The 72089-nt window shown below is 39.8% G+C and overlaps 1 protein-coding gene across 2 annotated transcripts; it reads right to left on the minus strand.

Moving 5' to 3' along the window:
• Positions 1-5829: 5829 nt before the first annotated feature.
• Positions 5830-54219, minus strand: CA8 (carbonic anhydrase 8 (inactive)). Of its 2 annotated transcripts, XM_086740851.1 has the most exons (9): positions 53989-54211; positions 53471-53662; positions 49432-49556; positions 30554-30649; positions 28028-28090; positions 26357-26405; positions 23658-23770; positions 18110-18282; positions 5830-8105 (listed from the first exon to the last, which is right to left on the minus strand). In XM_086740851.1, exons 1-8 carry the CDS (start codon positions 54065-54067, stop codon positions 18148-18150), a joined length of 852 nt encoding a protein of 283 aa, XP_086596977.1. In that variant the 5' UTR covers positions 54068-54211; the 3' UTR covers positions 5830-8105; positions 18110-18147. The 2 variants fall into 2 exon arrangements, with proteins under 2 accessions (XP_086596977.1, XP_086596978.1); XM_086740852.1 differs by lacking the exons at positions 23658-23770; positions 26357-26405 and having other exon boundaries at positions 53989-54219.
• Between the last annotated feature and the right edge of the window lie 17870 nt (positions 54220-72089).

A 72089-nucleotide genomic window follows, 5' to 3' on the forward strand; every position in this document is an offset into this window, starting at 1 on the left:
TGGAGATTGGTCTAGAAAGCAGCTGGAGGCTGATAAACAAAAGTCCTACAGGGTGTGACTAAAACTGGTTGAAATTTGAAATCTTGATAATTTAAGGTATACTGACACAAATTAAAACTTCATTCTGGTTCAGAAAAATACTAGAAATGTCAAAAAGGGTACTTTCTTTCCTTGTAGGTAAAACAGAGGCCCATCTTCCAAGGGCTTCACTGGCTCCTTACTTCTGAGACACTAAGATTATACACACTGTGGGCTCTTCTCTCAAGACAACCATCCACTCAAAATTCAATTTTTTGTGGAATAAAAAAAACCCAACAGGTGTTGCTGTGCAGAAATGCAATGAGCCACAATGAGCATTCATGTGAACAGCAACGGGACTCTGCTCTAATTCAAAAAGAAGCGGCAATGGCAACCTATCAGTTGCACCTCTATTTCTTAAAAACAGAAAAATGTCCTTGTCACTCCATCCCTCAGCTTCATGAATTTGACACTCATTGTTATGGACAATGAAAGAAAGCTTCTGCAGCTCATAACTGCAAGACATCAATGGGATCTTCCTGCTCTGCATTTACCAAATGAAAAGGGTGTGAAATGAGCTTGTTAGCCTTTTAGTGATTAAAACCAAAGTTAATTGTGATGGAACACTAACCACAATTATGGTAATCAACTCTAAAATGAGAATGAATCCTTAATATTAGATTCAATTTTGTTAATGAGAAACTGGATTTAGGAACTGTTACTTGATTAACTAACCAGGAGATGTAAAGAAGCAGGGAAAGTCTGAACATAATACAGCACTGAAATCCTTCTGGGAAAGAATAAATGCTACAATATCTAGCAGCATACAAAAAGCAGCTGCGCTCTGCAGCACCAGCTGCTAAATGGACTTTGGAAAGAACCCACACAGGCAAGCAAGGCAAGATTAGGAGAAGCAAGAGGAGGCTGTATGTTAAGTTAGAGCAAGTCCAGAGCAGGGCCACGAAGATGATCAGAGGGCTGGAGCACCTCTCCTATGAGGACAGGCTGAGAGAGTTGGAGCTGTTCAGCCTGGAGAAGAGAAGGCTCCGGGGAGACCTTATTGCAGCCTTCCAGTACCTCAAGGGGCCTACAGGACGGATGGGGAGAAACTCTTTAGCAGGGCCTGTTGCGATAGGATAAGGGGTAATGGTTTTAAAATAGATTCAGATCAGACACTAGGAAAACTTTTTTTCAATGAAGGTGCTGGAACGCTGAAACAGGTTGCCCAGAGAGGTGGTGGATGCCCCATCCTTGGAAACATTCAAGGCCAGGTTGGATGGGGCTCTGAGCAACCTGATCTGGTTGGAGATGTCCCTGCTCCTTGCAGGGAGGTTGGACTAGATGGCCTTTGAAGGTCCCTTCCAACCCTAACGATTCTATGATTCTATGAAAACATGATATAACTGTCAAGAGGCCTTGGATGAAAGAGACAGAGTTCAGATTTAAGGATCATAGGACATGGTTAATCTGCCTCTGTAGTGGTGCTCATTTGAGGCACCATATGTACTGCCTTGCATAAACCAGTAATTTTCACAAAACTTCACAAACTTCACTTATTCCCAGACTGCAGACAGAGATAACAGGGACATCTGAAGCTGGATATCTGAACTCAAGGAATACTTACTTTCCAGGCAGTGGCAAAGGCCCTGAAAGCAGAGGATTTTTTTTCCCCATCACATTCTTGGCATTTCAGTACAGCACGCATCTAGAAAGGGCTGCCCATCATTGTGCCTTGCAGAAATCCTACGAGAAAAGTGTTTATGCTAAACAGGGATGTTAACATCTGCCCATGCAACTTAGACTTAGACTGGACTGTCTTATTGCTCAGGAAAAACATGTTAGTTGCTTTGACAGGATAAATCATAACTTTGTCATTATTACACAGGAAGGCCTTGGGGACTATATCTGGGCTCACAGTGCTCACAGCTCTCAACTTCGCATTTCCTAGCAGCACCAATTGCATTAAAATCAAATAGATTACCCTAATTTTGCACGTAAGAAGCAGCAAAAAAAAAAAAAAGTGAGACTCCCTGAAGAGCTGGAGGCAAACCAGCACCAGGGCTCACTGTTTTCCTTAAAGCTACTGGTGGCTTTGCTGCCAGCGGCCCCAGCAGCACAGGGATGTCTGATGCAACTGCCATGATGCTGGGTGAGCCCACCCTCAGGCACGGGTGCACCAAGCACCCACTGAGGCCGCAGGACTGACTTCGTAGCCACCTTTACTCCCCTGGGACATCCCTACCACAGACTGACCTGCCGCTGTCTTTGCTGCAGGTTACTGCTGCTTCGTGGCACCACATGACCTGCTTAATTGGAATTCGTGCTGACTTTGGTAGCAGCAATTTGGATTTGATTTCTGGCATTTATTTGTGAATTTTATCTGAGTAGATGTGATCTCAACAAATGGCTTAATCTACAGTTTTCTTTCCATTTTTAATAGAAACCAGCCAATTACACAAGTAATTTTTCTTGCAGAGTATCTCTTTTCCCACAGATCCCTCCTTGAACAAGGGGCGTACGTCAGAAAAAACAGATGCCAAATTATGATACAGAGAGAGACATCCACATATATGAATTTTCTTTGTTTGCCTTTTACGCTGGGGAACAAATCCTGCCTGAAGCTCTATAGTATGCAGACATCTAGTGGCTGGATAATATAGTGCAATTAAACATCTTTACAGGACATTTGTGAAAATTCTGTGCAGTCACAGCCTCATCTGAAGGCCAGATACCTCGGGTCCTGCTGAAAACAGATTCTTTGGTTCTGCAAGTTCATTTGTCATTCATTACGGCCCTAGTCACGGGTATTTGGAGATGCTCTGGCCTCATGTGTTTCTAGGACTTCATTTTAAATTGTGTGGAACTGAGGTGGTCAAAATATAAAATGCCAAGAAATCAGGAAGGTTCAAAATGCTGCAGCACATCTGCTAAATCACAGCCTAAAATTTCACACTGAGAATCATGCACTTGATAATCATTACTGGCTTCCCTGCCAAGAGCACACAGCTCTCAGGGCTTTTTGTGTTTGTTTTTTATTTATCTCTTGAGTAAACATCTCCTTATCTATGTGAATTACTACATGTTTCTAAGCCATTAATAAATCTTTCTACTACCTTTGGTTTGCTTTTTTTTTTCTTTTTGCTCAGCCTTATGTACAATTATCCAACTAAAGAGACCAAGTCTTTTTCTAATTATGACTTGAGATAATGAAATCAACTCTGAGCAACCTGATTTGGTTGGAGATGTCTCTGATCCTTGCAGGGGGGTTAGACTAGATGACCTTTAAAAGTCCTTTCCAACCCTAACCCTTCTATCACTCTATGATTCTATTCTATGAATATCCCTCAGGTAGTACAGGACAGAAGATATTTGCAAAGTGAATGTAAAGATAAGTTCATTAATACATTTGAAGCATTCAAACAAATACCGTAAGAAAGCAAGCCCCATGAGAAAATGAATGATTGTGGCTTCAGAGCAAGTCTCAAACAGGTTTCACTATAAAGGACCTAGGGCTTAATAATGAGTAATAGAGAAAAGGAGAAGGCACTTGAACACATGTTCACTAAGCAAAGGGAAAAATATCCAGTCATACAAACAGTAACAGTGTATGTACAGTGCTGGTGAACTGATGTCAGGCACATAGTCTTCATACTGGAATTTCTTAGCTTTCATTAGAAGTTCTAAAATTCATTTTAAATTGTCCTTGTTTTAAAAATAGTTTTTCTATGTATAGCATTCTAAAAACATGAATATACACACAGATGTGTGCTTACAATGATAGTTACAGTTTCATAAATAAAAGTGCACATAGACACTTCCAAACACATCCTGCATGATCCAGCCTCAGCAGATGTGGTGGATGCTTCTCCAGCTGCCTGACATTTCAGCAGGCAGCACTGGTATGTAAAGGAAGAACACGTCTCAAAGTTTGACTCCATGGCTGATGATGTCACCATGAAACCCAGTCAAGGAGGAAAACCTAGGCCAAAATTTGTCTTCTTTCCAGAGTCCTCTACCCTAAGACAGGGTTTTCCCCTCTTCCTCTGCAGCCGTCATTCACCATGGGGTTCTCCCATTTCTACAAGGAGGGAAGTTTATCTTCATTCTCACCAGAACTGGTGAGATTATTGGACACAAAGCCATTACTGCACCCGTGTTGTGCCTCCCAGTCAAACTCAATGCAGGCAAGCATGAGCGTATGGCAGCTGCACCCTGGCAGGCTCTGGACAACCCTGATGTGTATGACTTCTTGTGAAGCTGCCTGTGCATGAATCTCCCCCTCCTTGTTGCTTCTGCAGGCTCAGCAAAATGCAGCAGAAATTTCTCAGTAAAATTATTTTTTCTTTTTATCACCCTGTTGTTAAGCACTTTTAACTCTTCTGCAACGGTAGCCTTCATTTACCCTCTGGATTCGGGAACACCAATAAATCGACCTTCAGGAGACAGACAGGGATGCTGGCCAGAGACCACCCATATTTCCTCTCAGTGTCCTAGTTCACACCTGTTTCTGTACAAAGCTACCATATCATGCTTGCCACTGTAATGTCTGGGATCAAGCCTATCCTTTAACCCACACCAATTTATGCCTGGTCATCCCCCAGGTGTATTTTGGGGACAGACCCAGTATTCACCATTGCTCCACCTACGCCTTGTTTTTCACACACAGGAAATGTGGGAGCCAGGGCAGAAGGCAGCCATAGGGAGGCATGGTGCTCTCTAAGAGGCTCCTCTGATCTGAACAAGCAGGAGTCAAGGGTGCAAAGCGCATTGCACCCTAGTCTGAAGTCAAGCTAAAAGCTTAAAGCCTCAAAGTTTTCCCAGGAGCTCCAGAAAACTACAGAGGAACCCAAAGAACACACCACCTCAAAGGGAAGGTCATTGACAGTAGATGTCCTGCCCCAATTCACCTGCCTTCTCCTAAGAGCTGGATTTCTTCTCTTTCCCAGTACCTTCCTAAAGTTTAACAGAAGGCGCAGAGGCAGCTTCTGCCTCATGAGGCACGTAGCTGCTTTTAAGTATTATGTCATTAATTTCTTGCTCAACAAGTGTGTAACTGCTCAACACCTTCTGGAAACTCATAATTCTCATTTCTAATCAATCTTTAAAATTATGTGGAGCATCACACATATTAATAATACTTACCTTTAAAAATACTTTGAAGGCAGATGCCAATCTGATTCAGAAGAATTTTAGCGGCTGTAGGCTTGAAAATGAAATTATTAATTTAGGGCCTTACACTGCCCTCAGAACACCTTTATCAGTTTTTATAATTCCTTAAAATTGTTAATACAAAGGCAGGCATGTGGAACTCTAATTGGAGAGTGGCAGAGCCTCGCCACACTCAATAAAACCTCTCATGGGTGCAGTGTAACTGAAGTAATACACAGAGTCCCCTTCCTGCAAATTCCTCCCTGCGGACTCCTACCGAAACCAGAAAGACTAATTTAACTTTTCCCAACACATCACAAATGTAGGCTGGCCAGTCTGGTGTGTTTTGTGAATGAATTTGTTGTCATAATTAGATCTGGTTTTAAAGAGAAAATACTGTGGGTTTTTTTTCTCTTTCAAAGCCAAGCCTAGGAAAAAAAAAAAGTCTGACAAAAGTTGAGACAAATTTACTAACCTCAATTCCTCAGTAGTAGAATTTGTGCAACTAGAAGTTCACTGCACAAGGCAATGCAGGAAAGAACAGCAAACACAGGGAGGGGGCACAGGAAAGAGAAATAATGGACTTCAATTTTTTGGTGGAGACATTACATCATTTGCTTTGCAATGTATCTGTACTTCACAGCCAGAATAATGTCAGCCAGCTCCAAGATAAGGAACATGTTTATTTAGAGAATAAATCTAGTTCAGATTTCATCATAATGTCAATATTTGCCATATTAATACTACAGCTCCTCTCAGTTAATACTCAGTAGTTAATATGTTGTGTGCAAAGGGAAAAGATCTTTGAAATGAGATGTGCATATAACCTGGGAATTGCCAGGTTTGGAACATGGTTCACTTTGCTTTTGGAGGGTTCCTCCATTGCTGGGTGCAAGGAGATAGGAACAGGTCTTCAATTAGCAGAAATCAGTGGACTTCCACCTCGTAGGGCTTTGTTTGGGGGTATTTTTTTCAATATTTTAGTGCCAAGTATGACAACTAGGACAAATTATCAGACTCCTCTCAAAAACTGCGGACAGTCCAGCCTGGCCATTGCAGCAGTTTATGCAGAGACACCTCCATGCCCTATGGCAAGATGTGGGCCAGTGGAAGGCCAGGGTCTGGTGACCAGTGTCTTGGGGATGGGCTCTGCCTGCAGCTGCCTGGCGAGTCATTGCTGGAAGTAGAGGGGCAGCAGCCAGCAAAGCTGCTACGTGGACATCAGGGAAGTACTGGGGACATTGCAGATGGAAAGCACTGGAATCTCAAACCCTTTGACTAGATAATGGCATTATACTTCATGAAATTTGGGCAGAAGGTGGAGAGTGACTTCCTTAAACATAACCCCAAGAAACGCAAGTTTCTGTAGACCCAAAGAGTAATTGGGTCTACAGACCCAATTGCTACTCTGCTAAGCCCAAAATAAACAGAATACTTCATGGTGGGTTGCTTATTGTACATTTTCTACACATTTATTGCAAGGTATTCGGTCAAGGGCAACCGTGTGTCTCTCCAAAGCAAGCGCATTTCTGCAGCACACACAGCTATGAACAGATGAAGTGGTCAGCAGTAACCACTCCCCCTCACCCAGCTCACATGCGGTGTGTGGGTTTGTCCTATTGTTTCTGCTGTCCCTAACACACACATAAACAACTCGGAGAATTCGTAACTCATTATTCAGCAGCAGCTCTCCCCAGAGCCCTTGAAGAGGTGGATTAAGCACGCCTTCTGACACTGCATTTACCATTACCTGGTGATGACTTTGTGATTGATGACTCTAGGATCTGCCCCAGCAGAGTAACCTCCCCTTTGTGAACCCTGGCCTTGCATCTCCATTGTGCCTCTGCCTGGAGCTTGCCTCCAGCGTCCAGCGTTCTTCCACTCACATAGGTCTCTGCATAAACTTGCCCTCCTCATGCTAGTAAAGTGGACTTCACTGGTAGCTATGGTGATCAAAGCTATTGCCCACCACATCATTGATTCCATCCTTCAGATCTTTGGTGTTTTGCAGGAATCAGAAGCTATGAGCTTGACTAGCTGGCTTAGACTACCGTTCCCTCATCTGTTCTGTCAGATGCGTCATGTGTGGCCCGGTGTGGCAATCCCCATGCTGTGCAGTGAGCTCAGGACACGCAGAGCAGGTCCTCGGACCACCATCCTCAGCAACGTACAGAACAAACAGAACTGTCATAATTCACAGGAGAACAAAGGCTGATCATTTTCTGCCTGAATTGAACATTTCTTTGCAAACTTCCATGACTCACCAAGCAGAAAATAATCCAGATGATTTTGTTTATTGTTATACCGGTTAATTTTCCTTGTTTCAAAATTGTCATTTATTTCAGTAAGGTTCCTAGTAATGCAAATGCTATTCAGCTTATTCAGATAAACCACGTTAAGTGCATAGGCTTGGCAGAGAAGTGCTCCTTTCTGCCCAAAAATTAATTCTGAATTTGTATAATATTCTCTGTGAACAAACAATGTTTTTATTAGCTTTACAGAATGCACTTCCCCTCTACAGAAAAGATGGTTTACTGACAGCACAAGAGATGACATGGAATAAAATAAAATCTAACATTCAAAACAATAATGAGTATTTCTATATATTAACATTCATACCAAGCTTAAAATTAGTACTGTTTGGATCACAGACCACTATTGAATGCTATGGCAAAGAAACTATATAAGCAATGGTAATTACCATTTTAAAATAGTTAACAGTGTGAATTGGAAGATTTAACGTGTTTTCTTCTTTTAATGTACAGCTCCATTCCCAGAATTTCACTGGACCGTGCGGACAGACCAACTGTCACAGCTGTCTATCAGGGCTGAATTAGATGAGGAGAAACAATACAGGCTTTGTGGTTCAACTGAAGTAGCAGGCTCAAAAGTTTCCATTTCTCATCCGAGGGCACTGTGGGAGCATTGTCTTCCCCTCTCTGAAAAGAGAATGGAACAATTATGTTACTGAAATTCCTCCACAGTGGGTCTGAAAGACTGTTTATGTCCAGGCAGGGAGACAGGGAAAACTAAAAGCAGGGATTTCGTGACAGCAGGTGGGGGCAGTTTCAGGGTATATACTTCAGTGACATAATGGTCCTGATTCTTCTCTTTTAGGGTAAAGCCAGTGCTGGAAGATTTACTAGCAATGAAGGAAATGGCAATAAAAATGCAAAGTTAAATGCAGTGGTAAAATGATTGACTTGAAACAAAGCTTTACAATTGGCTTTCTGAATCAATCAGATAATTGATTCTAATGTGGAGAGCATGGCAGTAAACTAGAAAGGAAAACATACTAGTCACAGAGAATTTTTTACCATTTATTATTTTAGGGGCCCTATCAAGTGAAGTGCTGAGTACGCAGCTCTCATTGCAGTCAGGTGGGCTCAGGACATGCAAAGCAATCACCCAATTGTCCCTCCTAATAGCAGTAACATTCCTATTCATTAACAGCAGAGATAAATCAATACTTGTTTTCACGCAAACACATACTCATGTGCTTCAGCATAACCTTAGGAAATCAGCCGCTCAGGATGCCCCAGTGCTCTGGTTCAGAAGCAGTAGGTATGAGAGCGCCAAACCATTTCATTTTGTTGTACTAATAATCTCATTTTGTCCTGAGGTTATTTTAGTGCTAACTATAGCTCAGTACATACACGTAAAAAATCCCTAAGTGCTTGGGTGCAAATGGTCACCTGGGGCTACAACTGCTTGCAGGATCAACAGGTCTCTAGAGAGTTTCCACACTTTTTCTTGAAGAGGAAGGGAGTGTAGAGGTTGTCAGTTACCAGCAGGACTATGAAGAAGTCAGTGTCTACCCACAAGACAATCTGTGCCATGATTTCCATGTGCTCCCTGGTTATCATCCAATATCCTCAAAAGTCATGATGTCTGGTACCAGGATCATTTGATGGTCAACTTGAAGAACTTTCTACCAGTTGCCTTCTAAGGGAGCCGTAAGCCCTCCACAGAGTGGCTGGTTTTAGCCACAGTCACACTTTATGTAACAAGGGATTCACAATTCTTCACAGGGCTTGGTATAAAGGTGTAACATAAAATAAAACCAAAAAACGTTCTCCATCACTGGAAAAACTCTTGGCATGTTTCTCAGTGGAGTGCAGGGACCAGCCTCCTCCCTGCTGTGAACATAAAGGTTCCTCTTGCATGGACAGAAGATACTGGATTAGGGAATTAGACTGAAAAATCTGAGTGAGTAAGCTCAAAAGAAATAAAAATCTTTGTGTTCTTAAAGTTCTGTGTAGGTAAACTAATGCTGTGACACAGTGACACTTTCTCAATCTCAATTAGTGCTAAACTAATTAACAAAATTGTTTTATACACTGCAATGAGTAGTAGCTCTCTTCTTTCTTGGATAATCCCTGGTGTGATGTAAGGGTGATTGAGTATCTAATTACTCCATTATTGAATGTACATTTTGTACATTTTTCACTAGTTCAAGCTTAATGCTTTTGGTCCAAAAATCAAAGTCAGTGAAATTAAGTTGAACTGGGATTTGGGCAGCTATTGTATTAATGGATTACTTTTGGAAAGGAGCCTAATTACAAGCCAGTCTGAAGATTTCAGTTGTGTTTGCTATAGAAATACTTAACATATTGTCTGATAAAAGACTGATTGTATGTATCTGTAGTGTTGTTACTTGTTTGTACCCTTTGTTCTTGTTTAAGAGTAATTCTTCTACCATGCTAAATTAATAGCACTGTTCCATAATACATGTGGCCAAGTAACACACTATTCAGGCTAAAGGTTTATGTAGATATGAAAATACCTTCTTCTCTTATTCTTCTGAAATGTTTTTGGAAAGGTAATATTTGAACTACAATTCTACAAATGGACAGGTGTATTTTAATCAGAAAATTGCCTAGATGCCTTGCTTGTTTATAGATTATATTTCTGACTCTGAAATTTCCTTTGCTTGGGTTGAGTCCTACATATATTAAATAGAATCCCATTGCTTCTAGTGGAATCCTCTACAGATCAGAGAAACATCCCCAGTGCCATAAAGTGTAAATACCTAGGAAATCTGAGAGCTATTCTCATGATACCCATGTTTTTTTAAAAAAAAGAAATATTAACAAGGTCAATCAAAATTCAGAAATCACCCTCAGAGTGTTAAAAAAATCATTATATTTCCAAGAATATTTATTTCTAATTCTTTCATATAATAATTTTATGTACTTAGATTCCTCACAGAGAAAAATTTTTATTGTACGAAACAGGGATAAATGCAAGACTATAACTTTATGTCAGAAACAAGGAGCAGCGACAGGTGCAAAGATAGGGCCAAGTTGGTATATTTTTACGAACCAAAGGTCCCAATGTTCCCACAGTAACAGACAGAACACATTTAAAAGAGAAGATATAAGAAAACTTCAGTGAAAAGGATTATTTTTCAAAGTCTTCCAAAGTGCTGAAAAAGTGCAAATAAATGGACTATGGAGGAATGAAATAGGATGGCCATGATAATATTCCTTTCCATCTGATAGGAAGGAAACAAACAAGATGCCTCAATGTAGTAGCCTTAGGTCAAGATCACTACACAAGATAAAAAATTTTCTTCCACTACTTAAAAGTAGTCAATCTGCTTTCTGGAGAGCTTTTCTACCTCTTTTGTCTTGCCATATTCCTTACCATTATTGTCTCAAACAATGTCTCTACTTTTTCCCTTGTAGAAGCATCTTGCCTTCTCCTTAACACTAGGTTAAACCAAAAAGTTTAAGAGTTTAAAACAAATCAAAGAACAGGGGTGGCAAAACCACTTTAACACTGACTACACATTACCATTATCCTATACCTTCCTAAAAACAGGACATGAAAGTATAGTCAGACATGGATTCAGAGTGTCTCAGAAAAGAGAACTGACTACCTTATGAATCCTTATCTTTCCTGAAACACTTTGCACTCTTTCCATGAAAAGGTCACGATTTATTGAGTCTACATCTAGTTCTGTGGGCTTTTAACAACATATAGCTAACTAAAGTGTACCTTTGTTTCTCTTGAGCTCTGGGGATGCATAAAAATCTTTTTAAAATTACAGTAAGTTTTGCTTTATAGCAGTGCTCTGTCATGAACTGTGGTGTTACTCATAAAAAGTTGCTAATAACAATCACTGCTGCCATTGTCTTCCTTGAGTGACAACAATCAGTTATAAAAACATTTCCAGTAAGCCAAATAACTTTGTCTGTTTTTTTGACTACTTATTTTCAAAACATCGCTGTGTGCTTAGCCAGATTTTATTTGCCTACTTTAATTGCATTGTTTTCATTTATAAGAAAGAATTAGAATCACAAATTCTATAACTACCTGGATCCTCCATTCCAATGGAGTAATAATGTTCTGCTTAAAAATCTCTGTGTGATTTCATCTAGGTAAAACAGAGTGCACTCCCACTGTCTAACATGTACAACCTTGCCAAAGAAGGAATGCATATTGCAGGCTTTCTTCTCTGCCTGTGGTCAGACACATGTACCTGTATGTCCTTCTAATATCCATGACATTTGAGAGCTGTTACACTACTACATTTTACACACACTAATCTAGAGTCTCCATATTTAAAAAGAAAACCAGCTATAGTTTTATGAAAAATTATTTAAGCTTTCTACTATTTGGCCTCACCACTAATTTGCAGCATTTTTTCCCCATAAATGAAAATAACATGGTGGAGGTTCAGTGTGTGTTCACACTCTAGCTTTTCTGTTGAAATTGCCAATAAACATGCTGTGATGGTGGGTTTTATGACAGGCGCCCCCAGCTACATTATCGCTTCCCAAGTAGCAGTGTACAAACCATACACAGCTTATGGTAAGCAGCTGGAAATTATACTCTCAAAATGCTTTCCATAAAAAAAAGATGATGATACCAACACATTCTGGATAGCAAAGAACGTGTGATGCTGATAGAGAGTCACAGGTCAAGAAATCTGGGAGCCTGTGTCAGCATGAAGTATCTTATTTGAAGCACAAGCAGGAGTCTGCTTCCTAAGCAACCTTGCGATTTTTTAGCTTTAAAAATGAACCACACTATTTTGTTTCTTCTTTGCTGCTTCTTTACACGCTAATGGGTTTCAACTGTTTTCCATTCCTCCACCGATGTTTCTGCATTTCTAAGAAGAGCTCAGTAAAGGATTGAAAAAGGACAATTCCAACATGGCACTCATTCTGGAAACAGCTACAACTCAAAATGGTTTTATTCCTCATTTTGGGCTTGATCATTCCCTGCACTGATGCTCTGGCCTGGACACAGCATAAATTCCTACCACAGTAGGACCAGTCTATGACTTTTGGGCTGCCTGTGGCTACCAAATCTCTAAATTGTGGCTCCTGTGTCAGAAGAGCACAAGGAACAAAGGTGTTCTGTTATTCACTAGTTTGAATCCTCAAGAGCGTCAGTGTTAGGCTGTCATTACAGGGTTAACTTACAATCTCAGTGCACAACTCATTCCCTGCTATTACAATGAAATAGTGGGAAGCAACCTGAAAAGGCACCATCTTTCAGCCATTCTTGAAGCTCTTTGTCCCCTGAACACTCCCAAAAGTTTTGGTATGTTTCCAGTAGGTGTCCAATTATGGTCTATGGCTCACAAGCCACTCTGTGGCCCCTCTGTTCTGTAGTCCTGCACTCAAACGTATGAATGTTCACCAGCCCTCCGAAGCGGCAGCAGAATGTTGGGCACTGTACATAAGCTCTTAAAAACAGGAGAACAATAGTTGGTTTTGCTGATAACATGAAGCTGAGTTTCTTTCAAAGACAAACTTAACAATTAAACCAACAACCTTTTAAGCACAAAACCTAAACTCATGGAGACACAATGACTGATGAAAAATCACTTGGTGAGAAGCAGCGAAAACACTCATATTTCATCAAATCTAGGAAATTGGTGTTTGTATTTCTAAAGAACCAGTGTTGATAATCTTTGTGCCATTTTTTTTAAACCAGGAAAAAGAAAAGAATGGTCATAGTAGCCTAATGATGCATGGCTGCTGAAAGCTTACTCCAGCTCTGGATCTACACAACAGGAAAGCATAAAATCCCCAAGTGTTGGAACTTTCGCAGAGCAACCTGTTTGTGAACTTCAGGAACTACACAGGCTACTAGTAAACTGAGAGTAAAGGCATGTATTGACTGGTAACATAAACCTCCATTCCAATGCAATGTTCACTGAGATCCGCTTAGGCAAATAAATGCGGATCATAGCATCACTCTTACCTCCATTTCTCAAAGGCAGGGCACAGCTCCATAGCTCACTCTGTATTTGAATCTCCCCTCATTTTCTAAAATCTAGTCACCATACAATGTGCAATGCCACAAAGAGGGGAGCGCACCACTACCTGTTCAGTACTGGCTCATTCCCACTGGCAACGCTCATCCCTCATCCAGTGTCCTACGGGAAGGGCAGCACAGTTTTGCTGCCACAAGAGCAGCTCAGCAGCTTCAAATAATTTGCACTATCTGCTCACTAAACGCACCAGGTACAGTCACCACATTGCCCTCTCTCCTTACTGTGAAAGTAATGCTGTGCCAGTTTCTGCTTGTCTGCTCAGACCTCTCAATATCACGCAGTCTCCGCAGTATCAGGCATGCAGTCGCTGTTCCTCCCACCCTCCTTCCTTTTCCTCAGGCCTAGCACAACCGTGGTATTTTAATGATGTCATTTATTTTTGTTCCTCTAATCTTGCATGTGCAACTAGGAAAACAGTAGTTGTATTAAGAATGGGTTTTAATCCAAACTAATTTCTGCTATCATAATTGACAGGACATTGGATAAACTTGCAGCTACTTACAATTGGAGTTTTTGAATCAGTCGCAAAAAAAAAGGTTCAAGACAACTGGAGTAATATATATAGGTAGACGGAGTAGATACAAGCCATCATCACACTTGGAGGACAATTCTTTATTTATGGATACAAAATAAATTAAGTTGTGTCTGGGATGTGCACTTTTGAGACAGCATATTGGAGATCAAATTCTTTAGTTTATTAATTATGCGCAGTGGAAAGTAATTTAAGCGTTTCACTTTCAAAAGAAAATACTCTTTCAATACTATTTTAGCAAGTTATTTTTTAGAACTAGATCTTACTGCCTTCTATTAGAAGAACCTCATTGATTTCAGTGACTTCTGTACCAGGCACTTAGTTGACCTCCTCTTAGTAAATGGGAGCAATGTCATTTAACTATCCTATGCATGAAATTGTGTTTATACATCCTGATTTATAAAGGGATGAAGGCATGCAGGTGTGCCATACTGAATTTAGTATCACTATCAATTAAAGCTCATATTCGAGTGTTTCAAATCAGACACCTTGCTCATCCACAGATAAAGCCGTTCACTGATGTAATACAGGAGAAAGGCATGTCTATCAAATCAGCTGCATGTAAAGCAACGAGGATTAAAGAGAGGGTAATAAATCCATTGGAAACCACAAATGATGCTGTCTTCAGTGAAGAATACACTACTGAAAAAGTACTTATCCATCAGGTAAGACGGCAAGCCCAAAAATAAAATAACCGGCTGGAAAACTCATAACTCACACGTTTTGAAACAGCGAGTCAAGACTCAAATTGCCAATAAACTAGCCTTTAATAAAATGGAAGACTGATGTTTTTTCTTATTTGATTTCTAGGAGTGGTAGTATTTGTTGTCCTCACTGATAAGCTTTGCTGTATAACAGTAAGAATTACAAATCTTTTTCAAAGATCACCTGAGATTATCAAGAAATAGCTTGATGCCTATAGCATGAGCTCTGAGTCAGGTATGACATATCAAAAAAAAAGCAGCGGTAACACTGAGGAAGTCACAATGTTATCCTTTCTGTCTTTCCTTTTAGAAAAGTTTCTGGGAGTCCTGGTAAACAACAAGTTCAACATGAGCTGGTAATGCACCCACGCCACAAAGGCGGCCACAGCCTCCTGGGCTGCGCTAGGAAGAGCATTTCCAGCAGATGGAGGGAGATGGCCCTTCACTTCTACTCAGCACTGATGAAACACCAGGAGTACTGGGTCCAGTTCAAGGTTCCCCAGTTCAAAAGAAACATGGGCATACTGGAGTCAGACCAGCAACGGGTCACAAAGATGATTAAGGGATAGGAGCACCTGTTATGAAAGGACAGGCTGAACGAGTTGGAACTATTTAGCCTCAAGAAGATATGTTTCAAAGGGGTTCTCATCAATGTGTATAAATACTTTATGAGAACAAGTATAGAAGATGGCCTCAGACCCTTCAGAAGAGGCAATGAGTACAAACTGAAATAGAGGAAATTTCATTTAAAATTAAGAAAAATCTTTTTCCCTGCAAAGGTGGTCAAACACAGGTACAGGCTTCTCAAAGAGGTTGTGGAGTCTTCATCCTTAAAATATTCAAAATCCAGCTGGACACGGCCCTGAGTAACCCACTGTAATTAACGGTGCTTTGAGCAGAGGACTGGACTAGTAGATCTCCAGAGGCATCTTCCAACTGCAACTATACTGTGATTCTATTGTTCTTCACTGTCTAAAACTGAACTAAACTTTTTCGCCACAGCAATATTCAGCCAATGTCAGCAGTCCAGCTTAAGGACAATTACTCATTCCTATGAATGAGGGAAGGTGTCTTTTCTGAGGATGTCTGAGGTCTGTGTGAGGAGCTACTGTCCCTCAACACCTTCCTCCTGGAGACAACTCTGTGAGGAAATCACTACAAAGTAGGTAGAATTGTTTTCTTCCCTTTCTCTCTCTTTGCATAGAAGAAAGGTGACCAAACCCACATGATTTCTTTTCACACTTCATATATCTACTTTCCAGCTCCTCAGATACAAACTCAATAGCAAGGATATATTGTGAACCCGTGATGGGTTCAGTGCTATTTGGACTGATGCGTCCAAAATGAAAAGAAGATCCAGCCAAAGGAATTTCTGATCAATGATTCCATCAGGTGTAGAAAGCTAAGTGCCACATCTCCTGCGGGCTACACAGTGCTAGGAGTCACTGTTCTTTCTCAGTGCTTGAGAGTCCATAATTAGCATAGTCCTACAGTAAGGACTATCATTTTGCATTATCAATTCCATCATTTAGGAATTAAAACTGCAGATTATTTTGTGAAGTATGGTCAAGATAAAATCTCATTATTTAAAACAAATCTTTATAAGTATTGACAAATGTAATAAAATTTCAAAGATGAAAGCAAAAGGGAAATTTTTACATTTCAGTTTCAGCATTGGAAAGGAAACTCTTTCATACTTAAAATTCAAACTTAGCGTGTCAAGTAATTTCACTGTTACAGACTTGAACTACCTGCACTGGGCTGAGGGCATTATTCACGCTCCGAGAAAAACTGTACTTTAATATTGCTATGATTTTCCCAAGCAATTTTTATGCAGAAGCTGGGATGAATTTGAAACATCCATTTCAAGATTAAAGTGACAACATTTGGTGGCTTCAGAGAACCATGTAATAGAGAATTTGGCTTAGGTATGTGCCCATAATTAAATATGGGAATGAGAAAACAATATTAATAAAAGGACCAATGTTTTGCTTTCTTTGCTTGACTTCTAGGATGTTTATATTAAATAGGGCTATAAAATACAAATAAACACTTACTTCAAAAATGTTTAGATGCATATTGGATGCTTAAGCTATATGGAAAGATCACAACATTACTGGCCACTGTCCAGTCCATTTATTTAATTTCTGTCACATGCAGAAGGAAAGATAATCTTTGCACGTGATTTTAATGGATCCATTTTTGGAAGTACTGAATTATTAGTCTCTTTTAGGGGTTATCTGCTGCTTGATCATTTGTTAACTTCATATGAAGTTGGGAGCTGGACCCAGAGCATGTTCTGAAGAGGCTTAACTCCACAAGAGAGCCTGATGTGAACTAAGGAGTTCTACCATTGACCTAGACAGGGCAAGAATTTAATGTACAAATAAATGTCCTTACCCAAAAGTGTGTATGAAAAACTTTTCAGCAGGATGCTTCCAGGTGAAACTCTGGATGAATTGGTTCTCCTATGAGCACATGGCTTTGAAGAAATGTGCAGACAGAAAAACTGTTGTTTTTATATAATGGGTTCTACTGGTAAAATAGCGTAACGAGGAGTACACAATCTTTTTATTATTTAAATAAAGTCTTTTGTAGGATATTGGATGAAAAGTTTTAATATGTTAAAAAGTAGCAGGATGTATGAAAGAAAGCAAGTGAACAGATTCATCCTTTTCTTTAAGACTTCCTGGATTAGCTGTCCTACTATTTGTATCAAGGTGGGGTCACTTCATTACAAAATCAACCATAAATGTTGGTGTCTTGACTACTACTATTTTGACGAATGACACATGAAAAATTAGCCATGGCAGAAGTTTCCAAACCAGATTCAGTCTGGTTGGGAAATAAAGGTATTGTAAAGCAGGAAGAAATGAAAAAAAAAAAAAAGAAATTGAGAATTAAAGGCCTCCTCCCAGAACTACTATCCTAGTTTTTAATATATAACACTAGAAAGACTCACCAATGACTGGTCTTCTAAAAACACAGTAAGACATCAAGCAGTGAACCTCAGTAATTGGGGAAATCCATCTCATAATGTAGGCACACTGTGCTGTTGCTTACTGCACAGTAGGAGAAATTTGAAGCTACAAGAAGTAACTGTGATCTAACTGTGCGTGATCCGCTGCCTACGGAATTCAATACAAATTTTTCAGGTCACTAAATCACATATTAGGTTCCAGCCACTAAAGAATCTAATAGGTAGCCAAACTATTACAACCACTAAAGAACCAATAGTAACCAAATTATTATACCACAAGATAAAATAAAAATAGTAGTGTCAAAATTTGCAATTGTGACAGTGTATCATAATACTAGCTGCAATGAACTTAGTGCATTTTCCCCTTTAGTTAAATCTCCCCTATGAAAATTATTTCAACGTTTTGATTTTTCTGCTAAGCGTTTACTTACCTGAATAAAGATTTATTTTTGTTGTTCTTCCACTTCTGCTACTGAAATGCAGCCCTGATGACTCTATCGCTAAGTGGCTGAGTTGGTCTGAAGTTATCTCCTAGGATTCCATCACAACCCTCTAAAAGTTCTGCACCTTTCACATGTGTCCTCAGTCTACGAAATTCTTCTATCTGAAAGGCAGAAAAACAGACAGAAGGAAGCTGAGATATACTCTTCACTATGGAACTAATGATCAAAATCAGCCTTGTCCAGCCACTTCTGCAGCTTTGAAACTTGGAGTGTTCAGGTACCATATACCAATGTCAATACACATCACTAATAACATTTTAAAATAGTTTTCATCACTCTCAAAAAAATAAGAACTTCTATGCACATGGCAAACTTATCCTTTGCTTTTTCGTAACTCCTTTGAGGATCTATAACCTTCTTAGCCATTGTAGATTACATCCTGCAAATCAACCTCACAGTTGTGACATGACAGTAATCATTCTGATCTTCTTCAAAGAAGTGCATTTCCAGAATAACTTGGTCGACTATAAATTGTTTTGAATTTCTTCCAGTGATTTATATATTGCCTAAAATTGTTGCTTCATAAATAAAAACTATTTCTAAACCAGGAGAGTTCTGAAAAAAACTCCTAGCTTTTGAGGAAGTCTGTTGACATTTTATATGGAAAAATATTTTTTCCAATCTAAACAAAATACCATTTCAAAACTTCTGTATATGTAGATGCTAAGTGTACTTAGAAAATCAAATACAGTAAAAAATCAATATAAAGCATTTTAATTGGTCCAAAACAAATATGTTCCTGGTTTATAGACTCTTTAGATTTTTCTAAATCTAATCTGGTGTAGAGAAAAATGTGAGCAGCTTCTGTCTCCATCCCTGGTATCAGCATCAAGCTCTGTGTGACTAAAAAAAAAAACTAAGAAAATCAATGCATATCTCAACAACATTATATATTATTGTTCAACAGTGCTGTTTTTAAGAGTCTGGTATTTTAAATAAGTAGTTATAACTACTAAAAAAAAATTGTGTTTGTTTTTGCTTTGGCATATTGGTGAGTTATCTTGTCCGGATACAGCAAACCTCCCCTAGCTTGAGCCTTTGTACTTGCACTGGCCCTGTGATGCCTCACTGTCCACCTCAGCTGTAACTTCAAACTGAAGCTAAGCAGAAAGCAAAATGAAGTCTGAAATGTTTAATCATTTTATCATCTAAGAAATAGACGGTGAATTTCTCCATGAAGAACACCCTATGCAGGATTACAGGGAGAAGGCAAGTGTGATTCCAGAATTAAAAGAAATGAGGTAGTAAACAGCAGGTAATGGCATTTTTATTCTTATACTGCCTGCAGAGAATACTTTCTTACTGCAACCTGGAAGACAACTGCCTTCATTGTTGTTTTCCACTCTACAGCAGAATTGATACAGACTTATTTACTTGATTTAGAGGCTAGCTCTGCTCTGCTGTATTTTCCTCAAGAAATAGCATGTTTAGAAATCAACACAGCTAAGATATAAGGCAGCAGCTTAGACTCAAAAGATAAAAAGCAAAACAAACTGTAAAGCTCCTTGAAGGTACTTTTAGAGGCAGATCTCTGTTTTGGAAGATTTTTTTTTAATGTTTATTTAAAGAAAACTGAAAACAAACCCACTACAAGCTTGGAACTGAAAAAGTCATCAGGAATCAAATGCTGGTAAATCGCTGAATGTGTTCTGTAAAGGTACCCTCTTTCACCATCTGAATCAACTCCAGCAAGTCTGAAATAAGTGTAGTTTAGGAAGGAGCATTTTACAAGAATGTGGCTATTGTTTGATCTTTTGAGAATGAGAGACTTCAAACAAACACAGATGAAGGAGAGGGAAGAGCAGACTCTCCACAAAGCTGGCATTTGTGAGCTGTCTCTCACTATAACTACAAATGCTCTGCCCCAATCCCCACAGTGAAATCTTTCTCCAGGAGGTACTCCTCACAAAGCAGCTTTCAGTCTCTTCAGTCAGGAAAGTAGGACTGACCTGATCCTCATGCCTGCACTTTAGTCTTCAGGGAAGTCAAGAATTGCAGCCCTAGGCCAAGGAGCAATTGCTTCTGAGATGACCAGCCTCCTTGTTTGGTCCTTCATATCAAGGTTCAGACCCCCGTGACAGAGACCCTCTATACACATGGTGGTCTGCCTCACTTGTGAGAAGTGGTTCTTTCAGAAGAGGACATCAGCTGAGCTGACACTACTTTCCCCAAAAGTTTTTGCTCACAAAAGCAGTCAACATAGCTCTTGCTGGTCTGTATATTTCAACATCAGACAAGTAAGGATGATAAAAACCAGAAAAGGAGGGCAGGAATATCCAAAAAGAGCACTGCAGGGTGCAGCTTTCCAGACAAGCTGCTTTTCACTATGGTCAGCAATAAACTCCGAGAACCAGATTTGCTAAGCCCTTGTTCTCCAGAGACGAAGAAGTGCTGGAACACTTTATCCAGATCTCACAGAAAGACTCATGAGGGAAATGGCTCTCTGATGGAAATGAAGCCTCATGTCAAAGAAAACCACTTCCACTGAGGAAACAGTACTGGATTCCAGGAAAGCAGATCCTGACACTGCATTCCTGGCTTGCTCTTTTGCTGCCCCCATAACCAACACACTCAGATCCCACTTGCTGAAGTGAGGTGTATATGGAGATGAATCTCCTTTCACTCAACATTGACTTAGATCAGTAGCAAATCAACTCATCAGTTGAACTTTACTATCTATAAACGTCTTCAGCAGAAACAGAAAAAAGGTTCTCTACACTGCAATGGTCAGCCTGTTATGACCCTGCCAAAATAGTTACTTCTCCATTGTTTCAAAATAAGCAAATGTGAAAATATATAGATGTGACCACAAACTAGAATTGCAATTTTATTCATTTTTTCCCTTTATGACCCATAGTTTGTTAAGCTAATCAGTATTGCTATGTTAATTACAGAAAATGAGAATGTGAATTAGTATCTCGTCTCCAATATATTAAGTATCTTCATCAGAGGAAGGCAATAAAACCTATTCAATGTCAGACTGTGCCGTTCTTTATTGTTACTTGTTATTGAACTCAGAAGTTGATTATTTTATAGCCTGAAAAATGAAAATAGAAAGTCTTGAATTTGTCTCTTACCAGCTATAACCACAGAAGCTACTAGTATTTATATAAAGCACTTGAAATTTCATAAGCTGTGTTCATTAGAATCCCACTGAAGAAAGTTCTACAAGTTAATGACACATGTAAAAATAATTTATTTAAAGCCACTAGAAATGCATTTGCACTGAAATCTATGTTTTAATACTACAAGCAGGCTTAATAAAATTAAATGCCTTTACCAGCCTTCCACGGATGATTCAGAATGGTATATGCTATACCACATCCTCTTATTTTCCATAGCCAAAAGCCCTTGCACGTCTGATCTCTCCTCAAAAGGAATCTCTCATAGGTACTCATGCCCATGTGCACAAAAGAGGCCAGATACTTAATTGCAGCCAAAATGTTAACTGCAAGTTAAAATCTTGGCTGTCTAGGTTATAGTAAAATATTCTGGCACCCTCAAAATCTTATTTTGGACATATTGGAAAATTCTGTCTCTTTTTGACTTTAGAATCCCAGAATCACTGTCTCACTTACTTGTCCCCATGTTTAATTTCAATGGATATCTGAAAGCAGTATCTGATGTAAGTAAAATTTCTATTCCACCTTGGAAAAAGTGTTTCATGTTCTTAACAAGTCTTTTCTGTACAACCTTGACTTTAATGTTGCTACATTCCTAACTAGCAGTGAGGATTTTTTTTTCTAATTGATGCTCATCTGTGACAAATACAAAGTATTGTGGATCATATTGGCATAAGTCTGCTCCAAACTCTCCCTCTGCTCCAGTGCCACGTCTCACCTGCACACTGTTGTCAGTGGCAGGGAAAAAGCCCCTCCAAGACTTGTGCATCCTTCATCACTGCAATATTCTTGCTGGATTGGGTTTATACCAGTCAAAGCAACGCAGCAACACAAACCAGCTACCTCTCACCTAAAGAAGGCCATAGTTATGAATCACACTCTTCTCCCCAGGCACTATGGGTCACTTTTTTCTCCAGGCACAATATTCTCTTCTGGAAACTCATCCCCTTCACACCATGTTCCAAAATCTTGTTTTCTTGTGGTAAATGAGTATACAATAATATTAACAAAAATTGCATTTCTATGCTTAATCCCCCTTTCATTCACCCTCTCACCGTCTCCCACCACATGTGGATGGCTTGAACTGTGCTCTCCTCTGTGCACTGACTGGATTAAAAGGGAATAGAGACTACAAAATCTGCACAAAATAAAATAGCACAAAATAAAATATCATACAATGTCTCAGTGTAACAGCTGTGGTCTTCACACTTCTGATTAAGTCCTTTTATTTATCCATACCATGCCTGGACAATCAGCTGCCACTCTATCTTTAAAAGTTATTCTGAATCTAATCATGCCAACAGAGTGCTGTCTCCATTTACTCAGTTAGTAAGCAGCCGTAAGACTTATCCTTTCATAAGCAAATAAACACCAGATTCATGATGGGATATATTTAACTTGCAGCTACCAAATGAATAAGCTTATTGGGAGCTATTGCTTTTATCCTGTGATTAGAACTAGAATTCAGTTTTAATATTAAAAGAAACACTGCCAATTTCAAGTTGTTAAAATTGTTAAAATATTGTGCTGGGATTACTAGCAAAAGTTTAGCTTATTAAAGCTAAAATAATTTAAATCTTAATTTATCACCTTTTATACTTTTTTTCCCTTCTGTTTGTACATGCTTCAGAGCAAGCGATAAAAATTAATGCGTTCAGCTTCAGGGATTCTACACAGTTTCACTTAAATTAAACTCACATTCCTTCAGCTGAGATTCACAGACTGTGGGAGAATATTCATCAGGAGTTTTCATTGTTTTTACTGGGGCTATTTGTAGATTGATTTGAAATGTTTTCTATAGAAAGGCTCACATGACTGTTAGATACAATTTAAAAAAAAAACCACTTTAAAATATATACTTGTGAAATCAAATTCAAATAGGTAGTTTCTATTTGACATTTATTATAAAACAGAATTTTAAAAGAGCAAGATAAGTTAAATATAGTTCAATGCAATATAACTACCCTGTACTATGTTAACATTTTTCATTCTCCAGGACATAGTGTCTCCCTGTGCTTTTTCATTCCTTTAACATCAAAAAAGTAGTGATATTTGAAAGCTTACAATTACAAAGAATTGAATTTCTTTTGCCCATTGACTTCTTTCTTTCTTTTTATTTCAGTTAAATAAAGAATTATTTTAAATGCAGATGATAAATGATAACAAGGTTTTTCATCTCTGACCTTTGCATTGCTTTCAGTGACTCAAAAGGCTTAACCTTTACTTGAAAAGCCATGCACTGATCTAATGGGATCTCCAAGGATAACTGATATAATGTCCTGATATATATATTTGCACGCTATAACCTTTAGCTCATAACCATATTCCAAGGTCACTTCAAGGACAGCTGTTACCTGCACTTGGGACACAGTCAAAGGATAGCGAAATAATATCCAGGTGACACCTTCACTGCAGGGTGGGATGGTCAGAGAGCCTTCATACACCCAGTAGTCACGCAGAAGAGGATCTGAAATTAAAAGAAATGAATTTTAATGACATTAGGGAAGATAATTGTGTCTTTCAATGATGACAGCTTATGATAGCTTGCTCATACGATGAAGTTAGTACGGAGTACGCTATGGTGTGAATTTATAACCTGTCAACCACTGTCCACTACTTTCTCATGTGAATGTACATGAGCTTGTGGTCATTATATGACAGTAACTTCCCCCTGCAGATGAGTATTTTAAAGATGAAAACGCCACTGTATAGATGTGAAAACTAATATGCACAACTCCTTAAACTACCACAGCAAATAAATAATATGGTGGGAAAGAACTCCTGTTGAAGGCCGAGGGGCTGTGGTGATCAAATTTTAACTGATTTTTGCATTTAGGATACATCTCAAGGATGAATTTATTTCATCTTTTAGAAAAATTCAGTGAAAACAGCTCAAGTCAAACTTTTCAGTTTGTAATTCCAGTGACATTTGTTGAGATGCACTGGTGCCTCCTAGCTTTAAAAAACTGAGTTGAATGTCACAGGGGAAAAAATCAAGGTTTATTTAAGAATAAACTTATTTTAATAAGTTTATAAACTTATTAACAGGTTTATAAATAACTGTTAGAAAAAAACAGTCGTCTTTCATGACAATGTACAATGGTTTGTTGAAGCTTTTACACACAACATGTTTGATTTTAATTATTCTGATTTTAAATTCTCAAAGATTCCAGTCACATTGCACTTTGTAAGTGAGCCTACACAGGGCCTTCCTTTGCTGCTGTAGGCCATACTCACAAATTACTCCCTGACACAGCTTAAGTACGGAGAAGAAACTGCTTGACTGTAAAAGAGGGGATAAGAAACAAATCTAGAGAGGAACTGGAGACAAAAGGTGGTTAATCACGACATGGAGAACTAGGGGGAACGTTGTGACTAGCTTCACAAGGACAGAATGAAAGACTGGAAATGAATAAATTTGCTTGGTTGACCCAACCTGTTACTGCCATTTCACTACTAGCTCAGAGGAATATCAATAGAATTAAATCTTGCTAATGAAGCCTGTGATTGTCAGTGAATGGTTTTTACTGCAATTTTCTTTCTCAGTTAGGGAATTACATAGCAAATCCATTGAAAGCTAGTTGCATTATCAAACATCCAAAAGTTAAGAACTGCAAGAATTAATTCAGCCCATCCTGTGCATGCACTGTGACACTCTTTTGTTATATAGGCACATATGTCTTTTCTAGAGAACCTTTCCTCATTTACTTGCAAAGAAGGATGAGTTTCTTTTGAAAAGCATCTAACAACATCTGGATTTCTCAGTACAATATGTAGTCCTCAGTCTTCTTTTTCCCATTCTATTCAAATCCTGCTTGTTAGAAGGACTACATTTTCTCAGTTTTCATATTTCTAATGCACTCATTTCTTCAGTGCCTGAGTGCTTCACAAACATTAATTACTTTATCCTTCCAACAGTTCAGTGTGGTGAGGAAGGACAAACTACTCCCACACTTCGAAGCTGGAGAACTGAGGCACAGAGAAGTTAAGGTCAAATGCATCTATTCATTTGAGGTGTTCAATATGAGATGCTTAGAACCTGATTTCTCAGAGTAGTTAACTTTCTATAGCACTTAATGCAGTCAGAGCACTGCTCCCATTGACTTCAGTTGGAGGTGTAAGCACTCAGCACTTCTGCAAATCAGACCCCATGATCTCAAGTCGGGCACCTAGAAAATGAGGAACACATAGTTAGAGATGACTTATGAAAATTTTGGTTTATGCGACTTGATCAGCATCAAACAGGAACTGTGAGACAGGGGTCCTGTGAAAAATAATTTATGGTCACGCAATTAAAAGATGTTTTATAACGCATATGCATGAAAGGGTACAGGCAGCCTTAATTCCTGCAGTTCCTAATTGCTGAGGACTTGACTTTGCAACCTAAACAATATCCTTTTGATAGAATTAATATAGTTTAATGTAGATCTAGATCACTTTGGAAATTTAAAGGTCTTGGCACTACCACACAGAATTTAGCTCAGAAGGATTTCTTCCAGAAACTTCAATTTCTACAAATGCACTTTTTAAAAAGTCACTTTTTTTTCAAGACAAGGTAGAGGAAATGGTTGTTTCTTACTGTTACTCTCTAACTTCTAGCTATATGAATTTGAATTTGCCTCCCATTGTCACCACTCATTGTATGCTATACAACTGTCATTGCATTATGGCATTGTCTTAGATGCTGCCAAAAAGCTACCATGGTAAGTGAGTAACCTTACGCTGCCTATTTTACGCTGAAGTAGAGAACGGAGCACACACAGCTTCTCTTATAGGTGGGATGATAAATCATCAAGAAAGCTAGCCAAAGTGTTGCCAATAGTGCATGGATTACAATATCACATCCCACTCATACAACGAAGGTGCGAATTCATCACACGTTCCAAAGGGATTTCATCCCTATCCCTGTTAGCACCACTAGGTGCAAAATGCATTACCACCTTACGGGACACACTCTCAGGCTTGCAATTTGGCTTTGCTTTAGATCAAGATTGCTTCAGCCTCTGCAATAAGCTAGTAATCCACCCACACAAAAGTAAGCAAAGGCACCTACCTGGCAATAAAGAGTTGGGATTAAAACAGGGTATTGTTTTGGACTTTCCCTGAAAAAATGAATACAAATCAATCTCATCTCTAGTTTCTTATTAAAACGATGATGAATGGAAAGGTAAAACACACTGTGTGTTCTTCTAACACTAAGCCTTGAATTCCTGTGCAAAGCAACCTCATTAATAGCCCCCATTTAATCACTGCATTTGTCCTTGCAGCTACACAAACACATTTTCTTTATTCTATTTTACATTTTACTCCTAAGATTATCAGCAATTCGTTAAATTTCTGCCTTTAATACCTGGGCTCCTTCCAGGTCCCAGCCTTGAAATTCTCTACATGAAATTCAGGGGTTCCATACAAAATGAGGTTAAAAAACAAGGGCCAAAGTGAATTTTTCATTGACTGTCGTGGCTAACACTTAATAAAATAAAGCTGGCTCCACATATTTAATGCAAGAAAATTGTACGTGTGCCAAAAGTATGTTTGATGCTGACCCTCTGAAAGTCATTAGTATAACACGCTCACAATGACAAGGCCTTTCATGACCTTCCGCTACTTGGCTGTCCTTTCAGTAATGAAACTACAGAGCTCCATACACTATTGTTTTCTCTGACACCTTCATAAAAAATGAGTTTGTAATATTAAACATCATGACTGAGGTTTACCATATATTCTTTGACTCAAAGATTTTCAATTCCCTTCTGATAATAGGTTCTAATTTTTCTACACTTCAGCATCCACTGAAGTGAATGGCTAATCTCTCCAGACCAATACAGAACGTCTCATTAATATATCTCAAAATCCTTTAAAATCAAAGCTAAGTATGATTATTTCTATATTACAGACAGAGACTATGAAGCAGAGATACGGAAATACCTTGCCCAAGGTCATCTAAGACAGCATCAACATTCTGGAGAGCACTCATATCTCCCCAGGCTTATTATCTGACCTTCAGGATCCTCACATGTAATCCATTTGACAAGATGGCATTGTGTTTTTGCTGATTTCCCACTGAAGTTAATACGGGTGCTCAGTCCATCTGTTCTTTTCCTCTACAAACTAAAACCAGGTAAGTTTGGAGATACTGCTGCTGGTGTTCACTAAGCATGTTGCAGTGCTTGCATTCACACTATCTCCATGATAATCATAGAATCATAGAATAGTTAGGGTTGGAAGGGACCTTCAAAGGTCATCTAGTCCAACCCCCCTGCAAGGAGCAGGGACATCCCTGACTAGGTCAGGTTGCTCAGAGCCTCATTCAGCCTGGCCTTGAATGCTTCCAGGGATGGGGCCTCCACCACCTTTCTGGGCAACCTGTTCCAGTGTTCTATAACTCTCATCGTAAAAAATTTTTTCCTAATTTCTAATCTAAATCTACCCCCCTCTATTTTAAAACCATTACCCCTAATCACTGAAAAGGTCGTATTTGGAATCAGTTACTGGTATAGGAGATCAAACTTTTGGGCCACCAGAAAAGGAAGTTAACTACAAAGACTGAATGTTATCTGAATACTGTAAAATGCTGAGGTTCTGATGCAGGCCACCAAACGATGGCTTTCACAGATGTGTTTACTACCGACACATCTGCAACACTTCTCTTGGCTTCATATAGACCCTTCACACACTTTCCCTCTGGTCAGTGATGGAAGCCTGTCTTTAGACAATGCCTTACCTTGTACTGGATGTCCTGAAGAATTTCAGTTACGGCCTTTAGTCCTACATGCTCTTTTCCTATCTGAAACACAGCAAGCAAAGACAAGTTTCAGTATTTTGCTGTTTCAGAAACTGAGGGAAGACAGGGTCACCCAGAACATTAAGTTTCAGAGTTGTTTTTAGTTAAGCTACACAACCTTGTGCTAACCAAATACACTGAAATGTGGCAACTTCAAACAATTAAATCACTGTAAAGCCACCAGTCAAAAGTAAACGAGGTGTAAACAACTTTAAAGCAGAGACAGAAACTCACAAAACAAGAGAAAGAGTAACAGTTACGTCTGGTAAGTTTTGACTAGCCCTGTTTTGCAGCATATACTGCACAGGGAATCAAAATCACGCAGCATTATGGCATATAAATGCCAAGGATACAGTTTGTCCTTACCAGTTTTTGTCAGAAAAGTACACAGAAAGGAACAGAGGGGATGAAGATGGCAGATACTTTTTGAATTTGTTCATACAGCATTGCAAATCTGGCCCAAAGTACCTCTGAAGATTGGGGCAGTTTTTTCCTGCCTGTGGAGTGCAGAACGCTAGATCCTTTACCTCATGGCATCTCTGGGATCCTGCTGGTGAAGGCTGGTTCATGGCAGCCTGCAGCACTGTCTTTACCGAGTGCCTTTAAAGCACAGAAGATGGGGCTTTCAAAAGAAACTAATTGTTGAAATATGAGATCCTTATTTTCCGTGAACGTTGGTCACCTTGCACACTGATTTCAGCTGCTTCTGATCCAAGTCATCCATCCTAGGACCCTAGCTTTTACCTTCACAACAGCATTGTCAAAATAGGAAGACTCAGAAGGGCCTTCCACTTGATTTCTTTGCCAATGTGTACACATATCAGGTGAGGAATGAAGCAGGCAAGAGTGAGAACGGGAGAGCTGGACCCTGAAAAATTTGTTTGCTTTTTGTTTCTCTTGGAATAGAATGGCACAGTAGCCATTGGAATTAAACAATTCAATATCAACAAAAGGTACTTTGTTATTTCTAGGCATTTAAGAGGATTTTCTTTTGTTTCAGAATGGGATTTCAATTTAAAATCTTCAAAGTGAATAAAAGAGAATGAAATCACTTCAAAGATGCTGTTCCTAAATTAATAATCACCCAGGGCTGTCACTTAAATCAGTGAAAATATTTTCACTGACCTTAAAATTATTTTTGTTTGAGAACTGTGGTGCAAAATCATTATATTTTCATTCCTCTAACAGGAAAAAATAGTCACCGAATTTTATCTCCCTGTTCCTTTAATAAAGAGGATAAATACTATTTTTTCCTTGGTCACCTGTAATTATATGATGCCTTTCTTGGCTAACAAAAAAAGCCCTTTGGAATGCTTAGGAACTCTGATGAAGGTGAGAGACTAGTAATGGAAAATATGTGACTGAAGTTTCAGATTTAGTTAAGAACTTATATATAACTTTCTAACTAACTGGAAGGTTACCTCTCCTGGAATTAGAAGGTGACTTACATAAGCAATTATCAGACAGCCCTCTAGGATACAAAACCGAACACCTTCTAACACCCATTTTTAGCAGTTCTATCTGAGTGTTGGAGCTGTAACCAATGCACCTTTCAATTCAAACAGAGGTAAAGCTCAATGGCACTTATAAACTCGTTACGAAATACAACAAATTGATAATACCACTGCAAAAAAAAAAATCCATTTGATCTAAGCACAAACTCTAAACCTCTTCCTCCAAAGCCATTAAATAAAACAGTTTGCCATTTCTCATGAGGAGGATGAGAACCTGGTGTTTGAGGACTAAAACTGAAAACCTTTATAGGGTGCAGCCCTTGAAAAACCTTCAATAGCAATTAGATTATGGGACTAACTTCCCAGCTTGCATTACTCCTTCTCCCCAGCAAGCTTTAAGCCTCCTTGTCGCAGGCTTTTCTGAGGGTCTGTGGCAAGACTCTTATACTCTCAGTCTGGCGTTTCTGAAGAAGTAACATGACCCCACCTCACACTTGTCCTGTGTGAAGAAGCACACGACCCTGTGTTCAGAAAAGCACAGTCCTACTACCAGTTTTCAGCTGTGCCAATGGGTTACTTGGCTTTTTTTCCCCCTCTTTCCTCCTCTCCTCTGTATATTTCCTCAAGCCCCAAACAGCAGGCCTGGCCAGGAGTGGAGAAAAACACCTAACAGAGATAGAGAAGCACTTGTATCTCACGGCAGCCCTCATTCTGCCCTCAGAGGCATGGAGAGTGGATGTCTGCTTATACCCAGAGTCACAGAGAGATCACCAACTATACTCTATCCCTTCCTTAAGTAACGTACTTCCAATATCCTTATTAAAACAAGAATTACTTATTTAGCACATACATGTGCACAGACATGACTGAGAAGTATCTTTTGAAGAGAATACCAGCGGTCATACATTGTTTTATTTTATGAAATCATTAAAAATGAAAGAAAACAGAAGGGAACTCATTTTTCTCAGACAAACGATAGGGCATAGTAATAAGTGCAACTCAGGAAACTTACCTGCACAAACAAAGCGATAATCGCTATGCCGTGCTTCTTCCCTACTGCCTCATCGATGCTGCTGTACAGTGTGGAGTTCCAGTGCATGAGATGGAGCTAAAACAAAGCAGTGCAAACAGACCAAAAGAGAAATATGTTTCGTAATTAAAAAACCACCAGCAGTTAACACCATTTAACAAAGCCTCAGCATGTATGTGTGTGCACGTGTGAATATACATCTGTGCATGTATATGTAAGTGGATTCCTATTATAAACATCGGGAATCCCAAGAAAAAAAAGGTCAGCTGCAGAGAAAGTGATGTATAGTCAGTTACCAAATACTTACAACAAAGGTGTGAACAACAATGCTAATGATGCTAAAGATGATTTATCAACTTCCTCCTGAAATGTCAACTAATGAAAACTACCAATGCTGCCTCTCAGCCAGCCAGCTCTCTTCCAAGGCAGGAGTACGACTACGGACCCAGGCTGTCCAAATACACCTTTGTCTGGCTGATGGTACTATCTGGATGTCACTTGTCTTGAGTGATATGAGTCACTCAAACATCAGTAGGAAGAGTAGGAGAAGTGATTTCAGGAAAGGTTAAACAGAGAAAGTCAAGCAGATAAAAAATGGCTGGAGGACCACCTTAGGGACAGCAGTGAAAGAGATGGTAAAGAGTAAAACATGAGCCCTCAGCTGCTGCCTTCTGCAAGGTAACAGGGCCTGCAGGGGTTAATGCATGAATACATGTCCAGGATGGCAAACACGAAGTCTGTCCTGGTGAGGCATCACAGTATGACTTGGGAAGTGGTGTTTGAGAAAAGTGCTGGAGGACAGACTAGCAGGCAGTTGGAAAGGGAGGAAGGAAGGGTGGGGGAGAGAGGGGAAGGAGTAGGGTGGGAAGGGAGATGGGGGAAGAGGGGGAAAAGTGCTGGAAAACAGACTGATAGTTGGAAAGGGAGAAAGAGAGAGAAAGAAAGAGAAGGAGGAAAGAGCAAAGGAAGAGCAGAAGAAAGCAAGGGTGGAAGGAAGGGCAGAAAGGCAGGAGGGAAGGAGAGAGGAAGGAAAGAAGGAAGGGAGGGAGGGAGGGAGAAAGGAAGGAAGGAAGAAAGGAAGGAAGGAAGAAAGGAAGGAAGGGAGGAAGGGAGGAAGGGAGGGAGGGAGGGAGGGAGGGACAGCACTATCTACCAAGAGGTAATATGCATTTCAAACATGAGTTTTTCCAGCAGTAATGCTAAAATGTAATCTCTGTGGCTGGGTCTGATAACATTGCAGAGCTTCAACAACCTAAGCACAGCTGCTTTGAAGTTTATCTGCCAACAATTTTTGCACATTTCACATAGATAAAACAGCTAAAAAAATACAAACTCTTAGATTTAATTCCTCTTGTAAAATCATGAATTGATGTTTTGCTCAGTCATGTGTCTAAGAAGTTAAAATGTCACCCTGTTATCTAACATTGTTTCTACCTTCAGCAAAATTAGTTTTTAAATCAGATAGTGTGTCTTCCTATTTTGTGTTTCGTTTGTGCCCTGTAACAGCCTCTGTGAAATGCTTATTGCCCCTGACACAGCAGGGGTTCACTCGAGCATCTCAGCATGTCAGGCCAGTTCCTCAAGCGATCACTCTCCTCTTATTCAATCTCTGATAAGAATTTGGGGCACTCCTCTTGACGACTGTCATTTCAAAAGTTAATACAAAATTTTAAATGAATATTGTAAATCAAATTAAATTCCAAAGTATCATAGAAATAATTCTATTCATGCTTATCAAAGGCATCTGCCACAGTAAAACCATGAAACCTTTCCCTTAAAAAACATAATAATTCATTTGCACACGAGAACACTTACACAAATGTACTTGCCCATGGCTACAAAACTTCTAGACACACAAATGCTCCCTGTTAGAACTAAGCAATCTCACCATCGTAGATGGATTCACTTGGTGCTATGTATTTTATCATGTATAAAAAGCTCTGCTACATATTTTATTTGCCTTCAGCTTTTAAAGTAACAAAACCACAGGATCATATAATGAGATTTCAGTCTCCAAGGCTCACTTTAGCAGACAGAACCACCAGCACCCAGGAAGATGAAGTCAAAGCACTGCGTTTTCGAGACGAGCCTGGAGTTTGCATCGGCTACCCACTAGAGGGGGCTCACGGAGTCCCACGATCCCCAACCAAAATCCTGACCTTAAGAAGGAAACGCGAAAGAATAAGGTTGGGGTGACTGCAGTTGGCATGGCAAAGTCCTTGGTGAGGCGAGAATACGGCACCGCAACTCGGTTGGGTGGAAATGTCAAAGCAAGCTTGTCCTTTGGCAGCTGGAACAATACCACTTAGGGCGATCAGCAAACGTAAAGAGACCGTGACTTTGTGTCAACAGGCGGGTCTTGGCTAAAGCTGCCATGGCGTTCAGCAGTGTGTTACGCTCCTTTGGAGGTGAAGTCTAATCTGACAATTGCCTGCATTCTGAAAACAGCAGGTTTTTTTTCTGAAGATTTGAAAGGAAAATGCTGAGCCACAGCATGAGGAAAATGAGCAAGAGCTTCAGATCGTATCAGCAATTACCTCAGTTTATCCAGGGTTGTCCTGTCTTAGGCAGCAGGTTCATCAGGGCAGAGACTTTCCTACAATAAAGCTATACATCGGCTAACAAAATGACAGCAAAGCCTCTATGTAATATTACAAAACATTAAGAGGTCTAGAATTAGCCTGTGCAGCAGCATAAGCAGCCTGAAAAGAAGACGTGCTGCAATATACACTGCATGAAAGAGGGATCACAGTGCAAAAAGCCCTGCAGCTGGAACTGCTTTCCAAGGAACATACCTACTGGCCAGGACCTCTTCCCACACCTCCAGGGACACAGGGAGAGTCAGTGAAGTATTAGCAACGCATGGTAAGAATATCTTTAGGTGTTTGCATCCCCTCCGCGCCTCCATCCTTTACACCAGTTCAATAGAGGTTAGGATGGTCTATTAAAAAAAAAAAAAAACATAGCACAAGACAAAAAAGGGTTGTACTTAAGGCTAGTGTAGACACCCTTTGACTAGGTTCAGGTTTAGTAACCAACAGTACTAAAGGTACTGAAATGGGCACTCAGCACTTCTGGTCCAAAGCTTTCTGTAACTTTGCCTTTGTGCTGAAGGATGCTTTGAATACATAGTAGGCTCCTTGGAACAAGAATCATCATTTTGTACTGGGTTAATAAAGCCCAAGGCAGAAAAGACTTCTGGTCTGTGTTTAGGATGCTACGGTGTTACTTCCTTAGAGGTGGCGATAATTACAGTACATTTTTTACACAGCAGGTTGTAAACTTGCTGTCATAAACACTGTGGTGCCAAAAAGTATCAGCAGATTCATAAAAGGATTAGACAAATTATGGACAAGAAGTCTGAAAACAGACACCAAAGACAGCAGGCAGAGATGTAGCCTCTAGCAGTCCTAGCCCTACGATTGGGTACGACTGGGGAGTACAACAAAAAGTGGTCAGGCCCACGCGCTCTCCCTATACAGCATCTCTTACGGACACTGCCAGGGACAGAGTACTGGATGATTCAGCAGCCCATTTATTATGTTCCCGTGTTCTGAATCAAGGTGATATTCAGAATAGCTATTCACAGAAAAGGTTCTGTCATTAGGGATTTACAAACTGAAATTAGACAAGCAGCCTAATGGAAAATAATAATTAATACCGTAATATTTCCCAACAACAGGCCAAGAGGCCTCACATCTTTTGCTCTAACTCTGATAAATCCATGCATGCACATTTGAATAAATAAATGAATGTCAACATACACTCAAATAAATGAAAGTCAAATCAAATTAATTCTTCTACAGAGTAGGAACAATGTAGCTCAGATGGGGGCTGGGAAAGTAAACGAAAAGGTGATTCAGAAAGGGAAATATTAGCACGGCCTAAATGCTTGTGGCAAAGTGTTGCTTTCAAATCATGTTTTATCCTGTGTGTTCGTGTAGGTCTCTGGAGCTGCTCTGCCTTTTGTTTGCTCTTTTTTTTATTTGTAATATGACATCAGATGAAAACATCAGACAACAGTTAAAAAATATGGCAAAAAGTCTACAAATATCACAAAATTTGAACTCTAGAGACTACAGTCCACAAACAACATGGCCTATAACTCCTGTTAATATTTATGCAAATCAGATGTGCACAGAGGAAGGACCCTGGTGCTTTTACAAATCTTGAAACTGTCGATAGAATATAACGCCCGTGCACATTGACAGCTTCATACCCATGCACCTGTATCTCACACGTAGCAATAGCCAGAGAGGCTTATTAGATTAACGCTCTGTATTTTGGTATCCTTCAGTTTTACATTGATTTGAGACAGCTATATAAAACGCCCATGCTCACAACACGTGCCAGTCTCTGATATGAACACAGCCATGTGGGGTTTTTTTTTTAAATAATCAGCTGCAGTGTATTGGCAGCTTACCACTGGGTGGTTTTCATTCGGAGTACAAATAAGCTGCACATGTCAGTATGGCAGGAGAGGCTCTGCTCAACTTGCTAGCTAATGTTTTGATACTCGGTAGTTATGATGGTTCTGCACAACCAAAATGAGTCAGCTATGCTGTTAACAATCATCGGTGGCTGGCTCGGCATGCCAGACACTATATTTTTACAAAATACTCAGAAAACTGTGAGAAATGCCTTAGCACTCAAAACCCACTTTTTTCTCTTGGATAAAAAAAATAATTTTGAGCCTTTTAACATGCCAGCTGTAAATCAAAAAAAAATTGTAGCAGTGATTTCCTTAAAATCAGATAAACTGAAAACTCATGAAGGCAAACGATAATAAAGCGCTGATAAAGTTGATTTGCTCTGCGAACAGCTGGAGAGACTCTCCTTCACAGGAAAGATTAAGAAATTATTCCAGGTAGCAAAGCAAACCCTGTAGAAGGATTATTCTGTACGGAACAAATTCTGAGTATCTTCTCAATTGTCAACCAGTCCCCACTCAAGCAAAAGCCAGTCCTAATGCCCTTGCTTAGGACAAGCTGACACTGACATTAACAAGTCAAATCAAGACTTTCTCAAAACTGAGTAAGGACTTGAGATTCTCGCTTTAAAATCAATAAACAAATGAAATCCCTATACTTAAATCCACTCCTTTCTCTACCACAGAAATCTCTCTTACGTCAGTATGTCCTTTGCTTATCTCCGACAATGGAGATCCCACAACCTCTCTGGGAAACCTGTTCTGTGTTTGGCCTCCCTCATAGTGAGGATTTTTTCTCCTTGTACCTAATGTAGATGCATCATTTCAGGACATAGTTTAGTGGACATGGTGGTCTTGGGTTGATGGTTGGACTTGATGATCTTGTAGGTCTTTTCCAACCTTAAAGATTCTATTATTCTAATCAGAATCTCTCTTGTTGCAACCTGTGTCCCTTGCCTCTCTCCCTTTCAGTCTTCCCAGGAGCCGAGGGACAAATCGCCCATGACCACGAGAGTCATGCCTCTTGACTGACTCCTGAATGATGTCTCTTTCTCAGACCCTCTCAGTCATCCACCTATGTGAAGGACCATGTTTTAACTAAGCTTACTTTCACCTAAGCTTACTCAGCTCTTGCAATGTCAGAAAAGTTGCCACTAGCTCTGTTCCTTACTGCGACATGCTGGTGTGCATCTGTCAACTCAAGTGCCAAACATGAGACAGGCTCATTCTTTATAGGAAAATACACCCTGAAATAAATCACAGCTCATCTTTTGTTATGACATAGCTGATTAATGGTAAGGGGAGAAGAAGGAGTCTGTGCTCCAACATTTCTGCACCTTTACATGACCTTATTGTTAAAAATTTGCTATAAACCTGCACAATCTGGAATGACTTGCTACCATAAAAAGGAGTCCTTATACTATAACTGCTTTCTTTATGAATACTTCTTGTTACACTACTGAAACCCTAATTTGTTATTGGGTTTCCTATAAAACACTGTTCAATGAGTAGCATTTCCACTGGCTAACCCAGATAGCTTGGAACAAAGCACTGTGCCCACATTAGAGTCAAGGGGAAATGTGCCAACAGCAAAACTTCTCATGATGCTCCTGGCACCCAAACCAGGCCCTTGAGGAGACTTATGCCTGATAAAACCACCAGCAACTGAGGTTGTGGGAGGCAACATGAAACACCTGCCCAGCCTGGGTGTAGGTCCTGCCTGAATGTAATTGGCAACCATAGCCTATTTTGCAAGAGATTGTGACATGAGGGATCCTTCTGTTCAAAAGGCTCCTGTTTGTGCTCTACACACAATAGCAGATCATAATTTTAAAATAATTCCTCTTCAGATCTGCATGATAAACTGTTAGTACATCAGACTGTGACACTATCGTCACTAGGCTTGCTTGAATCCATGCTGCTGTTGCAATTGCCCATTGTACTGCATCATATGTAAGTTAATCTTCTGGAAAGCTTTGTTCCTTGGTCAGAACCAGGCTATACAGCTATTTCTTGTTAGCTGTACAACTAGCAATTACAAGCTCCAGAAAGGTCTGTTTAGTCCAGTAAACTACAGGCCAAAAAGGCATCTAAGGATGAGAGATAACTTACTGCTCTCATATCTTCCCAACCCTTATTTCAGTTCATATAGGCTGTACCTCAAAAGACTAATCGTTAGATTAATATTACATCTTAACCAGAGTTGCACCTAAAACATGTTAGTCTGCACATTTTGAGCATATTGCCTTTTTTTCGTATTTCTGTCACTGCTGAGAAAAACGGTGAGGTTGAAACTGTTCCGATTCCACTCAAACGCCATCTCAGGGATGAATCTATATCCTTAAGGTAAAGTAAAGCAGCTTTAGAGCTGCTTTGATAACAACTGTAGAGCAAAGAACTGTTCTCCTGGAGTCACCTAGGTTTGTTAGAGATCAGGGTATTCCAGTTTCATTCACAACGTGCCATAAAAGTTGAGAAGGGAATAGTACAAACGGAAAACTGTGGCTACCTAACTAAGGCCAGTATAAAGTCTTTTTCCTGGTTTGAGAGGGATGAAATGAAGCTGAGCATTTCAGCTAATAATAATGGAAGGCAACACAGCCTAGTCGCATAATAATGATGTGCAATTTCAACAATGCAAATATTGCATAAAAAACATCTCATGAGGACAAAATGTGGAAAAATTGTGTCTTGCTATTATACATGTGCACAAGAATTTATGAGTTGATACTTGACTTGGCACTGAATTGTTTCAGGAAGCAATTGACTAAGCTGCTGGCAGTGACCATAACATAGAGTAATTAAGTTCCAAATCCTCACCAGGGGACTGAACCAAGGATATGGCCAGGGCATACAGCTTCAAGAAAAGTGATTAAAAAAATAGAAAGTTAGTTATTAACAGCCTGAAGGAAAGGTTTAGGAAACTAAAGTTAATGGAACTGACACAGAGGCTTTTTGAAAACATCTTAGGAGAAGCATGAGTATGTGTACATACTCCATGCCACAAAAAAAAAAAAGAAACAAAAACTCATAAAGTAACAAAGCCTGCATGGTTAAACATTACAGTTCAGTCAAGGTAAATACACTTCCTTTGAAAATACAAATACAAATAAAAGCAAATGACTAGATCATGAACTCTGGGCAAAATCAAGAAGAAGAAGAGGATGAGGAAACAGCCAAGTGAGTTAGGTTATTAATCAGTGTACTTGGTTTGTGCTTGTAGACTTGAATTTTTCAAGGCTTCTGTCACGGATAAGTGCCAAAATGACACTGAATTTTAGTAGAAAGTAAATCTCTTTTAAAAATTTCATACATAGATCATTGCCATTAAAAAATTACACAAAGAGAACTCTGTGCCTATCTTTGAAAGCAATGCTAATTTCGGTGCTGAGAGATAGGCTGAAAACAGCGTCAAGAAATATACAATGCTGTTAGCGTTAAAAACCTCCTGATTAATATAATGTGGGTGAAGGGAAAGCACAGCTTCTGCTGAACTTCTGCATGTAACAATTTACTGAAAGTGTTAAAGATCTAGCAGGTCTAGTCTGTAGGTTAAGCGTCAGACTCCAAGTGTCTACAGAACAAGACGACATTCCCTGAACAAAGAAGTCTGTAATCTAAAATCAGAGAAATGAGGTGCAAACAAATCAACTTGGAGCAGAGTACAAGATATCCTGGAGATCATGTTTAAACAACTTTGCAGTCACAGTGTGAGATGATGCTGTATGTCTCAGGACAAAAGCTAAATTCACAGTTAAAACATGCAGAACAAATGGCTGACTGGGACATCAAGGTAGTCCAGAACCCCTGCTGACTGGTGCTCTCCACTCCATAAATGTCTTTGAAAGAGAGCTGAACTGTTAATGTGGCTGTAAATAAAATTATTTTAGTTGGACCATAAAAGGAAGGGTTGCAAAGACACCTTCCAAAATCTATTCTCTTTCCAAAAAGCCAGCCAAGCAACAGCAGAAGTAGTCTAGGCACTTGAGTGGCATACCTTCAGCTGTGCCACTGAAAAGGTAAGGAATAGTGGGATTACTGAATTATTTACAGCACCTCAGGAAACACTCTCACAGTTGCCATGGCAAACTGCTTGTGCTAATGAAGTATCTACATTGATAAGCCATACTGAAAAAAAGAATAATAGAAACATTGCAACATCTAGTATTAACCAGGGATCCGTGTTCCCTTTGAACAGACTAACCACAGGCAATAGCCTCATTTCATATAAGACAAAGAACTGTTGGTCCATTGAGGAAATGAAATTAACAGCAGGAAGTACATACGTATATGGAGAGATTCAAAAGACTACAGGTATGAACAGTAAGCTAAAAAGAAAAGTAATGGGAACCACAAAATATCCAACTGAGTGTTGTTCTTTCTGTTCTGGCAAAAGAAGCTAAAAGGCTAAAAAAAAAGAAAATTAATTTAAACTTAATAAAAAAAAAAAGAGAAAAATGGGTCTTGTGTCCCTCTTCTAACCAGAGATGGACTAACTCTTCAGAGAGAGGCTTCATTTCCACTGTATACAAGGCTAGGAAACAGGAAGGGGATGCAAGGAGATTGACACAAAGCTAAAGATCACGGCAGTTCTCTCATCACTCACAGGGAAGCAAGACATGGGCAAAAACCATCTTCATGGTTAATGCAACCACAACGCCAACGTCTTTACCTATCTTAAGTTTCTGTGAAGGACACCAAACCACAGAAGGCTTTGCAAACCCCACCTGAACCCCTTTTGTCCAGGCCTTGAACAGAAGATCAAAATACCTCATTTGCTTACAGAGGCTGCTGACATGTGAAATTAGGTTGCCTGTTTCTTAGGAAAACCATCAGCAAAACATTGAAGTATATAGGGTAAACTGAGGATGCTGTAATTTGTAATTTGTAATTTGTGTGTATTTATTTTTTCTTCCTGTTTGAAAGCACAAGCAGTGCTTATTTCTACTGGCACACACAGGAGATGAGAAGAAAATAGGAATTAATAAAAAATGAACATTTTTGCAACTGTAATAAAATCATACAGGCTAAGAAAAGGAACTAAAAAGGCTGAACACCCTTGTTTCTAGATTGCTGACTTTTGCTATCAACCCAATCAGTAAGAAAATTAAAAGCTACACAGTTATTATCATCATTCATAGATCAGGCTCTTCAGTGTGCCAAGTTTCTGCTCCGTGTGCGAAGCAAGGAGCACCACAAAGCAGCCTATTTTTCCCTGATACCACATCTGGTCACAGCAAACCTGTAGACTGAGGTGCCCAGAATCTGCCCTTACCCGTGCTAACAAGAGCAAATACACATTCAAGCCTTTCTTCTTCCTTCCCTTCAGCTATGAAGGCCAGAAAGGAAAAAGCCTTTAGTCTAGGACCCTTCATTCTGCTTTTAGTCTGGATTCTTGCCAACCTGAGTGGGTGTATGTGTGTGTTTGCATGTGCTTTTATAGCTCCACAGTTAGAAAGAGTAAAGCTTGGAAAAAGGACTGGCCCTTGATGAATAGTTGATATTACAGGCTAGCAATGCCATTAAGAAGACAGAAAACACAAAGTGCTATGGGTTAAGTATTTAATTCTGGAAGTGTTATTTATATGACTAAGCATTCAATATAAGTATGTCCAATTCCACAAAGTGTTGGCTGCAATCTGTTGTCCTGGATTTAAAACCAGACTGTATGCAGAAGGACTGAAATCACTGATTTAATTTTCAATAATAGATTCTCTAACGATGGTAGAATAAAAAAACACTCCTTCCTTGCTAATTTACTAAGTTTTATTAATAACTGACTTGAATCCCACAGTTCTCTGTGTTTCAAAGCTAAGGGTCTCTCTAAAGAGTTGAGAATCCGCAGCTGCAGATTATCATCTGAAGTCATAATCTTGACTGTTCTCCAGAGAGCAGTTGCTCTTCCATACTGCAGTCCTCTAGGAAACTCAGTCAGGTTTTTTTTCTGTAATGTTGGCTAAGCTTCCATTGAAATAATAAATTTCATTATGCATCTCCAACAGTCTTATCTTGAATTGCAAGTTTGTAGATTGCTCAATGGCATTACTTTTCTCCTCTTCCATAGTTCCATAAACTCTCCAAATTTTCTTAAACATTAACTGTTCCCCAGTCCAGTTTATTATGTGGTTTAATGCCAGCACAGCAAGAAGGCAGGAATGACCAGTGAGACTAACCCACTGGCAACAGAGTGGTCTATGGACTAGGGCATCAGATAGCCCTGTGGTTAAATTGCCGAACTGGGATTTACAACATAAGTTAGGTATCGGGGTACTACAGTGCCTGAAAATCTTACTAGAATTCAAGCATCTAGGAATCATGAGTCAGTTCTCTGTCAGTTCTGAAAAAGGCATCATGTGTGACCGTGGCCAAATAATTTAATCCCTTTGAACTTGTCTTCTACCAGTTCATTGGCAATAGCGGAAGGTGTCTCCCTCACACTGATGTCTTACAGATTACATTACTTCTGCTTGTGAAGCACTCAGGCATGACAGCAAATACTTGTGGAAGCCTTCAAAGGTTTTGAACTCTTAGATGATCTTTAAGTTTTATCCTTTACCTCTGTGCACCATTAGTACAAAGAACAGAAAATTTGGGAGTTAGCATCAGAAAGCTATTATATCCCTCTTCGAGTATTCACTCATGCACTGGGGCCAACCTAGGAACTGCTCCTCACACAAGCATGCAGTGTAGAAAGGGATGAAATAAGGAATCTCCTTTCCCAGCTTATTCCACACGTGACAGGGCTTACATAGAAAAAGTCAGGCCTAGTGGTTAGGGCAAAGTGCCAAGGAAAACCAAACAGGAAAACCAAGGCACCAGGAAACTGAGGGAAGATGGGAGCAGAGTGCCAACAACGATCACACTAGAAATTAGAAGATTATGTCAACAAATCACATGAAATGCACACAGTCAAGAAAAACAGCAAGGAAGAGACTTGAGTAGTCAACTTGTTGCACTCAAACTTGGGCTTAAATCCTCTTTAGAAGTCCCATCTTCTAAGAGACTACAGAAGCTCTATAAGTAGCCATCTTGCTAGAGCTGGGAATGGTGTTTGCAGCCTCTATAGCCATGAGTAGAAACCCTGTCACCAAGACACTTCTGTGAGGAAGCAGAGTAAGGAGAAAGCAAAGCTCTAATTCTGCTCAAAAAGTAGAAAAGATTCATATCTTTTAAAAGTATCAGAGGCTATATTGTTTCCACCACAGACAGGGACTGCTAAAAGCTATTTTGCCTTCAAGATTACTTGCCTGCCTCCACAGGGATGCAGTGCCACCAAACCTGTTACTACAACTGAACGTTGCATCTCAACTCAGTACGAGTGCAAGAAAATTTGGTGCAAAATGTCTGTTACAGGCAGAGTACAAAGCCTGTCCTCAACTCCTGGCAGAACTAAACCTGAGGTAAGCTGAGGTAAGATGGAACAGAAAGCCCAGAGAAGGGCTCTCCACTTGAATCAGTCCTCATTCTGTTCTCATTCTCATTTCCTTCATCCAACTTCTCTCCACCTACGACATTTTTCCTTAGAAAAGTTTTTCCTGTTCTGCTTAGTCATTTGAAGTTTGGACCACTTATTTCCTAAAAGAATACAGAAATTCTCCATCTTGGTAGAAGTTAGAAATCACAGACTATTGCAACTGCAACCTCAAAAGAGTTTTAAGTGCACATAAGCCACGAAGGTTCTCTACACACAACTGGCTATAAATAAGGTAACTCTTAAAAGAGAGACAAAAGGATAAAGAAGCTTCAGCATAGACTGCTAATGCCACTCTTCCTTGACCTGCTGTTTGCCAGCCTGTATGTCTTCCACAATTCAATAAATAAATTGCAGATTTTGCACATAAGGGAAATCAGATTTGCTACCTCTCAAAATGTTTACAGTTCTTCCATGGAGCTTAACTAAGCTTCTCTCAATCACAAGCCAACCTAAAAGCATGTTTGTGCTGACACATCAGCCTGGGTTTGCACCTGCTTTTTTCATGAATGCACAATACAAAGCACATAGATGTATCCACTGAAAAAATTTTAACTTATGTGACTAAGCAAAACACGGGCTAATCCAAGTTTATATTGAGAAATTCCCTAGAAACATAGTATACTTCAGAGACTGCATGTGCCTGTTTAGGTCAAATCAGCCCTCAACCACAATAAAAATGTAATACTGAGAGAGCTTAGCAACTAGCAATCTCAGGAGTCATAAGTTGCTCATGTGGGCTTTAACAATTATGGTAATTTTGTTTTTATCTTGTTGGTTTTCTGTTTCCCAGTATACTGGAAGGCAACAAAGACCTCCAGCTTTGTACCACTACAAAAAAAAAAAAAAAAACAAACACAAGTCACGTCAGTTAGGGGACTGCAGAGCGTATGGTATACAGAAAAACGCAGATAAATACTTAAACGTCTGCACATATGGGGCTGGCATCGCACTTAATACAATTCACTGACAGCCCTAGAATTGGTACTAGGACCAATTTTGCCCATGGAGTGCTATGTAAAACTAAGTATCATCATTATGTTTGTAAATGGCATCTACATAACAAATAAAAGATTCTGTTTCTCTATAAATCAGTGAAGATTTGGAAAACAAAACTGAAAACATCTGCTTAGATATTGGCCTGATTTTCTTGCGTTTTTCCACAATTCTGTCCTCAAAAATTAGATAATGCCCAATGGGCATATCTACTTTAAACTATTATTAATCTGTTATTCATAACTTGTCAAGGATTTAGCGATTACATCAACGGCATCATTTTGTTGTAAGACACACTGTTTTAATCATGGCTCACAGTATTCATCTGCAATGATTCCAAAACTTAGAAAATGAGCCAAGCCTTTGAGTTACAAGTTAATTTTCCACCAGAAACTTGGACAATTTCTCAGCAGAGTTCCAGACCTCAGCGTGAAGCTACATAAACCCTTCTGGAATCTGTTCTTTTTGCCTCCTGTTAAATTCATGACTGCCTAAGCAAGATATTCTTCAGTCATAGCTCTTGGGCTGCCAAAGTGAGCAGAATGAATTAATTTTTTTTTTTCACAAGCAGGTAATCAATGCAATCAGCTAAAGCAACAGGATTTACTCCTTGGTTTAAAACCTTTTATTTCAGGGTTTATGACTGGGATGATAGTCCCATTAAAGCTACTGGCAAAAATCCACAGATATCAGAAGTGAGCTCACATATTAGAAACTACTGTCATTAGGGATTAAATCCTGCTTGCCATTCACACCTACCCAGTCCCACTGCAGTTTTTAAGTCTGTAAAGAGGGAGAGAGACACTTGCACACACACTATCTCCCTGGCGTTCTATTGCAATTAAATACTCTGGTCTATTTTTTCAGCCCAAATAATTTGCTAACAAGCTAATAAGAAACTGATTAAAACAGATAGCAAAATTAAATAATGTTGCCAAAGAATATTAAAAGTTGGCAAAAAAATAAATTTCTGCTTTGAAAGTATGACACGTCCTCTCAAGTAATGACAGAAAGGGGATGTACAGTGTACAGGTTATTTGATTTCTGAGCCTGGCACAGAGAACTCCCCACACCGAAGACTGTAAAGACTTGAGTCAATAAGCGTAACGTTAACAGCCTAACCTGAAGCCCTAAAGCTGTAATTCTGTTTGATGAGATCCTTAGGCAGGCATCATTTCATGTGAACAAAGAAAAAAAATTAATGGCTTAAATAAGATCGAGGGTGGGATATGTTTTTTGCAATCTATTTAACTTCCTTGCAGCAGGTACTTCAGTAATTCTGAGAGAGTCTACAAAATTAATTAGTCTGCTACCCATTACACAACAGAAAGGTACATCTTTTTTTTCCTGTATAGAACTGATTCTGGTCCTTCAGGCAACTGGATTTTCTTCTGTTCTACTCAAAAACTGTAATACAGTTTTTAATCTTCCTGCACATCTTGGAAACATTTTTAAAATGATTTTCTGCCAATCCTCTTCTACTGAGAGCTTTCACATGGTTCACAGCTAATATAATCCTACATTTTAAAGAGGATGGATTACAGAGAATTATCCTCCTGGTCATATTACAAGTGGTGAAAGGAACCTTTTTATTTTCTCAGATACAGTTTTATTCAGGGCAGCAGCCTGGAAACCACTGTTCCCTTATGGTCAGATTGTGTCTTTGTTCACACCACCACTTGGGTAACTAAGAGGAAGAGACACCTTTGAGGCATAATTTTCCCTGTTTCACTTCACTTCAGAAGCAAACTTTTTTTTTTTTCCCCCCATAAAACAGCATTGATGCCATCATATGGTTCACTTTCTCCTGTGATCTTTCCAGTCTTTTTTGACTGTAAGTTGATTCAGCCTGGCACTACAGTATGCTGTGTTTATACTCAGATCAGGTACAATAGGCCTGTTTTTAGCTGCCCCTATTTTAACTTTGTTAAAAGCAAAAATAAATAGCAGTAATTTGCTGTTCCTGTCCCTCTCTATCTCCCTCTTATACGTTAAAGGTAAGAGAGAATGTCAGAGCTTCACTACTTCTTCATTTGTTCTTCCTCCTCCAATCCATACTCTTGGCATGAAGGAGAGGAATAAAGACGTCAAATAGATCCTCTCTTTCTTACACCTAAATCAGGTTCAGTTAACTCACATGTGGGTATAAGTGTGGACTCTACTGCTCTGTGGAAATGTGTACTGTGAAGCACAATCAAATCTTCAGTATTTTGTTCCATTTACTGGCAAGAAATAATTTCTCAATGTTAAGACCATTACTAAATATTCAGTACAAGTAGTGGTCAAAGTAGTTTTGGCCAAAAGGCAAAGTAACACTTTCACGTGCAGTAGACGTACTTGGTGAGAAAGATTTCTGGAGAAGGTTGCACAAATGTCTCCTTCCAATTTCTGGCCAAAAGGCAAGAACGGCCTCATGCTCTTGTTTTCATGAAACAGAGAGAGGAGTATTTTATCAATATGTACAACCCTCTGCTTTTCCTTTGTTTAAAAAGACGTGTTGCAGTATTTACCTTTGACAACTTTTTATTGTTTTATCCTGCTTTCCTGACTAATTGCAAACACAGATGTTTTAGTGAAAATGATAACTCTGGCCTATCACTGTCAACATTCTGTTTCCTTAAGTCAAGGAAGGTGGAAAACACATCTTTGCTGTACTTCATATAATAATAAAAATAACAATGAACTCAGCCTTCAAGCCACATGAACAACATTTTTCGACAGTGTGAATTATTTCAATAAGCTGTTCCAGAGGTTACACAAGCTTAGTAGCCCAACCTATTTCACCATGAACCTATATATCCTAGCCACACGCAAAGGCCTCAGCTGTCTAGTAAGAAATAACAGATTTTTGCACTGAGAGATACAGGATATCATTACCCAATTAATACAGGATATTGCCTAATTTCTACAAAAGGACTTATGGTAACAAAGGTGAAGAGACTAAGGAAGTAACTAAAGACTGCTCTTCCAGACTTTGAAAAATAACACTGTTTTTTAAAATCATCCTTTACAAAGATCATTACACTGATAATCTGAAGCTGTTCCACAACTATCTGGTCCAATGTAATAAAATAAAGTCTTACAGTCTTCAGTCCTAAAAAAAAAAAACAGACTGCTGCTCCAGTCAATAACTCATCTTAGACAGACCTCTTCAGACTCAAAGTTGATCCCTGTAGAACTACTCAGGTTTTATAACAGTGTAATGGAGTATATAATCTGGGCCTAGTTTGTTGTGTTGTTAATGCACCCACTTAAATCAAGCAGTTCGGCTTTCATAGTACTGCTTATCCCTTGACTTGTCTTCCTCCCACAAAGAGAGAATTTTAAATACTTATAATTTGCTTTGTAAATAACATGCTACTAGATTTGCTCCACTGGCAGAAGATCCAAACTTACACACTTGGTGCTCAACATGTTTCTAGGCACACAGTTGTGCACAAACAACTGCCAGCTTATTTTGCATTTAGTACAGGATGAAAGCATAAACTACATCAGACAGCCAAAATAGGCACCCATCTCTGCTTGTGTTCAGTAACTAACAAATTCAGTGAAAATCAAGCCAAATATGCATTCAGAATATGGCAATTTTCCACAAGTGTATAAACCAACACTAATGTTAAAAGTTAAGAAAATAGATTCCCTGGTCCTTTGATCAAAATTATTGTTCTCCACAAAAAAAAAAAAAAAGAATTAAAAAAAAAAAAATTAGGTGGGGTAATCCCAGGAATGGAAACAGAGAGTCTCTCATTCTGGATTCTCAAGTGTCCTACTTCATAAACATTTACAATGGTTACAAGCATCTGTTCTATCATTGCTCAAGTATAATATTTGATTTGGACAATTTGAGATGGACTTAATATAGCAGCTCTTTGTGCACACAGCAGAATCAAATGCAGTTCATCTGCCAAACAAACTGCCCTGCACTTTCTTGCAACATGGGGCAGATGATGATTAACTGGTTCAGCCAATACACCTGCGTGCAACTGACCTTGGATACGACAAGCTTTGCTGTAATTTTCTGCCAGAAGAATTAATCTACATAAGGATCTGTTTGCAAAATTAAATATTTTCACTATATTTAAAGTGTATTATAAGTAATTTTTTTTTCTGCTATAGAATTTTTGCATGAGTAATTATTTCTTGGAGATCAGAGTCTAGCTGAAAGCTGCTTAGATACAAGAGAAAGGATAACACTGGATTGCTCATCTCCAGGTGATGTTCTTCAGCTATGCCAGAATTCTGTTTGTGCAGCTGCCGTGCTGCTTTAAAGTAGGTGAAGAATGAAATCTCTTCATGACTGATTAAGTTTGTTGTTCTGCATCTCTATATCAAGTCTATTTTTCTCTGGACTGATTTGAAGTAGAGAATTCTGGGGTTTCAGAAGATTTTCAATAGACTGTTCCCACATACCGCCTAGACTCTTTGCAAAGTGATCCTTAATAAACAAGGAGATAGGAGACTCTGATAGACTCCCAAGTACAGTTCTTGACATAGTTCATGTCAATATTTCTTGATGACCACATGCTGGATCTGCCTTGAGGAAAAACACTAGGCAGAGCTGTTTCATAATGAACAAGCTACTTCTCGCCTCAGGGGAACACTGCAGTATCCTGGAGGTCCTACTGCCCATATAAATCATATTGTATATATTATGCCAGGTAACCAGGATGCAGAGGTGATTTCTCTGCTTTCCATTTGGTTGACAAGTCTTCCCCATTTAAATAATTCTCCTGAATTGCCAGATCCGCCTGAAATCAACCTGCAAAGAGGATCTGCCTCAAATCAACCTGCAAAGCAACTACAAGCTGCATTATATGTGTGTTTTTTGATGGACCAATGTAAAATAGCAAACAGCAGAGACCAATATCTGACCCACAATTCTTAAAGAAAGCACCTGAACAATGCTAAGAATTAGACTGATGGTGTAAGTCCACACACTTTTGACACTTAGTGCTGCAGAACATGCTCTAATACTTTTTATATCCTTCTCTGTAAACCAATTCTATTCCAGTAGCCTGGCACTCATGAATATAACACTACAATAACAAATTTTCTAGTCTTGAACAACAGATAGAAAAAAGAAAGAGAGTTTCAGACTCATGAGGGATTATGATATATAAATAAAGCAAAAATAACTCAAAAGAACTCAGAAAAAATCTTGAGTTTCTTTAAAACCAATAGTGCACACAAATGAAATAAAAGACGCAAAGCTGAAGTCACCAAACACCAGGGTTGGCATCTGTTAAAACTAATCTTGCAGCTTAGGAATTAAGGGATGCTCCAAGCCACTCCTTGACAAGTGCAAGCAATGGAACAGTGGGAAGTGAAATAACATGACGAACAACTGCTGGAGGACAGGAGAAATAGGTGCCAGTATTTTGGGTTGCCTAGGAGCACAGACTGACACCCCGTGAACAGCTGATTTTTTCAGACTGCATTATCACTTTGTTTGTGTTTCAAATTTTGTAATTCATTGAGATACTACAGAACATACCCAAGAATACCACATAATCTTTATCCTTCAGATATGTAAAGCTATTTCACTAACAAATTGCTCTACACTTACTCCAAATTTACCTAAGTTGTTATTATTCACCATGGAAATATTTCCAGTGGCTAGTTCTCCCCATGTGTAGCTATTACTCAAGGTGACATAGGAAGTGTTGAAATGGCAGATCTTGTTAGAACACTAATATTATTAAGACAGAAGTTAATTATTCTGCAAGTTAACTTTATGGCCAATTAATCATACAATGTGATGAGTGCTGGAGGCATTCTATTCCAGATGCATATCCTAACTTACCTGCACTAAAGCACACCTCAGCAAGATAGCTTTGTGGTTGAAATATAAAGCAATAAAATGCTGAGCTGAACGAAAGTCTCTTTTGAACTACCAGGAATTCAGGCTATGAATCAAAATCTTTTGCATTTAGCCAGTGTTATGCAATGCAGTGTCATTCTTACCTCCATGGGAAAGGCCTTAAAATTAACCGTGTGTTCAGAACCACGCTGGTTTTCTCTCCCCCAGTGAAATCGAACATCATGTAGTTCAAATTCGTGTCCCCGAGGTAATGGCCCCCCTATTAACACTGGGACAAAAAGACAAATGATAAGGAAGTTGGCTTTCCAAGCAGACAAGGCACTGAATATATCCTCCAAATACAATGGGGAGATTGTTACAAGCTTCTTCATTATCAGTGGTACTAGAGAGCGGAAGAGTAAAGCTGACAGACTTGACATCTTTACTTTTGAAGTACTGTGCAAGTACAGAACGTTAATTCAGGCGGTTACGAACAACAGTGAAATTGCTATCATGCTGCACTCTTTGTTTTATGAGGCAGAACAGCTGGTCATAACACAAAATAAAAACATTGTACCTTTATCAGCCAGAAGACTGAATATCTTTATTGCTCTTACCAAGACAGTAGCTGTGTGCTCTAAACAGATGGCAAGGGTTCTGAATTGAACTGATAACGACCGCCAGCTTGTCCACATGCTTAACCTCCATCTATATTTACTATGAGCCACAGAAACTAATAGAAACTTTTAATTGCCAATATTTTGATAGATAAAGGTGTTCAGTCATATACCACCTGTCAGACTTCTGAGATACAGAATGCCTCCATATCCAAACACAACCAAACCTACAAACAGGAGCAACAACATATCTCATTTACTAAAAAACAGCTTCTAGGTAGACATGGCTTTTTTCTACTTCAGTTTTTTAAACACACAGAATTTCTTAAAAGCACCTATACACAACTGCAACACAAACATACAAAAATTCTGTAATAGCTCAATACTTTTGCATTAATAGAGACTTCCACCATAAGTAGTAAAAGCATGCAATTGTACCTTGTGAGGCCCAATCTACTTTAGAATTAATCAATGGAAATATTTTGCCCAGGGATTTGTGACTCTGCTTCAGATCAAGTATTACTCCACAAGCTGTAGGTAACTTCCCAATGAAATTATTGAATAATGGCTTCTAGGTAGGGCTGGAGTTTATTCAAGGACACTCAGTGTGTTCCCCAGAATCTATTAAATTCTAATTTATGTTTCATATACTTTGAATGAATCCTTTACAATCTCTGATAATTGATAAGGATTATTTAATTGCATAATCTATAGCTGTAGGGAATTAAAGTCCTATAATATGAAGTTATTTTGACACACAAACTAAATGGCCTTAATTTGAAGCACCAGACATACTATAATACTAAAACATAATTTAGCAATTGAATCATATTGCAACTGTACAAACTCAAAAACAAAAGTACAGAACCATAAAAAACCTGACAGAAAATAGATCAGTTATGGTTTTCATAAGCAATTACATTGGAGAAAAAAGTGAAATATTCCAATTAATCCTCCTTTAATAATTCTTCATAACTAATCTAACAGCCATTAGGGTTTCTAAAATGACATGTCCTAAATGTAGTTATAGATTCAGATTTGCTTCTTAAACTTGCTTTATCTATATTCTATCTATACCTATACCCTATAGGGAAAATCTACAAATCTGGAGAACATTGAGGGGAAACAATCAATTAAAATATTTAGGGAACTCTGGACCAATAAAAAGAAACACGATAGTTAGTTAGTGCTATTTCTTAGGAAAATGGAGCATTTTCTCTGTTTTAAAATATTGCTCCTAGAGAAAGTGTAACTAGACCAAATGTTCTCTGTATGCTGCAGTTCTGGACCTGCAGGAGCTTCAAACAGTTTATTTCTGAGGCTTAAGTTCTAGCATTGATCCCATCATAGAAAAAAAAAAGTATTTCAATGCATGAAGTACATTTATCTTTCCTTTGCCTTTCATCAAATCTTGATCCTTGTCAATATATGAAGCATGTTGAACTTCGCTTTGCTTTTCAGCAATTTTTGATCCTCATTAGAAAATTATTCTGAAACCATCATCCACTGTGCAATCCACTGCTGGCCTAAAAGAAGTCTCTCAGTTAGCAGGATATTCTCTAAAGCATTTTCCAATATACAATTCCATTACACAGTTGGTCATGCCTCTTCCAGCTAATGCATAACACATGTACGGTGATCAAACTGCAAGCAGCCTGTGAAAACATTTGCAATTAAATAATAAGAAGGATTTGGGAATTCCAGATGGACTGTGTGTCCTGAATTAACAGATAAAATCAATCACCAGTAATGACAAACTGATTTTTAATATCATTGAATTACGACAATGTCTTAATCAGTTTACTTTTTCACACAAAGAAATTTTTCTTTGACTGTTAACGTTATAGTAGATGAGGATCTCTTGCACATTAATTGGACAGAGTTTCCAAAGCATTTAGTGCTCAACAGTTCCCATTAAAATAATCTGGCTAAATGGATTTATCATCAGAGATCCCCTGTGAGGAAAAGAAGCTACAGGAGTTTCCACAGTCCCTGAAATTTGGCCAGAAAACCAGGTCAAACACAGCTTATTAACTCTTCTCTCCTCTTGGTAGGGATAACAAATGTTGTTTTCCCCCTCCCACAAATGGAAAAATTATCCCCAGTTAACAAATGGAGAATAGGAAATCTAAGGCACATGAAATCTAAGGAAAAGCTGAAACTAAAACAAGATTTCCTAAATAGTAATTCTATATCTCATTTGCAAACTTTTATCCTATTTCACATTTTCTCATATTTCAAGACTCATCAGTCTGGCATCACACTGCATTCAAGTTTAAAAAGAAGCCTGTCCTTCTCCTACATCTCCAATGGTTTTGCACACACATTTAGGCGTGTTGGTCCCCTCTTTTTAATTCTTGCTACTAAGTTACAAACTGCCCTTGGGAAAGGTAGGGTTGAAGGAGTTGCATTTTGGCATGCAAGTGAGGACGTCGTTTGCAGTCGCTCTCACTTCCTCCATAAGAGAACTGAAGAACCTCCCTGATCCTGCAGAGAGAACTTTACTCCTGCTTCTGATGAAGGCAGTAAAACTGATTAGAAGTACAAAATGTCTGTTTTATTGGAAATCTGCAAAATTCTGTGGAAAGAAATGTGCTGTGTCACAACAATACACAATCTATCATGGAAAGGAAATTATAAAGGAAAGCATCATTATTAAAATAACAAACTCTTCATTTTAAAAAAAATTCAGTGTAAAACTGAACTGGCTCCCTCACTCCCAGCACAGCTGTAGCTTCCAGGACTACTGGGATCTCAGAAGGAAACACAAGTTGGACTATCTCATGGTTTGACAATGTTCAGCTGTTTAAATGCCCCCAAAAGGCTGTTACTAGCTAAGATTGGTTAGAATAACTTGGATGCTCTTCCAAACACATGGCAAGAACTACCACGGTGCTGGAAAGCACAGAGGACTTTGTTTCTTCCTACCTTCTTGACAGCTGTCTCCCTCATACAGAATAGTTTATCGAGATGAAAAGGTCTGAATTAAATACTGCAAATCCACTTAAGTTGGTATTGTTTCTTTTATTATTTGCTTCTAATTCTTGTTTGATGAATCACACCAGAAATGCTTTAAGAAATGAGGACTGCTTTGCTACCTGCTCTTCATCAATATTGTAAGCGTATATAACTGAGTACTGATCCCGAGCTGCCCAATTCTGTAGTCAGTATTCATAGCTCACTCAAATTAATGGAAAAAGCTCTTCTAACTTACACAGTCTTTGGAGCAAGGACAAATCCTGCCAGCTGTACAAAGCAGTTTGCCATCACACTATCTTAGCGATAGTCTGGACTGCTTCTGGACACAGACAACTGTTGATGTCAGTGAATTAGAGGACACCACCACAAGAGGAAATACTCGGCACACTCTGAAGCAACCTGACGGTGGAAGCTTGCAGCTCTCATCGCAAAGCTTGCTGCTTTTCCTACCAAAATCAACATCAACACTCTTAACAGCCACAGTCCACACTGGAGGAGCACAACCGCTCCTTCGGTTGCTGTTCCCGTGTTCCGGGATGTGCCTACAGCGAGTTATTAGGGCAATACCAGCGTTAGCAGGGAAGGCAAAGGCCGTGTTTCAGCATACCTGATTTTGACTTCAGGGCAATCTGAATCGAATGCCCGTCGTTGATCACTTCGCAGTCCCGACAGACCACGTAGTTGGGTGACAAACGCACTTCCAGGAGCGAGGGGTCGTACTTGGCTTCTCTCGAGTTCAGGTTGATGGGCGACTGGTACTCCCCGTTAGCATCCGGAAAAATCAGCCCCCACTCCACCCCTGGGACACAAGGCAGAGCCGTTACAGGCAGAACCGCCACCCCGCGCTGCACGGCGGCTTCCCAGACCCCCCGCAACCCCGTCTCCCCTCTGCCCACCGCCGCGGGAAGGGGCAGCCGGCTCCGCGGCACCTCGGCCCGCCGGTCCCGGTGACCGTGGCCGAACAGCCGTCCCTCGCCGCTCTCCCGCCGGGGGTGAGGGACTGGGGCGGCCGGGGGGCGATTTTCCCTCCTCTCTGCCACTGAAATCCTCCCACCGCCACCACCTCCTCCTTCCCAGGTCGCAGCGAAAGTTTCTCCCCGCCGGAGCCGCCCGCCGGTTCCTCACCTTCCTCGTAGCCCCACTCCGGAGCCTCCTCCCGGGGCGGGAAGGGCTCGTCGCCCTCGATCAGGCTCCTGTCGGCCATGGGCGGGCGTCCTGCGAGCGGCCCCGGCTCCCCTCGGCCGGGCGGCGAGTGACTCTGCGTGTGTGCCTGTGTGCGTGAGCGTGTGCGGGGGAGGGGGGGGCGAGGCGGGCTGCCGGCGCTCCGCCGGCGTCCCTCGGCCCTCCCTCCGCCCTCCCGCCCCCGCCAGCGGGTGTCGTCGCCGGGCAGGGGCAGGGGGCGCGACGCCGCCACCGGGCGGGTCGGTCGCTGTCCCGGGAGGGCGGCGGAGCGGGCAAGATGGTCGCCGGCAGAGGGGGGAGGTTGAGGGGAGCCGGGCGGCGGCGGGAGCCCCTTGAGTCGGTGTCCCCTGCCCCCCTGGGCTGAGCACAGGCGGTCTGTGTATTGCCAGTGGGTCAAGGGAGGTGATCCTGCCCCTCCACTCAGCACTGGTGGGGCCACACCTGGCGTGATGGGTCCAGTTTTGGGTCCCCCAGTACATGTAGATGTAGAGCTACTGGAGAGAGTCCAGCACAGTGCCGTGAAGGTGGGGAGCATCTCTCACATGAGGAAAGGCTGAGAGAGCTGGGACCGTTCAGCCGGGAGAAGAGCAGGCTCGGGGGGGATCTCATCAATGTCTAGAAATACCTGAAGGAGCATGCAAAGAGGACAGAGCCAGGCGCTTTTCAGTGGTGCCCAGTGCCAGTACCAGAGGCAACAGACACAAACTGAAACCCAGGAGGTTCCCTCTGAACATCAGGAAGCACTTTTTTTTTTAGTATGAGAGTGACCAAGCACTGGCACATGTTGCCCAGGGAGGTTGTGGAGACTCCGTCCTTGCAGATATTCAAAAGCCAACTGGACACAGTCCTAAAGAACTGGCTCTGGGTGGCCCTGCTTGAGCAGAGGGCGTTGGACAAGGTGATCCCCAGAGATCCCTTCCAGCCTCAGCCATTCCGTGAGCCTGTGGAGGGATGGAGACCCTTAAGTGGGGATAAGGGAGCCCCTGAAAAAGCAAGGGAGCCCAGGTCTTTCCCTTCTGTTCTGAAGGAGACTTGAGTCCTCCACACTCATTACAGTGACCTCTTCATTTAGACCACATCCAGGAGTGTGGTTTCAACACTTCCTGCAGAATATTCAGGATGTAGGATTTGAGGAAAGTCTCTCCCCAACAAGAGGGTGGCCCAGTTCAAGGATACAAAAGGGCTCTCTCTTCCTTCTCCTTTGCCAACACCTATGTACAGATCTAGAGAACATTTATTCTGTCAAGGGAAAAAAGGACAGAAGTTACCTCTGTAATAGGGATCTCCCCTAGACAATGACTCAAACGCTTGCATCAGTAACAGCAAGGGGAATGGCAACCCCGCACTGACAGTCTGCAATCCGTGACAGCAACCACGAAAGGCAGCAGTGATGGTTAAATAGCATTGCTATTTGATTAAGTGGAAATGACTTTTGCTTACCATCTGTGGCCACTTCTGGTATCCCAAGAGGACAACATCCTGATCCTGCGCTGTCGATCCCCAAACTTTGATGTAGGTGTGGACCTCATTGTACTTCAGTGTTCCCCAACTCAGCAGTGGTGCCTGTGATTCCTGTGCAGGGCTGACATGGGAACAGAAATTATCAGTGTGAAACTAAGACGGAAGGAGAAGAAGGACTGAACTGGAACTTCATCAATGAAATCAATGAAGCAAGAGAGTACTGTTCCATAAGCTGCATGCAAGGTGAAAATAATATAGGACAAAAGAGGTAGAATGTACTGGGTTGAGGATTTTTGAAGATCAGAACAGAAACACAAGTTTCTTTCTGTAGGATCATTAGTTACTATCTTCACTACTGGTGGCTGAAAGGAATATATACTACCCAAGCAAACTACAGCCATGCTGCAGCTTATTGAGGCAAAAAAAAAACCCAAATAGACCTTTTTCCTTATATACTGAGCACCTAATGTCAGTGTAACAGAACACTCAGATTTTTTAATCACATGAGATATCATGTTGTATATGCATACCTGCCTTCCATTCCTAACTGGCTTTATTGATTGTTAAGTTTTGTCCCCTAATCACTTCTTAAGCACACCCTAGTTGGTTCTATTAATGTCAGTTCCTTTGACTCATTGCTCAGTCACATGGGGAAAACACAAACATATCCCTAAATCATCATGAATCTGGTCCATCTGATTGTAAATTCCTTTTCCTTTTTTTTTTTTTTTTAAAAAAAAAAACAGTCCTAGGAGGCTAGGTTTGTTCCCTTGCTCCTTGAAGCACAGAACTTCATTCATGACCTCTATTAAGTCCTTTCCTGCAGTAGCTTTCCTGTGAGACATCTGTTCTAAAATTTCGCACTGATGAGGGGCAACATTATCAGACCTGCAAGTTTCTGCGAGTAATAAATACTTTTCAGGGCTTTCCATACTTTTCATGGCTTCCATTCATAACTGAACTTAAGAACTAAGCTACTTACATTTGTTGCCCTGCCTTTTAACCTTTCCATTCTTTCCGTATCCCTCTGCAAAAATTATGCATAGCAGGTAAAGTCTTACTGAATAGTCAGCACTTCTTTATTCCTGTATGTCTGCTCAGCTGTTTCCTGTCCAAATATCCTATTCCTTCCAGAGTTGCTGTCAGGTATAGCATGATCTAATCAGTACTTTAGATTCTGCTGAAGCTTCCTACAACTTATTTGATGGTAAAGTGTGTAAGTAACAAAGGAGTTCAAAGGGTATGACTCTACAAGGAAATGGAGCACAGGACAGAGCTCTCACATTTAACTCCAGCCACAAATGTGGATATTGACCTGAACAATCTCTGCACAAAACAACTCATTCATTTACGGACCCAGCTTCAAGTAAAAGGATTGAGACAATCAGGTGGAGATAGTAGCACGATCTAAGCCTTGTTCAAGATCAGTGGGATTTTGTCTCCTTCAGTGATGCAGGCACTCCTGGAAGTGTTGCACTCTCTGTCGGTCCATTTTTATTCCCCTGTACAGTATACTGACGGCATCCCATTCACTGCCCTTTGCCACTTATTGATGTAGTGTGCAACCATCTAGAAACACTCACTGGTGTAGTGTTACGTTACCTGATATACTTGTCCCAAGGCATCCACTTCCACTTTACAGTTCTTTCCTCTTTAATTAAGTGCACTGTTCATGGGGATCATCACATGGTTTATGCCAGCCATCTGTGCTCTATCTCTCTCTTAAACTGACCTTCTATGTATCTTCAGAAATTGTGCTATCACTAGACATCTAAAGTTTCAGTTTGTGCAGAAGCTCCCAACAGTTCAACTTACTATAAAAAGATGTTAAATATATAACTATAATGTATGTAAATACACTCTTTAATCTGTAAAAATGCATTGCTTGTGGTGTTTGCTACATTTGCCTAGCATATTGCAGGCTCAGCATATTGGAGGCTCAGCATATTGTCCTTATATCTTATGAGGATAGGCTGAGAGAGTTGGGGCTGTTCAGCCTGGAGAAGAGAAGGCTCTGGGGAGACCTTATAGCAGCCTTCCAAAACCTAAAGGGGGCCTACAGGAAAGATGGGGAGAAACTCCTCAGTAGGGCCTGTTGCGATAGGACGAGAGGTAATGGTTTCAAAATAGAGGAAGGTAGATTCAGACATTAGGAAAAAATTTTTTACAATGAGGGTGGTGGAACACTGAAACAGGTTGCCCAGAGAAGTGGTTGATCCTTCATCCCTGGGAACATTCAAGGCCAGGTTGTATGGGGCTGTGAGTAACCTGATCTGGTTGAAGATGTCCCTGCTCCTTGCAGGGAGGTTGGACAGGGTGACCTTTAAAGGTCCCTTCCAACCCAAACCATTCTATGATTCTATGATTCTGCAGGGAGGCATAGTGATGTCCCTCAAGCTAGTATCAAATTGATGGTCGAAAAGTAGGAGAAGCCCAGCCAACATGACATTTGTAAGTGACATGGCACCTTACCAGCAAAAGCAGAAGCAGGGCACCTCTCTCCTCTGTCCCAGTTCAGCCTTTGAGTCTGTGGAACATGCTAACTTCTTGGTTAACTGGGATTAATGATCGCACCCTTTGATGATGCCAGGGAAAAAACCTCAGGCACAGATCCAGGGCTTAACGGTTCGTCTTTGAACTCAGAGGACAGTAGTTCAGAAGCAGCAGAGTCTCTGACATTCCCTTTTGTCAAATAAGAAATGGCATTTTGAAGCAAGAGATTGCAAACTATTCTTGTACTTCCTAAATCTAGATATGGTTATTATTATTTGTTACACAGTTACTGATTTTTTTCAAATACAATATACCTTTTCTAAACACCTTAAAATGTAAATATGTTGGGAAAACCAAGCCTGAAGCAAAATTCATCATCCAAACACTATGAAATTTGTATGCATAAGTTGTCATTAGCAACTAGCAACATTTTTTAAGAGGTTAAATTTCAACAATTGTACTTAGAGCTTTCAGTCCTCTGAAGGAGAGAGTTCAGTGAAGAGAACTGTACAGGTTACCAAGAAATCTGTAGGAATAATAAAAGCATAATTGCATACAAATTACTTTAAACTGTACAGTCCTATCCTCAGTACTCTGTGCAGGCCACAGAACTAATGGTTATTTCTCAGATTTGAGGGATGAGAAATTCAGATTGTAGGAAAATCATATTTCCTTTAGTGTTCACTTTTTTATTTATTACCTTGCTGCCAACAAAGAGCAATTGAGGGCACACAGGACTTAATATTATGATAAGGAAATAAATGTTCTGTGGGATATTAAAGTATTCCATTTAAGACCATGTAGAGTACATTTATGCTTCCCTAAGCCACATCTCAGGTCTTGCCAAGGTGTCCTGAAAGAGAAGGCAATGTCCATACAGCAACATAGGCGACTGAAGGGATCAGGATCATCTAGCTTTTTCAATGAATAGGGCTTCCTATTTTGCGTCCTGTGTTGGATGAGGTTGGCCAGCAATCATCTCTCATGTGATCTTGTTTCTATCTTTATTTCTTGCCAGGTTACTCTCTCAAATAAGTTTGATTCTTTTCCAAACTTTGAAGTGTAAGCAGAAAGTTTCTGTATTTGACCACTGAAGTACAAGCTTCTGTATAACAAAACTGAAAATCTTTCTGCACGTTTTAAAAGGAACTAGTTCATTACAAGGAATAATATTCCAGTATTCCTGGAATAATATTATTTGCCTATCATTTTTTTCTGCAGCTGAAGTCATGTGTTACAAAAAGGAAAAGGATGGTCAACTAGTATAAATAGTCCAGGAAGAAAAGGTAAGGAGAGACTATTTTCAATAAAGGGACTATTTACAGCAAAGACAAACCATTTACGGTGAACGACTCCATATATTTGCAAGTCAGGTTTATGTTGGCAAAAGCTGTCCAGCAAATATTGCAAAATATGTCAGCTGGATTCCAATTTCCTCTCACATCCACACTAGAGGGTTGTTTCAGTGGCATTGTGTGTTTTATGGTCTGTAAGTGTAAATTTGTGCTTCTTGGCTTTGCCAGCTAATAGGATAGCAGGCTGGTCCTGCACACAGTTCACACATTTCACTATACAACATACATATTTTGGGGGAGAATTAAAAGTTCAACACATTGAGCTGATAGTGCGTATACAAATTTTTCTACAGTACAGGTATAAAACTCTTATGTGCCAAATTGCATCTGCAGGAGTGCACAAGAGATGAAGGGAAAATGGGAACAGGCGAATATTCTAAACTGATGGGCATAACTGGCAGGTATTCTCCCAGTGTTCAAATGTGTGAAACGGGACTATTATGGCTGCCCATGAGAATTCACACATACAGCCAGAGGACACTAAAACTATGACAGGATAGTTTCGAGTTCTTTAAAGAAAACCCAAGGAATAGGAAGCCATTTCTAAGGACTGAAAATACCACATTCAAAAGGGAAGCAAAGAAATAACAAAAACTACAGTGTAATTAAGGGCAGACTAAAAGAACTAGAGAATAATCTAGTGTAGTCTCTTGGAGCTTTTCTGTTCACTACCAGAGTCTAGCCCTGGAAAAAAAAAATCTTAGAATTATAAAAAGTGGTGAAGACAACAGGAATTGCTGATGAAGTAAAATAAGTACAAAAGTAAACTGAAATCCTGCAGACAATAGAATAGTAGAAGGGAAGTGAGATTTTTTTTCCCCCTAATAGGCTAAAAGTAAAAGAGACATAAAGGATGAAATAGGATCTCTCTGAAACACAGAATGCAAATGATAATCAAGGGCCCTGACATGGCAAAACTCCTATGTAAATAGATCTTTATGTCTTTAGGAAGGAAGCAGAACTAAAGATACACCCAGACCCAAATTCAAAGAAGAAGATGGGAAGCTCAGAGGAAAAATCTGCAATAAGGAGATGATAAATACTTATTTACCTAACTTTAATTATTTATTTATATGAATTTATTATTAATTTTATTATCTTTAATGTTAGATGAGATTCCTGAAGGATTATGAGTTTCATCTAGTATCTATTGAAATTAAGTGACTCTTTGTCAGTGGAACTGGTAGAAGTTAAATCCGCTACTTGCAAATGAAATGTTTAATAAAGAAGCACTGAATAAGGGAAAGACTTAATATCTTCTACTGTTTAAAATAAAAGGAGAGAATGAGCTAAATAATAAGCCTGAACAATTTTTCACTAGAAGAACCCAAATCAGGTGTTGGCTTAAAGGTGTTGCCTTTTCATCTGGGAAGCTCAGGAGAAAGGATAAGCACTGATGAGGATCAAGTGGCAAGGGAATAACAACATATTTGAGTCTGTAAAATGATGGCAAAGGAGACTCAGTTCTTCATTCATTCTACTAAGTCTTGCTTATCAATGTGTAAACATCCATAGGTGATAAAGAGCTCATGTGCCCCGTTCTGGTAAAGCTACGAAATCATACATTCAGAGTGCAGTCTGGCTTCCTGTATCACAAGCTATTGCATTTCATGCAGTTACCCATGTATTAAGTTAATTATTTGGCTATCAATAAATAATAACTTCTGTTTTGCCACAGCACATTTTCCAGAAATGCATGACCTGAAGACATCAAGAAATGAAGAATTCATTACTTTGACAGTTTGTTCCAGTGGTTAATTCCCTTCAGTGTTAACTAATAGGTACCCAGTTCCAATTTGAATTTATCTGGCTTTAACTTCTAGCCACTGGTTCACATTATGCTGCTTTACCTTGATGGAGGAGCCTTTATTGCTCTGTGTTTTCTCTCTGATGTACTCACTCACTTTAGTCTGGTCACCTCTGTGTGATCTAAACAAGAGGAGTTCATTAACACTAGACAGTTAAGAGCCGGATATCTTGGTTTTAGATTTTTTTTTTCTGCACATTTTCCCATTTTCCACATTAAAAATACAGCCATCAGGATTCATTTGTGTAGCTCTTGTTTTCCCTTCTGTGTTCTCATTCATTTATTTTTTTATCTGCACATTGATGATTCACATTAGTCTTTTTTTTTTTTGCTGTTGAATCAGACATTGGAGCTTTTGTTCTGCTGCTGTTTAGTATAAACATTAAATCCTCTTTCTGAGTCAGTGTATCCAGGAGCCAGTCTACAGAATGTGAACACAGTTGCATGGCTGTTTTACGTTTAGTTGACCTAAGATGCCATTCATTTGAATGAGTCGTAGTGTACATTTTAAATCAGAATCTTGTACACTAGTAAATCATATGTCTAATAAAAATTTGTAATCTCATTACATATGTTTGTTTGACAGGACATACTTTCAGTAAAACTATTATCACTAGCATTAATTATATTCCTCTCCATCAAGCTTTTATGACTGTAATCCCATATCAATATTTTTCATATTTTTCCTGGAACTGTTGTCAGGCTAACCAGACAGTAATTACATAGATTATCTAATTTCTCTCTTTTTTCTTTAATTTTTACATAATGTTAAAATTTTTTAAGTCTTGTAACATTTTCCTGGATTTGTTAAAAATTTACAAAAAAAGACTGAAGATCTGTTTAGGCAATTCTGATAGAACTTTAAGGTGTGAGTAAATAGACTTAAATCAGATTTTAAAATTTTAAGTTTTATGATATTATATAATACCACTGAGATTGAGATATTAATAAACTGCAAAATTCTTTACTCACACATGCTGTAAGCAGATCAGACTCCTCTCCAAACACAGAACCCCTAAAATATTTATGAATATTTTATTTCTTTATCGTCATTAACAAACGTACAGTCTCAGTCAGTAATTGACTTTGGGTTTCTTTTCTTTCTAATGTAGTTAGAAAACTGTTACTTATTTGTGTGAAACCTATTTATGGATTTTCCTTGAAGTGTTCATCAATATTTTTGCTAGTCTACAATTGCTACTTCGTATCAGTATTTGTCCACTCCTTTTTCCACTTATTACAGTTTTTTATTTCTAATTATTTTTTCTATTCACCCCTGAATCAGCACCAGATTCTAAGTACAGCTGCTCTTTTTTTTTCAGTTGCAAGGTTGTGACACTTTGTCACATTTTATAGCAATTATAGGGCTCCCTACTTTCGTTCAATTTTGTTTACCTTTTTCCTCTCAAGTCATGTCACTTGTAATCTTAGCAATAGAAAACAAACCATATGATTTCAAAGTATGTACAGCGGGAAGTGAAAGATATGGAAAGCAGTTTGCAGTTTCAAAGTCCAGTGGTCAACTGCAGATAACAACTACGAAGGAGCGAGTATTTAAAGGGAGACCAGGCAGTAAAAGATAGAGGACAGTGTGAGATAACACTGTAATGCTGCTAGAAAGACTCTTAGCTAGATCCTCAGTTTTGCAATTCAAAACAGTTCAACTGGAACCTAGGAACAGGAAATGTTTCCATTCAGATTTAGATTTTGCTGTTCATTAATCACGTTTCAATGTAGATAACTAGGAAGAAGCATCTGATTTTGTTCTAATTTAAATGTTTGAGGTAGGAACACTGAACACTGATTTCTTGAATTAGTATTCTTCCAGGGTGATAATATCAGAAAAAAGAACATACTCATACCTGCCTTTGAATAGATGTGTTGTAAATAGAATCAGTAAAGGGATTTATCTTTGTATCCTGAATCTCAAAAAACTGAGATCTTACATGGACACAGAAATGTTCATATTCAGAAGTGCAAAGGGACTGCTAACTTTTTAAGCCACTGAACAACTTCGAACAGCTGCCATTAAAAAAAAAAAAAATTGTTTCACACACTGAATACAAAATCTTTGCCCAAAATGCCCCACTTTTCCATCCAGTAAATTATCTAGTGGCTTATATATTTTATCAACGTCATGCAATACATCCATATACAGCCGTTCTATATAAAAAGGGAGGAGTGGGTGGGAAGGCATCAGAGAAGATTCCTTCACTAAAAAGAAGAGGTTTTTTTCGGTAAGATTTTGTATTTCACAGTCTCCACCCTCCTATTTAAGAATCTGAAAACAGGCATTTTCTGGTTTACACTGAAACACAGGAGTCTTAAATATCTCTTCAGCTGCTTCCTAATGTTTGTTCCACAGGAAGGGAGTTAGTTCGTAGCGTAGTGTGCTTTGTTGTATCTGCATTGGCAAAGCAGATAAGCTCAGCCTCTCTTCATCTGGAAAAAGGGGCAGAGGAAGAGCGCCAGGAGACAGTGCGGCACTTCAGGATTATTGTGAAGGTTTCAGGGAACAAGTAAACTGGCAGGTAAGCAGAAAAGGTCCTGTGCTATTTGTGTTCCCGTGCTGCTTCCCAAACTGCTCAACTGTGTAAGCACTTTCTCTGAAATTTTTGGCTCCCAGCTGTGGGTCAGTATTTCTCATAGCAAACTGAAATTCCCCTAAATTCTATTAGTATACTAATATTAGTATTATTCCTGCTTAGCACTTAAAAATCTCATTTTGGTATTGAAAAGCTCTGTCCTTAACATACACTTGAGTGTCAGGTATTCCCTTCACGCAGAAGATGGTCCATCTCCAGCAGTTCTACCTGACAGACTTGGGTTGGCATCATATTGAAGGAGGCAGCAGGGCTTTTTGCTTAAAATATGACACTCTATGAGATTTGGCTACCTATATACTTGAATTAAACAACAGTTTGTTCCAGAGAGACCTTATCATATGAAAGAGCAGGCTCCTCATGAGTCCCCACAGGATTTTAGCTTTGGCAGATTCCTGCTTGGAACTCAAAGAGGCAGAAGATTCTTTTCAGGTTGAAAGGCATCATTTATAGTTTCTTGGGACTTTTCCTGGACTGTCTTAGATCAGTAATAAATGGAAGGCCTGCAGAAGTAAGACTGATGGCACTAAATCAAAGCATCTACAAAGCTTGTAAAAGTACGATTCTTCTGCAGCTTCCCGTGAGCACTTTCTCTCCAGCCCTCACACTTCTTTTAGCGTCTCTGTTCAGGGCTGAGCTTTTGGCACAGTCATTGACACACATCTTTGTAAAGTTGCAAATTACAAACTACAAGTCTGGAAATACAAAATTAAAAGCTCATTTATCACAGAGCTTCTTTGCTAGCATAGGGCACTGAAGCAAGTTGTTCTGTGACAGGAGGGCCAGTGCTTTTTCAGTGTCGGGGGAAAGTGAAATCTGTGAAAGGCAATGAAGTGCATCAAACCCATGAAGCTACAGGAGTTTACAAAAAAAAACTTCTCCTTTCATAGCTAAAATCCTGAAGACTCTACAAAATCCTTACGGCATGGTGTTTAAAATGAGGTACTGCAAGGGTGTCAAATAAAAGCAGGCATCCTCTGCTAATGAGGGCAAATTGTGCCAAGTCATTACAAAGAATAGTGTATTTCCACCCACATCAAACGAGCTTTCCATGCCACTCTTTATTCCTTTCTGCTCACCGCAGTCTGGCATCTTGCAGAGACTATGGATCACACGGGGTCTAATCTTGCCCTTATTGAAAACTGACAATGTTTTGTGTGAGAGTTGGATTGCCTGGGCGGAAAATGACAAATTCTCACCACACACCCAAACATAGCATAGTCTCAGATGACATTGCTCTTCACTTTAACAGCAATAATATGATTGGCAAAAATAAGATTGTGGCCTTCATTAGGTTCAGGAGTTAAGAAACTGAATGATAATATTTTAGTACTGCTACTTCAGGATATTTATATGCAGATTCAGACAGTGCTGCAATGTATGGAGAGCATCCATTTGGGAGGTTCCAGCTTATAAGAAATTTTGTAGCTCTAATAGCATTCAATTAAGGCAGATATTTTTGTCTTGTATTAGGCCTTTTTTTCTCAGTACTTTCTCTGGTAATTTAATAAATCATTCCTTATACCCTCATGGTTAAATTATATTCCCATACAAACCGCATCCATAGAGTTGAGGAGAGTGCATCAGTGCATGCTCTAACTTCCAGAGAGCTGGTGTCTCACACTCTCATTAGCAGAAATGTATCTAGAAGTTATAAGTGCCTTTCTAAGGATACCTACAACACATCTCCCCTCACTTAGTCACTTCCTATTTTCCTTGAAAAGCAGCTGAAAGAGGCACTCCACACCTGCTTGCTCCTTGTGCTTACATCTGTTCCTAAATGAGAAAGGAAGCAATGAATGTTAAGCTGAAGGGACTTACTTTATTTATGATTGCAAAGAGTCTTGGCTTGGAAAATCAGTTCAATTCCAGTGCCTTTCACCTTCCATGCTAAGCAGGGAGACAAAGAGAGCATTCATAGACACACCACATGTGACATGGGGCAATCTAATGGCATTAGAACAGTTCAGTGAAGCATTAATGAGTTTACAGTGATGACAGCATAACAGTGCTGGGATCTAATCTGCTCTGTGGTAAGTGGTTTTCATAACTGTCCTCAAACACAAATAATGAGTCAGGACTCTAACTAAAATCTTTTTTTTTCTGACAAAACATAATCAGTTATTTTTTCTTTTGAAACCAGCAACCATTCCCTCTTTTGCTGTGTCGCTGATGTTTCTCCAGTCCGTGTCATATCTCAGACTGTTCTCACCAAGCTCAGATAAGACTTCAGATACACCAAGCATGTGATATTTCAAATGCATTTTTGTCAATAATCTTCTTTGTTTCATGCCACTAGCCTCAGCAGCTGCTTGGAGCTGAGATCCAGAAAAAAAAAGCTTTGCACAGAAAAATATGTGGTATGATCTTGTCCTTAACACCATACCTTTAATCCAATTTTGTAGTCACATCCTCTTCTTCACCATCATACCTCCATGCTGTCATATATCTGTGCCTACTCATGTATTTGGGTGAGGTGGACATATAAGGTGTTAAATCAGATACCAGCAAGGTTCTTGAGACGAGGAAAGATGTGAGTGCTGGCTGTTTACACAAGATCTTATCCTGCCTCACTGACAACAAAAAGGTTATTGCCATTGACTTAAATAAGCATGGTGACAGAGACAGCAACCTCTGCTAGATTCCCCATTTCCAGAATCCTAGAGATAAAGGTGTTGGGCTTCAGGAGATAAATATGTGTGGGAGCTTCTTTTTACATTCTGCCAAGAATGGTGGTCACACATTAGTATATGCAAAATTATTCACAGGATTAGTAATTTCATTGTAGACATTTCCTTTTAAAGAGAACTATTAGTTCTGTTCTTCAAGCAAAGCAAAGCAAAAGTACTTCTAGTATTTCTTAAATGCCTGTGTTCTTAAATATATCCCATGACATTTCTCTGAAGAAATAGGTGTTCTTACAAACAGTATAAAGATACATACTATAAATCACATTCTCCCTTCCTAGGAAAATGGGTAATGAAACTCTACTGGAAACAGGCAAGGAGAACAAAGATGGGGAAAAGTGCCTGTCTCCGTAAGTTTTCAGAGATCTACCAAATCTCACTGAAGATGGATTCCAGTTACTTAGACGAAGACAGACTGGAGTGGGAAAAGATGACAGTAAGAAGTGGAGATACACCGCAATCTGTGGTGTTCCTACAGTGCGGATAAATACAATGAAGCTTGCCTTACTTTAGTTTACTCCAGCACTAATTCCAGTGAAACCAAACAGTGTGAGGCGTGGTGCAGACCAGCTAACTGCAGAAATACCCAAAGGTCTGGGAAGAGTAGTACAGCACAGCATAAACCTTTGTGATCAGTACCCAAGTCACCAAGATCAAAGGTAACTTTCATAGCAGCTAGAGTTTATAAGTACACCGGTAAGACCTATACCTGTGCTCCAGATGCACTGTAGCAGCTTTCTTACTCAAAGAAAATGTGACTGTAAGGATATTGTCATGAGAGAGGGACAACAGAAGCAAGGCAGAACAGAAGTGCATCCACAGAGTTTTATTTACTTCCCAGACTGCTTGTCAAGTGATTTCAGTGGGTCTTCTCACGTCAGCCAAGATGCTGGGAGGAGAAGACAAATCTGTCCTTTTTCGAGCAGAAATGCTTTGAGAATCAGATTTACCAAAAAAGATTATGTAGGATTGATTGCCTTCATTAGCCTCATTTCAGTAATATTATTAGCTATAAATCACAGGACAGTTTCATATGGAATTACATTCTTATTAATATCACAACATCCTCATCCCCCACCAGTTATCATATTCGTTCATTGTATGCTGCAAATCCCAATAAAATTATCTAACTGGAGACTAATAGCATGGCTGTTTTTATCTTTCTTTGTTTTTTAATTTTTTGGTTGTCAAATTGTATGGCAGAGCACAGAATGCTTTTCTGGTTCTTACCATGTCTCATACATTAAAAATACATTAGGGAAGCTATCAACTACCTTGATTTGCTTTCAAATGCTGTCTTACCCTCATAGCCACTGGAAATAAAACTCATGAATGCATTAATCCTAAACAGAGTAAATGGTGGTTCCGCATGTATTAAAATGCAGACCAAAACTTATTACTAAAAGCATGATTTAAAAAATAAAAAAGTAAAGGTGGCTCCATATGTTTGGTGTTCAAAATAGTTCATTGATGATAATAATCATAACAATAATAGGAAGGTGAAGAAAAAAATAAAATGACCTTGTCTAATTCAAACCTGGGAAGAAAATGAGTTTTCCTGAACAACCAAAAAACTACTTTCAGAAGCAGTTTTATCTCTGTGGAATTGGTGCAAAAATCATGCTATTACATATTCCTTCTGTTCAGTACCTAAAAGACTGGGGGAAATATTTTTTCACACATATTCCCAGGTCTGCTCTATTCCCTTTGTGCTTTGTGGGATCAGCACAAAAGGTCTATAAAGTAGGCTGGAAAAATCAGCTGTGGGTTCTCCTTGAGAGAAGGGCTCCCCGTCTGCCGCAGTGCCAGCACAGCCAGCTGTTCCCCACCAGCAGCTCGCTCCTCCTTTCCAGCACACTGGACGGACCAAGGTCAGGATGCTCACTGTGCTTCTTACCTGGGGATGGGACAGCCCAGTCGCTAAGGACAGCAGCTGGTGAGGAGTTGCAAAGCATCCACCATCTACCCCAGAATCATTGTGCCAAAAGGTCCCTGCTGTCTCTCTGTTTGGATGTCAGGATCCTGCATGCACCCACATCTCACAGACTCATAGGGAAATTATTTCTGATATAACTTAATAACAGCAGAAAAGCATGATTGTAGCCATGCCTGTAACATGGGGCTTCCTAGAGACACTTTTTAAAATTATATAAGTCATTATTTCATAGAATCATGTAGGTTGGAAAAAAACGTTTAAGATCATAACCTGTACAGATGATCCAGTCCAAAGCCTCTGCTCAAAGCAGGGTCAGCTAAAGCAGATTGCTCAAGGCCATGTCACACTGGATTTTTATATCTCCAAGAATGGAGACTCCACGACCTCTCTGGCTAACCTGTGCCAGTGTTTAACCACCCCCACAGTAAAAAGGCCTTTTTTCTTACATTTAAGTGGAATTTTCCATGTTTCAGTTACCCCATTGCCTCTTATCCTGTCACAGGGCACTACTGACAAAAGCCCGGCTCAGTCCTTCTTACTTGCCTCCCTCTGGTATTTATTCACATTGATGAGATCCTCCTGAGCCTTCTCTTCTCCTAGCTGAACAGTCCCAGGTCTCTCAGTCTTTCCTTATAGGAGGAATGTTGCAGTCCCTTAATCAACTTCATGGCCCTATGCTGGACCATGCCCATATTTCTCTTGTACTGGAGAGTCCAGAACTGGACACAGTATTCCAGGTGTGGCCTCACTAGCAGTGAGTAGAGGGACAGGACATCTCCCTCAACCTGTGGCAACACTCCTCCTCATGCAGCCCAGGAGGCTTTTTGCCTTCTTCATTGCATGGGTGCATTTCTGGCTCATGTTCAACCTGATGTCCACCAGGATCCCCCAGGTCCTTTTTCATTAAAGATGGTCTCCAGCTGGTTGAGCCCACAGTGTGGTACTTGGGGTTGTTTCTGTCCAGGGGCAGGACTTAGCATTTCCCTTTGTTGAGCTTCATGAGGTTCCTGTCAGCCCATTTCTCCAGCCTGTTAAGGTCCCTCTCGATGGCAGCATAAATATTTGGTGAAGCAGCCACCCTTGCAATTTTGTATTATCTGCTGAGGGTGCACTCTGTCCCACCATTCGGGTAACTTATGAAGATGTTAAACAATGTTGGCCCCAGTATCAACCCCCAGTGTTCACATTTGGTGAATGGCCTCCAGAAGGACTTTGTGTTGCTAATCACAATCCTTGCAGCCCAGCAGTCCAGCCAATTTTCAGTCCAGCTCACTGTCCTCTTACCTAGTCTGTACTTCATCAGTTTGTCAGTGAGGATATTATGGCAGACAGTGTCAAAACCCTTGCTAAATTAAAGATAAATAGTATCCACAGCTCTCCCCTCATGCACCACACTAGTCATTTTGTCATAGAAGGCTACCAGGTTGATCAAGAATGATTTTCTCTTCCTAGACCCATGCTGACTACCCCTGATCACCTCTTGTACATCATCTGTTTGCAGATGGTATCCAGGATTATTTGCTTCATCCCTTCCCCAGGGACTGAGGTGAAGCTGACCAGCCTGTAGTTCCTGCTTGAAGAAAGGAGTGACATTTGCTTTCTTCCAGTCCTCAGGAACCTCCCTTGATTGCCATGACCTTTCAAGGATTATCAAGAGCAGCCTTCCAGTGACATCAGTCAGCTCCCTCAGCACTTGTGGTTGCATCCCACCAGGTCCCATGGTCTTGTGTGTGTCCAAGCTGTTTAAGTGTTCCCTAACCTGTTCCTCCTCCAACAATGGTAATTCTGCCTTGATCTAGATGTTCCCACTGGTCTCAGGGGCCTGGAATTCCTGAAGCTCAGTCTTACCAGTAAAGATCAATGAGAAAAGGGCATTGGCCTTTTCTGTGGCCTATCACCAGGTCCCCTGCCTCATTCAACAGCACACATTTTCCCTAGTCTCTCTTTTGTTGCTAATGTACCCACGGAAACCTCTCTTGCTGCCCTTCACATCCAGTGAAAATTCCACTAAAATTCCAGGCAGACTCTGATTTTCCTAATTGGATCCTTGCATCCTTGAGCAGTGTCTCTATATTCCTCCCGTATCACCTAACCCTACTTCCACCTCTTGAATGTTTCTTTTTTATCTTTGAGTTTTGTCAAGAGCTTCTTGCTTGTCCATGTAGGCCTCCTGCCACCTTTTCTTGCCTAGCTGTATGTGGGGACAGACCACTCCTGAGTCTGGAGGAGGTGATCCTTGAATGTCAGACAACTCTCCTCAACTTCTCCTCTCTTCTTCAAGATGGTCTTGCATAGGATTCTTCCAAGCAAATCCTTGAATTAGCCAACGTTTGCTCTCCTTATGTCCAGGGGTTTTAGCCTACTATTTGCCTTCTCTCAAGACCCTGAGCTCCACCATCCCATGGTCAAGGTGGCCAGGGCTGCCTCTGACCTTCACATTCCCAACCAGTTCTTTGTTTGTAAAAATCATGTCCTGCAGAGCATCTCGCTTCTTCATCTTCTCAACTACCCATGTGAGAAATTTGTCGTCAATGCCTCCTGGATTGCTTTTGCCCTGCTGTGTTGCTCCTCCAACAGATATCAGGGTTGTTAACAGCTTCTGTGAGGACCAGGACCAGCGAACATGAGATTTCTTCCGGTTGTCCGACATGCTGCTTCTACCTGATCAGGCAGTCTATAGCAGACACCCACACCGATGTCACCCACATAGGTCTGCCAGCCAACCCAGACCCATCAGCTCTCAGCTGGCTCATGGCAGAGCTCCATGTAATCCTTCTTCTCTCTCAAATACAGGGCAACCACCCCTCCTGATCGTCCCGTCCTGTCCTTCCCAGAGGCCCTGTATCTGGCCATTGCAGCACTCCAGTTCTGTGGGTGTGATTTGCCCATTACTTAGAGATTTCTAAAAATGTAGGCTCCAACTACTGAAGAATTCAAAAGTGAACATTTTTCTTTTTTTATTTCTTTTCCAAACAATTGGCAACAAACAGAAAGTTCATTTCTCAGTACCATTGCAAAGCACATGTGTTATGGTCAAATATGTCCTGTGCTACTGTTACTTTTGTAACAAAGAAATGTTTCTATCAAATGGTTCTTATAAACAAAATTAAATAGAAATTATAGATGCCTTGCTAGTATTTTTCTGTGAGCCAGTTTTTAAATGGGTCACATTGTTCTTCTCTTTACTAGCAACCTAAAATAGAAGTTATTATATCAACAGTGGTTTGCACATAATAGAACGTCATCTGAAATGGAGTTTGCTAATGTTTTTCCTTGAAAATTAAGGCTATAGTAGTATAGTTATTGAAAATTGTCACTGTTTACTTTTTATTTTTCTATTTAAAAGCAATATTCTTGATAGTAAAAATTGCAATTGGAGTTCTGACTACAGAAAATGATCTCTTGGTACAGGCAATAAGGAAAATGAATGTTCATATTGAGAGCATAGCATTATAGAGGCTTCTTTTCCCCTCATGGGCCAAATTCTCTGCCAGACTATTTGGTGTAATTCCACAGACTTCAGTAGGACTGCAGCAATTTATGTTTCAGAGAATATAGGACTTTTTTTTTTGTTAAAATAGAACAAAGTTATAAAAATAAGGATACAATTTAAGTAAAAGCATTGCCAGGAGTTTCCTTCAAAAGTCTTGGATTTGAGAGGCTATTTATGAAAATCAAACTGTGGTACATTTCTCCCTGGAG

Source organism: Chlamydotis macqueenii, chromosome 2, assembly GCF_036417535.1.
Source record: "Chlamydotis macqueenii isolate bChlMac1 chromosome 2, bChlMac1.mat, whole genome shotgun sequence".
NCBI lineage: Eukaryota > Metazoa > Chordata > Aves > Otidiformes > Otididae > Chlamydotis > Chlamydotis macqueenii.

What these genes read in the sequence shown, in the direction of transcription:
- CA8 (XM_086740851.1), bottom strand. Translation starts at nt 54,067, where the DNA reads ATGGCCGACAGGAGCCTGATCGAGGGCGACGAGCCCTTCCCGCCCCGG. An exon ending in TTAAGGCCTTTCCCATGGAG is followed by an intron (nt 30,650 to 49,431) that starts GTAAGAATGACA and finishes GCTTTGTTTTAG; the next exon opens with CTCCATCTCATGCACTGGAA. An exon ending in TTCAGGACATCCAGTACAAG is followed by an intron (nt 26,406 to 28,027) that starts GTAAGGCATTGT and finishes TCATTTTTTCAG; the next exon opens with GGAAAGTCCAAAACAATACC.